Genomic DNA, 60,948 nt, shown 5'->3' on the forward strand with positions numbered 1-60,948 from the left:
CATCTTCATGTAGTATAATGTGTAAGCTATTTATTTATGTATGCATTTTTCCACCTAAGTGCTCTCTTGAATCAAACATTTGACTGTGATTGTCTGCTGATGCCTTCTGCACATATAATATTAATTCTTCTACAACAAAGAGGATAATTTGCCCCACATGAACAGAACATGTAAAATTACTACCTTACATGAATCTTTATGTGGGATTAACACATTAAAAAGCTAAATAACAAACAATATAAAAACAAGCAAAGATGGTTTCTATCATATTTTCAAGAACAAACAAAAAGCTTTGAAGCTTCATGCCATGTCCCCCTCCTAACACATCACTATTGGATTCTTCTATTTCCTGTTTCTTGTACGTTGACCTACTTGGCCCTAAGGGGAAACACAAAAAGGTGAGTTACATTAGCCAAACAAATAAACTGTTTTGGCAAATATGATACCCAAATAAAAAATCTAAAATATGAAAAATTATTCCTAGTATCTACATACACATCAGTGCTTGTGAAGTTATCAGCTAACCCTCCTACTGGCTAACAATTGGTTGTTTTGCTCAGGGCAGTTGTAAATTCCTGTATTGCTCTTTTCTGTCTGCTTAACATTTACTAATTTAGAAAATGCAAGACTGGGACCTGCAGTAACAACATTATAAAACAACTTTCAAAGTACCTTACGTTCTGAAATGTTGCACATGATAGCTATCAGCGATCATGCTCCTGTATCTTTAACACTAATACAGAAGAATAATACCACACCAAGTAAAAACTGGAGATTTAATACATCACTGCTCAAAGATGAAGAGTTTATCAAATACTTTAAAAAAGAATGGACTCTATATTTAGGCTTTAATGACATTCCTGGAACATCAGCATCTGTCCTCTGGGAAGCAGGGAAAGCCGTGATGAGAGGTAAAATAATCTCTTTCTCATCACATAAGAAGAAAGAAGAAAACAAAAATATTCAGGAACTAGACAAAAAATCATCAAATCCTTAGAAAAAGCCTACGTATCCCACCAAGATCAAGAAATATTAAACAAAATACCCCAAAAAAAACTAGAATTAAATGAAATTATTAATAAAAAGACTAAATTCTTAGTACAAAGACTTCGCCTGCAAAATTATGAACACGGTAACAAATCATTAGCAATTTCTTGCTAACCAGTTAAAAATCAATAAAGAAAAAACAACCATATGTGCTGTTAAAGATTTATCTGGGAATACAATATATGATCTTTAAAAAATAAACAAAATTTTTAGGGATTTCTATGAAACTTTATATGCACTACAAATAACCCATCTAAAAACGAAATTGATCAATTTCTCGACAACATAACTCTTCCAAAATTATTAGACACCCAAGCAATGGCACTGGATTCGCCACTGACGCCAGGTGAACTCCAGGAAGCCCTGATAAGTATGCCCAATAATAAGGCTCCAGGTCTAGACGGCTTTCCTGCAGAATTCTACAAAGAATTCTGGACGATTCTAGCACCAGTTTTTCACAGAATGTTGCAGGAAATCAAAGAAAATGGTAGACTACCACCAAATATGAACTCTGCAAATATCAGTCTCTTACTAAAACCAGGCAAAGACCCTGTATTTGCCTCAAGCTATCGTCCAATATCCCTTATTAATGTAGACCTTAAAATAATCTGCAAAGCTCTCTCAAAGAGATTAGAGAAAACAACCCCCCTTTTAATTGATCCTGACCAAACTGGTTTCATAAAAGGTAGGCACTCATCAACAAATACATGTAGATTACTTAATTTAACAGACTACTCATGCAGTAAAAACATTGAAACCATAATATTGTCTCTTGATGCAGAAAAGGCATTTGACAGAGTTAACTGGAAATTTCTATTTGCAACTTTACACAAATTTGGTTTTGGAACCTCTTTCATAAACTAGTTAAAAATATTATTTCCCAACAGCTTGTGTCAAAACAAATGACCAAACATCCTCCAGCTTCTCTCTCCTGAGGGGCACCAGGCAGGGATGCCCACTCTCCCCTTCACTGTTTGCAATTTTTATTGAGCCACTAGCAGCAGCAATTAGACAGGCTACAACAATTAAGGGCATAAAATGTAAGAATGTAGAACATAAAATCAGCCTTTATGCGGATGATGTGTTACTTTTTCTCCAAAACTCACAAACCAATATCTCTGGGGTGATTGCATTGATAAATTCTTTCTCAAGAGTCTCAGATTATTCAATTAACTGGTCAAAATCTACAGTTCTTCCGATTAATTGCTCCTTCCATAATTCTTCTCCTACCCCACTGCAATCTGGAAATATAAAATATTTAGGTATTAATGTCTCTCCTAAGCTTTCAGAATTAACTAAATTAAACCACATCCCACTTTTAAAGACAGTAGAAGGCGATCTGGCTAGATGGAAATCTTTACCCATATCACTCCTGGGAAGGGTCGCCGCTATTAAAATGATGGTCTTGCCAAAAATAAACTATTTGTTTTCAGTGATCCCAAATAAGCCATCACAAGATTGGTTCAGATCTCTAGACTCATATATTTCTAAATTCCTTTGGAAAGATAAACCCCCATGTATCAGCTTAAAAACATTACAAAGGACCAAGGATAAAGGAGGACTAGATCTGCCTAACTTTAATCACTATTTTTTAGCCAACAGGCTTCAGTTCATCTCTAGATGGTTTAAACACAGCTTCTTAGATGAACCTTGGATAGATGTAGAACAGGCACTATGTAATAATCTAGAGATTTCAGATCTACCATTTATCAGTTCAAACATCAAACGACATGAGTGCTTTAAAAGCATCAACATCAGCTCTTCTCTGACAGCATGGTGGGAGTTTCTAAAAATGACAGAGTCCTCATTAATCCCATGCAAACGTACACCTATCTGGAACAATCCGGACATATTACAAAACAATAATATGATAAACTTTCCAGATTGGAGTTGCAAAGGAATTAAATACTTGGAACATATATTGGAAGGAACAGACTTTATTTCGTTTGACAGACTAGTTACACAAAATGGGATCAACAAGAAACGATTTTTGGAATATCAACAAATTAGATCCATAGTAAAAAAGAAATTTTATCCCAGTGAAGCTGAATTACAAACACCACCAAGTGTGGTACATTTTTTTAATCTAAAAACCCCCAAATTATTGTCTAAAATATACAGAACACTTTCTAAAATAGATGAATCAATATCCCTTCCTATTGCAAAATGGGAAGCAGATTTATCAATCAGCTTAGACCAAAACCTTTGGTCTCAGATATGCTTGAAACCTTTCAATGGATCAGAAATCCCAGTTTGCAATTAATACAATACAAAATATTACATAGAGTGCACTATACTGGTCATAGGATGTTCAAGATGGGCTATACGTCTTCCAACAACTGCTCACACTGTCTAGCAAATACACCGGACAATTACATCCACGCTCTTTGGTTCTGTCCACCAGTGCAGAAGTTTTGGCGTGAGATATGTGAAGACTTATCAAAGTGTCTGAAATGTAACATTCCAGCCTCCCCTTTAGTGTGCTTGCTGAGCAACTTGGATGAGGTCACTGCAGAAATAAACACAGCCCACATTGTTTTTACGGCCCTATGCATTGCCAAGAAAACGATCCTCCTTAACTGGAAAAAAAAAAATAATCTTAATTCTAATCAATATAAAAACCATCTAATAGATCACATTAGTCTTGATACAGCCTCTGCCATCACATTTGATCAATCCCTTTGGGCTCCTTTGATCGGCTTCATCACCTAGTGGGGGTTGGGGGTCATGGTTTGGTCCTGCCTTCGCTATTGTGGTTGATATGGGGGTAGGGACGGCCTTAGGATGTCTGGGGAGTCCCTAGGGACGTTTCCCTGGAGGGCCTAACCCGGGGGATGTGGCCATGACCTGGTTAGGGGCCCTGGTGGCTCCTAGATGGTGTTTTCCTTGTGGCTGCGTACAGCGGAGATGGGGGAGGGTCTGCACTGGCGGACGTTGGTTACTGGCCTGGTGGCCTGGCTGCCCCCGGGTGGGTCCGGGACGGGCGTGGAGGCTTGGGGGTCTGGGGGTGCTCCGCCCCTGGTCTGGGGTGCTGGCTGGGCCTTGGGGGCTTGGGTCCTGGCTGTTGTGTCGCCGGGGCTGTGGGCGGGTGGGTGCAGGGGGCTCAGCCCCAGTGCAGGGACCTCTGGTGCATCGGCCCAACTAGGGGGCTCTCTAACTGGTGGGGAGGCTGTTATATCTTTGCAGGTGGTCTCCTTTCTACAGGAGCTCACTTTGCAGGTGGGGGAGAGATATAGGAGAGGTAGAGAATGAACTCAACCTGGGTGTCTATTGTCTTGTGTAGTTTGGGAGATGATTGGATGATGGGGTGGGTGCAGTTTTCTCTGCGGTGGAGTCAGGTGGGCTGCCCCGGACTCTGTAGGGCTGGGCGGTGCTGCTGCTGTGGGCCCTGGTCCGGATGGGCCTGCAACCTAGACATCCACATTACTCACACTCTCACATAATACATACATATAGGGCCTTGGGGATGGGCACGTTTTACAGCATCCAGAGGATGGTCGGTGTATTCCAACCCACCTCTGGCTCTGGTGCCCTACCCTCAATTTTAATGCATATAGACATTGAGGGTTTTCGGAGGAGCCGTGCTGCTCTCTGGCAGGAAGCACCATGCCCTCCTGTGTTTTAAATGCACTTTAGAACAGCACACAGCAACACTACATATGAGCGGGCGGAGGGAGGTTTGGGGTCTTCACTCACCCCGGTTCTGTTAGCCGTCAGGGCTGGGGGGCTGGGAGGAGGTGCTGGCCGTCAGATTGGGGTCTGGGATGCGGGGCCTCCCTGCTACTGCAGATAAGGAGGCGGTCCGCTTGCCTCCACCCCAGAGAGAAGGGTTACATCTCCTGGGTCTAGGTGCGGCTTGCCCCTCTGGGGGCGGGGGTACCTGGACCTGGGATATAGAGTATGTTTGGGGAGTGTGATTGTCTGTGCAGTGTCTATTTGTGTCTGTCTACACGTTGGGTAAGTGCCGAGTATTTGGTTGTGTATATGGGGGTGGGAATGCACGTTTGAGTCTGCATGTGCCTGTTCGTCTGTGTCTATATGTCAGGTCTTAGACTCGACCTCTCTGGGAACATCTCAGGCCCTCCAAAGTACAGAGGCCTATCTCCCCTCACCACACTCCCTGCCGGTGGCTGATGCCCTCAGACGTTGGTGTGCTGGTGGTTCTTGTCGACTGGGGCTGGGCGCTCATGTATGTACCGGCTCACTCCTGGTGGCCGATTGGCGGGGTCTGGCGCCTGAAGCTCGGTCCTCTCTGGTGCATTTGGCTGCCGGCAGAGCCCGCGGGCACGCCACTGCAACCCCCTCTGGCCTCTGCTCCGTGGCTGCTGGGTGACCTCTCGTTTGGGGCTCTACTCAGCTCTTCCCAGGAGGGTGGCACAGTTGCCCCCCTTTGGTGGTCCTCCTTGGGTCCTCGTACTCTGGGGCCTCTGGATGTCTGGGGCCTGGATCTCCTCCATACCTGCTTCATGCCCTGGGGGACGGGGCTATGGCTCCCCTCACTCCCTAGCAGATCGTTACATGGAGAAACCTTTGGAATACAAGCATGCTTATCCACACAGGTGTACACACGGGTGTTCACAGACACAAACTACACCTTTCTTGGCTGCTACCTCAAAGCACATTGTGCGCTGTCTATCTTGTGTGCTGCACAATAACATTTAATATTTAGTATCTACTGTTATCTACTGCTAGCTAGTTTATTGTGATGGTGTTGTATTTATTATGTTGCTCTTTTTTTTTGTTGTTTTCTCTTCTGTTTTTTTTTTCTCCATACAGGTGATCCAGGTGTTTTGTTTGTTTTTCTTTCTTTCTTCTCCTCTTTCTCACCATCTCTTCTCCCCTCTATTTTTCTTTCTCTCCCCCTCTTTCTTTTATTCTTTCTCCCTGTCCTATCCCCCAGTCATGTCTGTCCTGTCTGTAACAACCGAAAATAAAATAAATACATAATTATAATAAAGGTCAATCAAATGGACCAATATGGCAAGGCCATCATGATCCACTTGGTAAAGTAAATCCGCTTGGCATCCTCTTGGCCTTAAGACAACAATTCTGATGGCTAAAGATCCAAACGGGACAGAAAAAAAAAAAAGAAAAAGAAATGTTGCACTGATAATGATAATCTTTATACTTATTTGATGACCATATAAAGAAATGGTGTTACAGTGAAACTAGTTGGTAATGTTCCAATGCAATGCAAATGTAAAGAGAAGCAGTTGCTCTGCTATTTAGCCAAGAGTGTGTCCTTAATGAGTGACAAGTGTAGAGCAACCCACACTCAGTTTTTTTTAATCTCTATATCAGATATATGTAATATAATAAATGTTGTTTTAATTGGCAGCATGAAGTCGTTAATGTCCTCAAAATAGCAAGTGCAATTGTGTAAGTAGGAAGTTTGAGAAACAGCATTTCTCTGTGTCAGCACTAAGGAAATAACCATCCTGTCTGAAAAAAAAACCCCTTTTAACTGGACAAACGTGACTGGGCACGGATATTTGTGCTCAGTGGGATTCACATGGTAGATAAATTGTAGATACAGGTTGCACGGGACTCATACTCAGCATCATTTGAATTAACACATGTAGGCTATCCAGTTAGCAAAACTGGCACAGTGTCTGCTCAGGTAAATCCTGTTAGCATGCTATGACAACAGCTATTCCATAGTTGTTATAAGTGAAGCTTCCTTTCTAGAATTTTTCATTATGGGAATGAACTCTGTGGACATTTTTGACACTAATTGCATGGTTCTCATGAGCTACTGAAGTAAGGAAATTTAATATTGAACTAAATATTGTATATCGTACAGTCTGAGATGGATGAATCTAGCTTTACACTACTGTTTGGGTTTAGGAAACCAGAAAAAGCAGCACATCAATTACAGTTGTGTGTAAGAGCATGCATTTTCTCCTTCTACACATATTTGCAATGCATCAATTTTGAAAGAAAGACAAAAGAAAGAAAAAACTATTTGGAATCGGTGAAGTAATAAACTAATAAGGTGAGAGTTCAGTTGTCTGTGTGCGTGCATGTGTACATTTGTGGGACAGGTGAGATAGACTTGTGTCTTGATGATGAAAGGTCAGCTAAGGGTCACGGTGGTTCAGTTACACTCACCTCTCCTCTCTATTGATCCATCTGATTCCTCTGATACATTGCTTTTACTATATTGACATCTAAACATACAGACAAATGCTGGAAGGCATACTGTCTTCCAGTGTCTGAGCATTTTATTGAGCCATTCGAGAGATACTAATGACCATGATAGCTTCCAGCAAGCCTTGCGTGCCGTTCTCGTCCACCTGCTTTGACCTCTTTTTTCATCTCAGTGGCGTTAGTCTGTCTTTCAGCCTTTTTATCAATACTCAACACTGTTTGTACTTTTCTCCTCTTCTCTGTTCCTGCTTGACTTTCCATTTCCCTTGCTTGTCTTTCTGCTTTCCCCCCACCACCCCCCCTCCTGTGTTTCCCCACCCCGCACACCTGCTTAGGGACCCAGCCCTGTGCCTCCCAGCCGAGGCAGGCTAAAAGAACAGACAGCCCCTGTGTTTTTCTGATAGTCATCACATAGCTTGCATGCCTGCTCCTCTTCCGTCTCTCGCTGTTCTTTCTCTTCTATTCTGCCAGCTTACCTCAACAATCCCATAACTACCCCCACCCTCTGCCCTCCCTCCAGCTCCCCCTCACTACATCTGCCCTGCCATACATCAGTAGCCTGACAGGCTCACTCAACACCCACAATGCTTTGGTTTCATTCTTTTCACCTTTCGTCACCAGTTTCATCAATTGCAGCTGTCAATTGCAAAACAGACATGTAGGATAATCTCTGTTTCTAGGAAGTGGAAACAAACAAATGATAAGAATTTAAACAAATAGTTCAACATCTTGAATTACACTTGTTTTTTGTGTGCAAATAGTTAGATAAAAGGCTATTGCAACTATTTTTTTATACATCTAACTGTTCAGTAGCTGTCAGCTGAGCTTCACCGAACAAAGGAGGAAGTATGGGGGAGCTGCTTTCCCTGCAAGAAACATTATTAGCACCTGCAGGTTGCTGTTTCCACCTAGGTTGCTATATGTTGTTTATTGAAACCGTTTGAAGACCTTACATGTTAGACTAGTTATTGCTGCCAGGCAACCAGTATCAGGCCAGCAATCCCCTGTTTACATTTTCTATGCTAAGGTAAGCTAACCAGCTGCCTTGGCCTTATATTTAAAGGGCAAACATAAGAGTGATATTGATCTTCCCATCTCCCTCTTGGCAAGAATGTCTTTCTTTCTTTTCTTTGCCTCATCCTGTTATCCATTTCCACCTCTTAACCCTGGCACTCTTTACCCCCTGTCCCTGTGCTCCTCCTACTATGCCTGTCTCTGGTGCAGGTGTTCCTATTGCTGGGGTTGAAAAGCAAAGAAGTAAGAGGAGGCTGTACTGGTTTCATTCAGCTATTGAGCTAATGGTTCCTCATTCACCACCCACACTGCTTATTAGGCCCGCTCTAAATAACCAAAAAAGAAACAGAGAAGCAGCAGCTATTCACAGACTCCACACTATGTATAACTCTGATGGCTGCATGAGCGGCAATATCAACTCTTCGTGTCATTATGCGATCAAGTGGTTCTCAGTCATCCAGTGGCCTGTGTAGTTAGTACTTGAGGGAATGAACACCCCTTTGGGCCCCTCTAAAGTGTCTATTGTCTCTGTGTAAAGAAAACCCAGATGGAGCAGGGGGCCCTGTTGTAAGAGAAATTGTTCATTTATTAATTCATGCTATCAGGTTGCTGGGTTTCATGTTTTACAAAATGCGCCAGGATTGGGCAGATTGGCTATCAACACCAGCTGTCCAGACTAGACTGACTACACTCCGTCCCCTCCTACAGTTCCTGATGTACCAACCTATCTGCACTGATATCTGTTTATCTCTGCTTTGCTATGCTTTTCCACCCTCCCCATCTCTTCCTCTTGTGTGCTCTATGGCATTAAGGTCTGGATCAGGCAGATGGACTGAGCCGTAGATCAATCCAAGAGATCAATTCCTCCCAGACTGACTGAGAAGATCTGTGCAGACTGACAGACATCTGACAGGTCTGATCCGGTCCAGTCTGTGCTAGTTTTCTCTTGTTGTGTATCGACTTTGTTTATCTTGGTTTGGTTTAAGTCCTGCCTGGTCTCGTTCACGTCTGACACATTGTTGTTGCTGAACAAGTGCCAAGTCATTAATCAATATTTCAGAAAGAGCTGCCTAGTTGAAAGAAGGTATTCCAATTTACATACACCTTTGATGTGCTTTTCTTCCTTTTTTCAAATTCATGTCTTGTTTTTGGGCAAACCATTTTAATTGGTTCTACAGGTTGTTATAAACATAGAAATCAACTACAAAATGACAGATAGCTGCACGAATTGAATGAATGCAACAATAATCACACAACACTACCTTGTCTCTCTCTTCATTCACAAGTCATTAAGTCAAAAGACAGCTCTGCTAAATGTCAAAAAGCTGCAGGGGGGAACCGCAGACAGAACCTGGTTTCATTGTTATGCTCTTTGATTATACACAGGTCAAGTGGAAAGTCTATCTTCATCCTCTGAAAATAACCTTTTCCTTCAGAAAATTGGCATGTACTGCAGTTTGCGATTGCTTTGTACAAAGAGAAAAGACTGCAGATAAATGAGGATACTTTTGCCACTTATCATGAACTCTGATATTCTCATTTTCTCTCCATTTTCATCTCTCCTCAGACAATGCTCAACAAAAGAAAATGCTGACAAAAAAACAGCCTGTATGTTGGATTACATTCTTTCCCACCTGCCGGACACCCCCATTTCTGCAGCACTGCTTGTTCTAGGTCAGTTTTTTGATGATAGACAGTGACAGAGTTGAGTAGAGCTTCACGGTTCCTGCCTGTCTTCCGGCTGCAGTGTCTGGTGCACGTTTGATGTAGTCCAGGCTCACAGCCGGCCTCGTCTCTGACTGTTGGCCTACGACACCAAACTCAGACAGAGTTGAAATCTGGAGGGGAGGAAGGAAGGAAGCACACTTCCAAGACAGTCAACACAGTTAGAAAAACAACAGCCAGTCATCACTCAGTCAGTGCTTATACATTGTGGCATAGTCCAAGGTTTTTGCTGTTTTGTTTTCAATGGATTCCAAAAAAAGAAAAGAAGAATTAACATGATAAATCTTCCTTTTTAGCCACACTAGCAGTAGGGATGACATCAATGTCAGTCTAACTGTTTGTTCAAGTGTGGAGCTTACTGATGGATTACCATTTAATTTGGTAAACCCATGTGCTGCAGATGAATATTCTTATTGACTTACAGTACAGGTCAAAAGTCTTCAGCCACCCCTATTTTCTTTATGTTTTGCTACCAAGAAGACAGACTTTCTAAAAGCAGTTTAGAGCAATAGTTCTCCAAGCTTTCTGGAGGTCTCTCATGGTTCTTCTTTGGACATGCTGCTTTTTCACTCATTTTCCATTCATTCTTTCTACCTGATGATTTTCAGAGGAACATTTTTGTTTTAATAAGCAACTCAACATTGACCTATGAATCACTGAAGCATAAAAAGACATCTAATTTGTATCTGCACACTACAGGCAACTTAGCAGTGAATTTCTTTTTTTTTTTCAATCTTTGTTACTTGCAGCCTGTTGCACGAACAGACAATTTGTTTGATTTTATTTCATTATTTAAATTTACTGAGTGAATAATTTATTTAGTTTCCAGAAATCCCAAAGATAACATAGTTTGAGAGACATAAAGTTGTATTTTTGTACCAACAAGGCGATTCCCAAAGACCCATTCTCCAAAAACCTTTCATCTTTCTGCATGGTGTGCAGTGTGTCCTTAGAATTTGAGAATTTTAAGGACATGTTTCTCTTGAAAGCAGACATGTGAAGGACAAAAGAAGTGAAAGGCCTAAAAAAAATCTACTATAAAAAAAAAACAGTAACTGAGAAGAACAGAAAAAGCTCCAGCAAAGAGTTGACACAAGATCTGAGATGAATGTGGTCCATCCTCAATTGATCCATGCATAGTTTGCTGAAGTGTCCTCAAAAATGGTATCAGTGGAATGATGACCATTATTAAGGAAGGGGAACAGGGAGAAAAGGTTGAGGTATGCACAAGTAGACACTAGACTGAAGTGGTTCTTGCACGTTGTTGGCAAATACATCTTTTTGCTTACACCATTTGCAGGTTTCAGCTTTCTCTGGCTGGGGCAGCACGGTGGCACGGTGGTTAGCACTGTTGCCGCACAGCAAGAAGGTCCTGAGTTCAATTCCAACATCAGGCCGGGATCTTTCTGTGTGGAGTTTGCATGTTCTCCCCGTGTTTGCGTGGGTTCCCTCCGGGTTCTCCGGCTTCCTCCCACCGTCCAAAGACATGCAGCTTGTGGGGATAGGTTAATTGGATAATCCAAATTGCCACTAGGTGTAGATGTGAGTGTGAATGGTTGTCTGTCCCTGTGTGTTGGCCCTGCGACAGACTGGCGACCTGTCCAGGGTGTACCCCGCCTCTCGCCCTATGATAGCTGGGATAGGCTCCAGCGCCCCCCGCGACCCTGAAAAGGATAAGCGGAAGTGAATGGATGGATGGATGGATAGCTTTCTCTGGCTGCTCACATGTACCACCCAAATACCACGATTACTGCTGACTGAGCTCTACTCGGGTTGGCTCTTCCAGTCTAATTGCTGTTGACACATGGGAGTGTGTCAAAAAGAGGGGGTATTCCATGTTACTGCTAATACATGGAGCCACAAATTCAGCAACTAAGTTTACTAGAGACTTTATTTATTTCAACAGAATGACCACCATAATCCTAAAAACCCTAGAAACTTCCTCTGCACCCCACCTACTTAATAATAACCAAAATGCAAATACAAACAAAATACAATTAAAATGTTTTAATTATAAAAAAAGGAGGGCAAATATAACTGCACCAAAGAGCAAAACATTTAAATGTGGACTGTTAAGCATTAGATTGCTCTCATCTGATTCCTTGCTAGTATAACATTTAATAATTGAGCTAAATATTTTTTATAATGCCTTAGAGAAACCTGGTTTCCAAAGAATATATATACTGAAGGACAGTCCGAGGAGGAGGAATGGATGCAATCTTTCACTCTGACTAATCAATCAAACAAAGGCCAAGACATAGTTTTAATTCATATGAAAGCTTAACTCTTAGCATTGCACACCCCAATTAGAAAACACAAAAAACAGGTTTACTTGTTGTTAAGTACAAGTAAAAGTAGGCCAGCCCTTACTAAAAGTTTCTATCTGATTTCTTAGACCTGTAATGTGATTTAGTGGTCAGTTTAGATTATATAATTACAGTGCGTGATTTTTAACATTCGTCTTCAGTGCCCAAAGACTATCTTGTTAATAGTATGACATTCTCACTCTGTACGACCGTGGATACTTTGGCACCTCTGTAAAAGAAATCAAATCACACTGTTTTGACTCCCTGATCTAACTCACAAATATGCACTTTAAAGCAGATGATTATGAAGAGAAAATGACATTGCACTCATTTAAAAGATCTTTGTTTGGCCTGGAAAAATAGTTTATAAAAAAGCCCTCCATAAAATTGGTCACTGATAGAGGAAAACAGGAACAAGTCCAGGTTTCACTGACTTATTCACAAATAAAATTTTAACCTTTAGGGAAAAATATTCAGTCATCCCACAGACATTAAGTACAATTTTAATAACTGCTGATATTTATTAAGACTCCTAAATAAATATCAGTTTTTCTAATTTCAAACTTGAATAATTTCTTCCTCTAAATTATCACTGTGTCTATTAGACCCCATTCCCACAAGACTGTTCAAAAAATGTTACCATTAATAAATACGACAATTTTAAATACTAGTAATTCGTCTCTATTAAATTGATACATACCACAGGCCTTTAAGGTGGCAGAAATTAAACAATTATACTTTAAATGCCATCACTTAACCCAGATGTCTAAGCTGAGTATAGCCCATTTTTCAGCCTTCCTCTTATATAAAAGAAAACCTTGAAAGAGCAGTTGTAAAACAGCTAACTGATCATCTGTATAGAAATAGCTTATTTGATGAGCTTCAATCAGGTTTCAGAATTCATATTACAAAAACAGGACTTGTGAAAATTACAAGTGATCTTATGGCCCCTGAAAGTGGGGTCATCTCTGTGCTTGAATTGCACAGCAATTAAAATAAAATTTTTAAAATAAATTTTTCTAAAAGTAGAATAGCAGGTAGAGACTTCAGCTTCTAGGTCACTCTGTCTGGAACCAGCTTCCAGTTTGGATTTGGAGGACAGACACAGACGCACTCTTTTAAGATTAGACTCAAAGCTTTCCTTTTACTATAAAGCTTATAGTTAGGGATGGATTAAGTGACCCTACCAATGCTTGCTCGTGGTGGGTTGTTTGATTGTTAGGGTTATCTCCTTAATACTGTAAGGTTTTTATCTTACAGTATTAAGCACCTTGACATGAGTGTTATATTTCATAAATTTACCTGAATTTAATTTCTTTTTCAAAAGATGGGTAAATCAGCTTTAAATTTGCACAATTTGGACTAAATTTAAAGAAAAGCATCATTACAGGAAGCATAAGAAATTGCTCCTCCCTAGGACTAATAATGTAGTTTTTAAGCAAATAAGAAATTAGTAAGAAATTATGTTTTAATGTTTGCCAGCGGCTTGAGAATCTACATATGCTGTTATTGGACGGAGACCAAGTTTTTCATTAGGTCCTTAATGAGCCGCATACGTCTGAGTTGCCTGTAGCACTAACCTTTAGAAGTAAGTAACTGCTCTTGCTCTGTGTATTTTATTCATTGTGGCTCCAGTGAACTTTCTTCACAATTTTCTGAAATTTAGTGTTTGTGGAAATGTTTTACTTGCTAAAAGAAGATTAATGTCAGGTTTCCAGGTTTACTGATATTTAAAAAAAAAAAAAAAAAAAAAATTTCCAGTTGTATCCAAATGTTAGAGCCATGACAGCTCATTCCTCACACAATGTCTCTTGTGTTTGTTTTTTTGTTTGTTTACTAAAAAAAATAATAAAACTGGGCACATAAAAGGACTTTAGCTGAAGCAGTAATGAGAACACATATTACTTGTAATTTCAGAAAATTAGCTAGCTTAGTGAAAAGATGGAGACCAGATGGATTCTTTGGTAAATAGTCTTCACTGAGACTAGAAATAGAAGAACCAGATAACACATCTCCATAAGTACATAGAAAGCAATATTAAGATGCATTATGAATCCTAAAATCTTTGTGTGTAATAAACAGTTAACATCTACAGCATTACTTGGTGAGCTTTAGAGATGCTGATAGGCGTATGGCCTTGTTTGTTTGTCCTTTGGGTAGGCCTCATGATCAAGTTCCTTCTGTTTTCAGTCTTTATGCAACGCTAACCTAACCAGCTGCTGGCTGTAGCTCGATATTTAACCTACAGCTGTGACAGTGATTTAAAAAAAATCTAAGAAAAAGTATTTTACTAAAAATGGTTTAAAAAAGGCACATGTACTTGGAGAAAAACATAAAATAAGAGAAGGATTGCTTGTTCCTTGAACACCAGTGGAAATAAATAATGGTAAAATAAACAAACTGAAAAGATTATTGCTAAAATAAGGCACAAGAAGTCCATGTCCAGGCACTCAAGATAGGTTTAACATATAATAAAATATGTTTATTTTAGTGTGCTAGAGACATTTACGATACACAGGTTCTAGCTATATTTTCCCTGTTGGATATGGATAGAACCAGGATATGTCCTTCAATGTTCATATTAAACAAATATGTAGAACTGCTTTCTTGCATTTGCGCAACATCCCTAAAATTAGAAACATCCTGTCTCAGAGTGATGCCAGAAAACTAGTTCATGAGTTTTAATTGTAAAGTTGTAATTTGTCAATATCCTTATGGCTGGAACAAAATATTTCTCCATGCTAATAAGCTCAGAAGAGAGGGGGGAGCAAACTTTTGAATGATCTCTGTAGAACAGAGGGCACAAAACTAATGAAAAGAAATAATAAAAGAAAAGTTGCAGCTGCATGGTGTCATCGAGGTTAACAACACATATTGTACTGAGCAAAAGCTTTACAAAAGTGTCACAAACTCAGTTTTTTAATTTTTATTTTTAATTAAATGCTGGCAAAGTTAAAGTAGATGTATGAAGAAATCCGGTTGTCTGTTTTTGCAGTAGCTACGGTACTGTGCAAAAGCCTTGATCTCCAACACCACCACCATGACAGAGCCTCTGCTGTGTGTTACTCCTTTCCTGACTACCTCCATACACATTGGAAAACATTTTGAACCAAAAACGTTGAATTTGGATTCATCATTATGTAAGTGACTCCATAGTGTACTGTGTCAGGTTTTTGCTGCGATTTTTTTCCCTGTTTTTTAAGGACATGTCTTTCAGATACTGTTCATGTGCTGTAGATTTATTTTTACATCTGCCACTTCTTCTTTTTTTGTCCGCCACTTGTCCAGTTTCCTCAGTTTTTTAAGGACTTGTATTCAATGTACGAAATAACAATGCACCTTTATGGAAATCACTTTTTTGGTGCAAAAATATAATTTTATGCTTGTCAAACTGTTATTGTTGGTGTTTTTCATAGACTTGTGTTTTGTGGCAGGCTCCAAGTAACAAAGACACCATTTAAAATTGGTTCTTTGCTAAGTTGTCTGTTATTGTAGTCACAATAATAATTCATTTCTCAAATTAGATACCTTTTTTATGCTTGATTGATTGGTTGATTTATAGGTCAGTGTTAACTGGCTTAACAAACAAAAAATCCTCTGAAAAGTTTGAAAAGCCAGAAAAAATTTTGCTCAGGGCCATTTTTTCAAAAACAAAAATGTAAAAACTCCTTCAAAGCAAAATATGTAGAAATAAGGGGTGGCTCAAGACTTTTGCACAGTATTGTACATTTACTCTTTTAGGTGTTAATGTTGTTAAAGGCCTTGGCAAAAATATATGTTGCACACAGTAAGAGAGATATAAGTATACTGTCAACATGAACATTTGTATTCTCGGCTCATTTAAATTTTCCCCGCAGTACAGCTAAAACTGTCATGTGATGAAGGTTTGGCTGGAGGTCAGGGTGAGTCACAAAGCAGAGCAGGCTCATGTTTCCTGCCAGGGGAGTCAGAGAGTGTTTCATGCTTCCTTACTGGGACAGGAAGTTGAGGGGTAAACAGAGGGAATCCCAAACACTGACGAGGAAACTCCACAGTGCCGTCCTTTACTCACCCCACAGGGACTCTTGCGTCTACCTCCTGTTTTTCTTTTTTTTCTCAGTTTCTCCCCTAAACACACACACACACATTCACACACTTGCACATGGATGCATCACTAACATCTTAAGTACACATGTGCATGCACCGTCCCTCATACCCTCAGTTTGAGATGAAGGATTGTTGTACACCGTCAGGCTGAGATAAGAATTTAAATCTCATTTGTTGTTTAAAGATTTTTTGCTTTGTTCCACTATGTTACTTCAGTGCATTTGCTTGAGATTTATTTTGAAATGCACACCATAAAGCGTGGTAATTTGAATAAGAGTTTGTTGTGACCATTAGTGGGCACAAGAAAAAAAGGAGAGCTACAGCGATATGCTTTGAACATGATCACCTCATGATGCAATTATACGCAACGTGCCCTTTCTAAATTTTCCGGGGAATTAGCCAGGTTTCTGAAATGTCATAGCCATTGTCCACCTTCGTGGAGAGCTTTCTCTCCCCTGTTAGCATGTGACCTTATTTCTCTTATCTGTCGCAGCCATGCAAGCCCTCTGCTCATCTGTTTATGTGTCAGTTGCTCATGGTGCACCATAATGTGTTAGGTAGAGTCTGGGGCTAAGGTTTTTTTTCTGGGTTGAATACATAATTGCTTTTTTATTTTAACAACATTGTAATACTGCAATTTGCAGGAAGGTGATACAGAGCCTCCCTCATATTTGATAATGATGTAAGAGGTTAGTTCTAAATGTTTTATATATCTCAATGTATCCAGTCAAAATAGTCATTGATTTAACCTGAAAATTTGTAGATGGGCCTGTGATAGTGAATATACATACCCGTAAATCACACATCGAAATTAAAGTATTTTTTCCCGTAGAATTTATATTGTAAAGGATTTCACAATCTCATCTGAATTATTTACCTGTGGGTTTTATAGAGAAACAGGGGAGCAATTATTGATCTCAAAGATTTAAAGCCTCTTGGCTAAGCTAAATGGAAGCACAAGATGGTTAGTAGAAGGAGGTCTGTTATCCATTCTCAATAAAGAATGTCCTGAATAAATCTGCAGGATAGAGGAAAACACATGTGTTTTTCCATTTAAGCCGTTTCTCAAAATGTACTGTTACCAAAGGCCAAACACTCTGGACTAATTTACCAAAGAAATAAGATCACTTAAGCACTGACAAACCTGTCACAAAAGATTTTTAGGGAATATGTCTTTCATGTCAAGCTTCTTACACTCTTCTGTGTTATCAAGTACATCTTGGGCAGCAGATGTTAAAAAAATAATCACCCTTATTAATCGCCTCCAAACATATAGTAGTAATGGTTCAGACTGCCGTGCTTACATGATGATGATCTAAGGAATCATGCATGTGGGTCAATGAGCGCCTGCCAGGGATTCACAGAGGGTTGGAAGGGGGACAGGACAGAGCACAGGGATCAATACATAATATCTTACAAATTGAATTCGACCGAGATCGACCCAGAGGGCGTGTGTGACCGGCTGAGAACTGTGGACGAGTGCACAGTAAATCCTACTGATCAGTGCAGAGAGGTGAAGAGGAGGGGGTGGAATAAGGGTGGGGCAGCAGCTCACAGGGGTGTCTGCTCAAGGGAAGGAGGCATGAAGAGTTGGGTTTAGAGGGGTGATGGAGAGCAGTGAATATGGGGCATGAAGGGTGATGTAGTGAGGGGCAGAGACAGAGGTAGTATCGGTTTATCACCTCCAGTCATGGGGGTCACTCACTTCTCCCTGTCATTATCTCCAAGAGGCTCCAACCTCAATCTGTCTCTATAATGGTGGGCTTGTTTGGAGTTTTATAGTCTCATCCGGCTATTCAAACGTCTGTTTGTGTCTCTGTGTTGCATTGAGTCTTTTCATGTGTGCTTAGTTAGAAATAGGCATTAATCTTGTATTTCAAATAGTCAGTCAGGGTTTGGGTAAAAGTGTTAGATAAATACCCTGATACCGCACTTATGTCTGTCCATTAAATAGAAGGCTACAGTCAGCTGCTATCTAGTTTAACTTAAGCTAAACAGCCTATTCAGAAACATATACTTTATTATGTTGTGAAAAAAAATGCTAAATGCTAAAAAATAGTGTTTTTAGTATATTGATAAGTGGTTGCTAGGTATGCATAATTTTACTTTTGTGGGTACAAATGAGATGTCAAAAAATAGGATGCTTTCATAAGGTGTTGCTTATGCTTTCAAAGGCTAAAAATAATAAATTTTATTCAATTGCTAGATAGTTACCTGGCAACGTAATGGTGATGTGCCAGGCAACATAATGGCATCATGATATATCATGGCTAATTCAACCATAATTCAAATTTTGGGTGCGTAAATTAGATGTTGTTGTTGAAAAATTTAAAATAAAATGGCTTTTTGAGGTGTTATAGCTCAATTTGAGCAAAAATGCTCATTTTAGGTGGTTGCTGGGCAACATTATGATGTGATAAGAGTCATCAGCCTTCAACCAAAGTTTGGTTGCATCATGGTAAGTTGATGGTGATGTGAAAATTATTTGAATCAGTCTGAACTGTCTCTATATGTTTAGTCAACATGTGCCAAGTACGACATCCCACAATGAAGTATGAAAAACTGTTATAATAACAGGCTTTTCTCAATTTCAATATTTGGAATTTTAATGGTTAAATTTACCTCAAAGAATTTTCAGTAAAAACAACTTTTTCTGAAACAAAAGTTATTCTCACTGGAGCAAACAACTTCAGTTTCACTGTGTTATTCTACATATTACCTTTTTTTAAATTCTAAAAACAAAAACAACCTAGCCTGCTTTCAGTTTTGTAAATGTCACTTGTTTTTCACAGAAACCAAAGGGGAAGCGAGAACCATAAAAGGTAATTTACCTGCACAGCATCAAACACTGTCTGACTGCTCATGAGCAAAGGCTGGGGTCAAAGTGAAAAACAATCTGTGCAGCGGAAAAGCTTGAGTTCAGTTTTAACCCAGAGAGCCTATTTGGTATTGCCCCGGCTCCGGTGACACGAGGGTTGATGTGTGAGTGTCGTTTACATGGGAGGCTCTGCATACAGCGGGCTTGCTAAGGTTGAGGGCACATTTATTTGAGTCTGTCTAATTGACATGTTGGGATCGATGGGGGAACAGAAAGCCTCTCTACAGAGTCTGCCAATACAGAGCCGGTCCCCTGGGCCTCCACATGCTGGGGCCCGCCACCCTATCAGTCACAACCACAGCACTGAACTAAAAGACACCGCTCACCCTCCAACCACTCACCCCCTCCCTGCATCACTTAACACACAGATGGAAACAGGTACACACATACTGGGAAACAGAAACCGAACCAGACACACATACGCACACAGACAATCAAACACACAAAATCCCTATTGATCATGGCCCCCCTGTTGTACCCGAGGCCCCACGCTGTTCTGGAGGCGGGGGAGGGCGGGCAGCATAGCAGGAGGGTCCCGGATGATCCACTGATCCCACCATGGACAATTGGATCACACTCAGTGGTATCTACTGGAAGGCTGCTGATGTGTCACTCATAGAGAAATAAGAATGTCTCTATTTTACACGAATGTATAAATCTGACAGTCAAAAACATAAAATCAAAATAAAGCATAGGATCTGTTTAGTGGTAAGTATAAATAATATTAAAAAGCAAACCAAAGAGAGAATCTGTGAAAGGTTCACACAAGAAATACAAAATTTCATCACATTTAATGTTCATACCTTTCTAAATCCATAAACCAGCTGGGTTTAATCTGCAAGAACAATCAAATAAAGAAAAAAGTCGTGCATTTCTATTTGCAATATTTGCATTTATGATATCAAAAGATTAAAAATTGCCCATCCATGACAATCTCCTTTTTATCAATCTTCTTATCAGGCCTATGCACTGCTAAACATCAAACCTTTTGGACAGGAGAAAAAACATAATCTGTGCAGTAATATATATTGGCAAAGGACATGTACATAATCATGATCGGCTGACACACTGATTCAGATGTCTTTGAATTGGTTTTTCAGCTGGCTTTCACACTTTTAATGCTTGCCTACACAGAAATGTAAATCTGCACATTTCATATCTTCTGGTTTTAATCTACGTCACTGTTCAGTTTATGATCTCCAGCATGACATTTCTAAGATGTACGCAGAAACTGAGGAAAATAAAATTCATTTTAATTTTTCTTTCATTTAATATTTTCTGTCAAGAAACTGCTTGACCGAAAATATGTGCGTATATGTCCTTAGTATTCACTATAAATTTGACTTTCCTTTTTTTTTAATGACCCTAAGATTTGAAAATAGGTTTCAACCAAAAGTATCTTTTGACTACTGCTGACCTGACAGATTGTGTAAAGCCAGTCAAACAAAACCACAATTTGGCAGCTCAAGTGCTGAACCTCCTGGATCCTATGCACACTGCCACCGAGACAGATGCTTCAACGTATGGCTCTTTTCAGAGATTTACCATCATAAATCATAACCTTTGACAAACATGGAATAATAATACTGCATATCCAAGGCTGCAACACCTGTCTGTCACCTTTTGGAGAATTATAGGAAGGAGGGTGAAGGGTTTGGATGATTATAGGTCCGAGAAAGGCAGATGTTTGTCAGGAGGAGTAAATGCGTGTGTAACCGGAGCTCAGCCTCCCATTATACAAGCCACCCGTATTTGCACTCACATATATCTTCTCTCAAGCCTCTTTATTTTCTATAAACACACCCACCGACACACACTTATGTCCCCTCCCCTTTTCCTTCTTAAAAGTCATCTGTGGATTTAGCATTGAGGGACAAGTGAAATCAGACCCCCACCTTCTCTTTAAACCTCCAGCCTAATAAACGCCAGCAGCATTAAAAAGCAACAGCTAATTACAAAGGATAAGGTCACAGCTCAGTTGTACAGACGAATGGAGCTCTGGAAATCTGTATGGATGCAGAGTCTTTAATTAGGTGGCGAGGGGGACAAAGAGAGGAAGATGAACGAGGCCATGAGGGCTCGGGATTCTTTGATTGGCAACAAATCACCTGCTTTGACAGTGGGTGGCCTTTGTTGTTGCCTTGAAGTTTTAGTTTTATAGTGTTTTTATTTCTGAGATTCATTTTAGGAACAATAATGACTGTTGAAGCCAAATGGGTCAGCAGAGTGAGTAACAAGATAGTTACTGCTATAAATAATTTAAAAATGGCTCACCAGCAGAGATGGTTGAAAAAATAGGATAAATGTTTAAGCCTGGAGGGCATTGAGGACTATGACATACTGCATTTGTGTCCTGACCTGAAAACTGACAGCATGTGTGCTTCTGACATTTTTTTTTAACTTTGTCCATAAAGTGTACATGCACACCCACAATTTCCTAGTTTGCATCATGTTTAAAATGCTTTTTTCCTTGTTAGTTTTTATTCTCTTTATTTTTATATTTATTCGACTGTTTTCACAGTCTCTCCTATCATTGTGATAAAGACATGCTGGCATCATCAGCATGAACTGAGAAGCAAATGCTTACTGAGCTACTACTTTTGTAAACAATAAGAAAAAAGAACCAGTTTGCTTCACACACCACTAATCTGTAAAAGTGAGAGATGCTGGAGTTTACAAAGGAGTTGTAACTATAAATTTGCCACTTGCACGTGAACCATATGGTCGCACTTTTGATAATGTGCCATTGTTACAGCCAGTGATGTCAGTGCTGCTTTATAATCATTGTCCTTGATAGTGGTGAACATATGGGGATTTTCCAGTACAATAACTTTCTTAAAAGGGCTAGGCCAAATGGGGTTTTTTAACTTTTTTTTTTTTTTTTTTTTGTGCCTTTTTGAGGGTGCTGGGGGTGGGGGGTGCTTGTGTTCTTTTTTTTTTCTGTGAGCATTCGAAAGTTCTCTGTATTTTTCTTTTGCACTGTGTCTGCTTTGCAGCTGCAGCGTTATAGTCGTAGTGTACTAGAAATGACGTCAAAACAGTGAAAGAGGCGAATCTCCCTCTCTGATTCGGGTTTCAGTTTGTTACCATGGCAGCAGCTGCCACTTCCTGCCAGAGTGAGTCTTCCTGTGTTCATTCATTTTTGTGTGTATGCTCCAGAGGCGTTACGAAGCACAGTGTTTACATTACCATATATGGGGTTTTATGAACAATGGGCACAGGGCTTCCCCCAAAGCTAAATAAACACCATTAACTGCATCCACACAAATACACAGTCAGAACACATATGCATGCTTAACGGTGTGCACACACATACACACACCAATAGCCTTTTGCATGCTCCTTATCAGGCATTCAAAACTGCACCCATTTGTGCACAATTATCTCCACTTAGAGCTAAATGGAATGTAAATGTGTATCCTACTTGACATGGTATTTCAAGGGACTGTGGAACTAAAACTAAAGCATAAAGCAGTTTAGGTTGGGTTAGAGTCTGTTATTTGATCTTAATGTTAATTATCCAGACGTTTTTGTAACCGCATCAGGGCAATCTGTTTTTCTGCCACTAGCACCCAATAAACAACCATAATGTCAGCTTTTCTCCTCCACTTATTCATTGTCGCTCCTGCAGTTGAGTTTGTTGCTCTTTGGGGGAGGTTTGCAGTTCACCTTTTCTCAGTGGAAACTGTCTTGAACCCACGCATACAACCGGTGTTTCCTCACTACATGCTCTGCAAGGTATCAAAACACGACTGGGGTTAGAGAGATGGCTGTCAAAAAGTATTTGGGTTTAAGAAGAAGCTTGAATCCCTCGGAAGAGTCCTTTTCTACATGTTAACTACTGTCCCATATACTTTAGAGTGATTAGCAGGATCCCTGCCTTGGCTGTTGTCTCAAAGGAAAGGGTAGACAAGATCTGCTTAGCTTCTGGCTGGAGAAAGGCCAACTCATTTACATTCAACGCACGAGGCTGCACGCACTCTGGCAGTATCCATGACCTCAGCTGTTTCAGCGCACTGTAAAGCCATCCCATAACTCATAGGGCCACATTCACTAATGGGGGCCAAGGGTGGATGGATGGGATGGTGGTTCAATAAATGGGGCAAGAGGAATCGAGGGTGCATTGCAAAGAGGAAAATGCAAAAATGCCCTGCCTGCTCTGGCTGCAGTGAATACCTGTTGGAGGGCATCCAAACCACCGGCCTGCCCTTTTTCACTGAGTGCTTAGCATGAGAAATCACTTTGTTTGTACAGGAAGCATGGCCACAGAGCAACAACAGTATACCTTTTACAATTAACTCAGACACAGGTCTAATTAGGCAGCTAGCCCGGGCATCTACAACATGCGAGGGTCTGGAGAAGCATGCTGAGCCACAGAGGAGACATAGTTTGTACATATTAATGCTGAACTGTGCATGCCAATTACACAGTCACTGTCATACCTGTTAGGATTCTTTAGGATACTGTGCAATGCTTTTTTACCATCACATGAACAGACTTGCTAAGTGCATGACTTGTGGTGCATAGGTTGTATTTTACTTTATAGGCTACAGTCATTTGCAATGCAGACAGAAATGAGAACTAGAAGCAGAACTAGAAAAAACTAGAAGTTGAGCCAATTTCACCCCCACAGCTGCTAAAGGTCACTAGAGCAACTGCTGAAATGTATGTGATCTTCCTCTTAGAAGAAAAGGAGGTGGAGGACACCAACAAAAAGGAGCATTTGACATATGACACCTGCCAGAAACCCCCCCAAGTGCTAAATCTGTGAGTAATAGCAATGTCCAAGGTGAAGAGAGCTTCTGTGGGATTGCCCAGCTGAACTCTGGGAAAGAAAAGAAAATGTGCTTGATTTAAATAATTACAGACCAATGCAGATGTCTCCTGCTTGGTCTTGAGCTTTGATTTAAATATATTTAGTGCTTGATTTGAGTTTTCCCTTGGCAGAGAAACAATTTAACAGGATTGAGAATGAAAACACAGCAAAAAAAAAAAAAAAAAATGCAAGGCATATCATTGACAAGTGATCAACAGATCTATTTCTTCCATCTCATTATCGGTAAATCTTAGCTGTCTGTCGCTGGTGACAGGAACTCCACTCTGCATTTAATACCTAATTCACTCATTTACACTGTCCTCTCATAGTCTTTGAATAAATTGCAGAGAAATTTGATAAGAGAGTGTCCTCTCTGAGCTAAGGGAGCTGGTTTTGTAGTTAAGCAGCTTGATCCATGATAGATCAACAATTTCCAGTAGTTTATTTTATTTTCTATTGAAGTTACTGGTAAATCTGTTGTTTGCATATTTTCGATAAATTTTTAAAATTATGCATTATTATGAAAAAGGTTTGTTTTTATTAATAATTTCACATTTATGAGTAAGTTTTACTGCAATGTGTCTAGTGGCTAATGTTATGTATAGCTTTTGAAAACAGTTTTGGGAAACTGGAAATTTTTGGAGAAGAAGACTTGTGCACAAAAAATAAACAAAATGACATTTTCTCAAGACATATTTTGATGGCGACAAAGGTCCCAGTTCCAATCAAACAAGTGCCAGTCCCGTGCTGGGGGGTCTTAGACTGTTCCCGTAGGATTGAGCACAAGTTGTACCATATGCCTGGCTGGGTGTACACATCCTGTTTACACAGTTTCCAGGGTTTGTTTCAACCATGACCTCTGTGCCAGGAGTCCCCCGGGGTCACGAGGTCTAACTCTTAGGTTGACTCCGCAGCGATGAGGAAAAACAGCTGAATGCTTTTTAGTGTAAAGTCTGCATGTGCAAGGCAGTTACGGCTTCTTCAGAGTTTCACAGAGTAATCATTGTGCATGTATGTGTGTGTGTGTGTGGGTGGATATTACTCATATTGTGGGGACCTAAATTTGTTTACACAGTAGCACTGTGGGATGTAACTTACGAGAAATAGCACAAGTCTCCATGTAAATTTTGAAGTTGTCCTGACATTAAAATGTACATATGTCAGTATGGTTTGCTATGCAGATGAATCCATTGTGTGTGTGTGTGTGTGTGTGTGTGTGTGTGTGTGTGTGCACGCGCAAATCCTGAACAAGATATCAAAGGTCCTCTTCACAGCCTCACAGCTGCATAAATATCCATCAGGTAATGTTCCAAACAGAAAGCCATTCTTCTCTTCAACTGCGCAGGGAACAAACAAAAATAGACAAAAGACAACAAGGTCCCTGCTGACCATGTCAATAGCGCTGGGTCTTACTGCGGAGGAGACATAGTGACGAGCTCTGATGTTTGTGCCCTGACCTGACGAAAAATGCATCTTCAGTGTGTTTGCTCCATTACTCTCGTGTGCAGATGGTGCTTTCAGCAGAGCAAAGAGGTTGTTTGTTTTCCTTATGTAGAAATGATAAAAGCATGCACTTAAACGAGACAGCAAAATGCATGAAAACTAAACAGAGAGAGTAGAAAGAGAAGATTGGAGGAAATATTAGCTTTGAAATTTATTCCAGTTCAGCTTTCATCCTGTTGTTTTGTCCAGGCAAAGTATGATTTACACTAATTGCACTGAGAAAAAAAAAGAAAACTGAGTTTTTACATTTCACTTTCTTGGATAACACAAACTGGATGTGGCATGTATGTGACATAGGTTAGGTTTAGGGCTGGAGTCAATGTCAGAACAGGCTAGCTATTTACACCCGTTTCCAATTCACAATCTCTTTATCAAGCTCCAAGCACGAAATTCAAAATGTCTACAAGATCTTAAAGTCGTACACAAATTGGCACATACTAAAGCCACATGAACAGTATGTGAAAAGTAGTCATTAAGTACTTTCTGAGCTTATGGAAGTGTATGCATGCAACACTTGCGGAGATAAGAACACATATATAGTATGAACTTTCATTATGACTGCAGGCTATATGATACTTGCCTTCTTACAGCATGACATCCTGGAATATTTTCCGTTATGCTTATGTGTGTGTGTGTGTGTGAGTGTGTGTGTTTGCGTGTGTGTGTACGTTTCTTTTTATGTCCATATGTGTGAGTGTGTATGTCTTTTTTAAGTGATGGGAGGATACAGCTGAGCATGTCTTATCTTAGATCACAGAAAAACGTGTGAAACCCCAACTCTGCGGAACTCCTCTCAATCCCAGAGCCACAAGGTTTCAGTTTGCGGTGGCAGCTGAGGCCCTGTCTCTCCTCTTTCTGTCTGCCTCTGCCTCTCTCTCTCTCTCTGTTCTTTTCTATCTCGAAAAAGAGTGACATCCACAGACAGCAAACTTGCACATAGCAGCAGAAAGGTGTGGAGGCTGAGACTGACAGTCAGATGCAGTCAGAAATAGGCAGTGACTTCTCAGAAGAGGCTCTTGATAGTTGCAGTATGACTGGAAGCCATGAGAATTTATCAGCGCGCTGCCACACTTCTTGCTCATGTTATATCCAGTAAGATGTAAATCAGTAAACAGTCAGAAAGAGCAGAATCAGTATGAAGAGTCTGTTAGCTACACCTGCAATATTCTCTGTAAATTTGTGTCAACATTCTCACTTGCGGTTTGTTTTGTTTGTCTCACCTAACTGACAGATGGCGGGATAACCTTCGCGTCAAAGTTGCACTCGGCAATTATAAAGTTTGGTTCTTTGTATTTTGCTTTATTTTTAGCAGCTATGAGGAAATAACACATCGACCCTTTTATGCAAAGCTCAAACCCAATTCCAGAACCCAATAAAAGCATCAAAATCTGAGATAAGCCACACTGACTGTTGTACTGTTGTTCCTTACTTTTACCATGAATATGAAAACTGTTGCTGTCTTTAAGAAAACCCCAAAAGCTTTATTTTTGCTTATTGTAACACATGGGCTAAGAAGCTCATAGAACTTTTTAAATGCTATTTTTGTATACTTTTGTTACACAAATAGCCATGACTCATAGATTATTTGTCAATCATTAAACTAAAACTTGAAACTAACACCTTTATCGAAAGCATCTGGTTATATTGTCGTCATAAATGAGTCAAAGCCACATATAGTGTACCACCCCGCTGTCTCTCTGCGTCTAATCCAGGCAGGGCAGAAAATATATTAACACAGTGCTGGAGATGGTATCCAGTGAATGCGTCGCTTACTCATTTGTGAAGTAACACTTACATAAAGCTGCCCTTTTTTTTTGATAAAAAATGACTGACCCCTGAATATTTGTGAACCTACCCACACCTCAGCATGCAGTAACAATGGTTAGGGCCTCCCTTTGGTCCCAAACAGCTTCATTTCTTGGATGCCTTTGTTTTGTGGATTCCACACAGTGAAACAGTCCTTGACATTCAGCTCCATGGCAACATGACTGCATCAGTAATTTCTTCAAGTTTTCAGCCACAAATTGCTCATCCCAAAGTTGGAACCCCTGATGTCAAGTGGGAGGAGCTACTGCTAAAAAGTCACAGATTTACAAATGGGATCTACATATTCTGTCCACATTTCCTTCTGGTGGAAATTACCCCTATAAAACGTTAAGTAACATTTGGGTTTTAAACCTCTAGGAAGGGGAGCTGGTTGTTTTGTGATGAAACTTGCAGTTTGGGAATCTGTGAGATCTGTGCTTTCAGCAGAAACAACGTTTTGCCAATTGCACGCCATTAAGTGAACGGGGGAATCTGTACTTTGTGTTCACAACTTTTCGCTTAATCTGTTTACCTGCTCTTTAATTGTTTGTTGTTTTAGCTGTGTTTGGTGGTCATGGAAAATGTCTTGTGGGCTTTTGGCTAAGATTCTGATGTTTCTGTGGATACCATGGATGTCTATTTTCAAATAGCAGACCCGGGGGCATAGCCTGTGAAAGCAGATGTTTCCCCTGTGAACCCCAATACTGGGAGAATTGGGGTTCTCAGGTTAAGAAGTATTCATGCTTCTGAAAATGCTCTCCATAGTTTAGGAAAGGGAGCTTCCTCGTTAGAATATGCAGGAAGCAAAACGTGGCATGCATTTACTTGTGAAAAGTGTACCAGACTATTACCTGGTCTGTTCCCACCATGTGACAGCAATCCAGCCTCACATGGACTTTGTACTAGGAAGCTGGCAGGTTTAAGACTGGCTTTTATCTGACCAGGCTGACTCAGATATTTGCATTCTCACATGCAACTCTGTTGGGTGAGTCCTAGAAGAGTTCAGGGTTGCATGTATGAAACCAGCTTATGTACTGCACTGCTGCAGCATGGCTGGCTGATTGCATGGATACACTGTTGTAAAAAGGTTTCTAAAAAAGCTTACAGTGTCTTTGCTGGTTACATATTTCTTAAGAATTGCAGACAGATCCGTGTTAACTGTGTTGACTCAGTGCTGAAAAAGTATTCACTGCTTAAAAATAATTGTGGTTTCTGTTTCCCAAAACAGGTTGAGTGAGAGAGTTTGGGTTTGTCACTTTGAAGTTAAAAAGCTATGTAGACTTCTGTGACGCTCAGAAAATAGTTTGCTTCATAATAGCCTTGTGGGTTCAAGACAATGCTTGGATCACCTTTTAAAAGTCTTATTTTATCAAACTATGCTGTCCCTGCATTCACCCCAAGCCATAGACGGAGGTGTTTGCTTTTACTCGGAAGGACACTAAGTAGGAGGATTTTTTTTTTGTTACGAGAAACATATCTGCAGAAAGAGGAAGGGAGGCAGACAATTAGAAAAGGTCAAGGGACAGATTTTTAGTCCTTATCACTTTTAGAATGAAGGTGTAAACAACACAAAGCATCATCTCTCTGACTGGAAAAAAAAAAATCGCTTTTTAATTGGAATTACTGGTTTTGTGTGTTAGAAATCAGAGATAAACATCAGTCTTTTGCACAAAGATCCCTTTTGCCTCAGCAAGCATAAATGTACAAATATGAGTTACCCCAATTTCATTTCAATCATTTTGACTTATTAAGTTCGTTATAGCATCTGAAAAGAAACAACAGAAGCTGCCACCATGCAACATTTCACAGCAGTATGCTGTGTTATTGGGGCTTTGACTGACAATAGGTTTGTTCTTTCATCTTCCTTTCCTCTTTCAGCTTTTTCTTAATGCTCCAAGTCAAGCTCAGTTCTCAGCCTCACTGTTTACATAAGCAGGAAGCTGCTTCAGAACACCTTTTGTTGTTAGTACATGTGTCAAGAAGAAGGCTTCACACGAGGCAAGTCTCCTTCCCCAGTCTGTCACTGCACTTCCATATTCTGTCTCATCTTGAGCTGGGCGATACTCACAGATGTGGGGAACATTTCTGTAGGCTCCCTTAGTGAACCTCCTCACCACTTCAGCTGCCTTCCAGCCACAAATTCAGACCCTTGGTTCCACTGTCTTCACTGCCTTGAACAGTGAACAGTGAAAAAATTAAGCCAGTGCAAAGCCCAGAAACCTATAGTGTCTCAACTGGCTAATTGAGACTGGCTTCAAAACCAAGTCTCGTGTTAGTTTGCATAGATTTATAGTAGAAATGAACATACCTACACCCTGAAATGTAAAGAAGTTTTGGTCTCTATGGATAAGCATAGCAACTACAGGAGTTCATTTTTTATTTACACATAATTAACACTTAATGTTAGTTGTTTTTAAATACTGTTACAGCTTTGATGGATAGCAAGACAATTGTGTATACCTGCAACTGGTTAGCTCGACTTCATCTTCGCTTATCTGAGTCACTGAACGGGGCCTCTCGAGGTGTTTGTCATGTTGGTTCTGGAGCATATATTTACCTGATAAATAATATGGCTTCCTCTGTGGTTAAACAGCAAGTTTAAAAAGTCGGCGTTCCAATTTCAGCAGCACTTATTTAGGATGTCTGATTCCCCTATAATGTCTATTAATGTAGTTAAACAAGCTTGCTTGATAGCACTAGTTGCACTCCAGTTTGTCATCTACATATGGTCAGCTCTCAGGTCAGTGGGGAGCCCCTGAGCACTGACAAGCTTTATACTACAGCAGTGGCAATGTGCAAAGTTTGTAGTAGTAGGCAGCAATAGAGAGCTGAACTTGCTATGGAAAGTTAACTTGCTTCTGGGAGTTAACAAAGAACTAAGAAACAAGAGAAAGAGGAGGAAAAAGTAAGGTCATGACGATTGAAGCAGGTAATAAAAATGAAATATAAATATCTAAATCTATTCTAGCTGTAAGGGGAAGAGATGCTTGAATAACACAACTTCCACTAGCATCACATGATTTCTTTTGTTTACTTTGATGATAACATTAAGCAGTGCGGCCTAGAACATAGAAGCTAGTTCCAGTATTAGCACTTCATAGCCAGTCAGCTTGGTCTTTGGTATCAAAATGAACACTTTGCCATTTGGAGGGTAACTGTTGTTTTATAGCAGCGTTGTTGTTGCTAGTAGCGTCATACGTTTTATCACACAGTGGTGATGAATCCTGGTTGGTGGGTCTCCTCTTTGAAATTTTGCCCAGGGCCCCAACAAACTCAAGAATCACCAGTGTAACTACTTCTGGCTCTTTAAAATGGGCAACAACATATATGATATATGGGTCTTCGGGTCAACCAGTTACCAAAAATGCTGTTGCTACCTGAACACTGCATGTAGACTTCCCTATTTTTGCACATTATGTATACAATACAATAAATAGAATAGTATTTATATAGGGGGGGTTCTACTTTTACTTACACACTCAAGGTGGTTTAAGACTATAAGGGGAATTCACCCACTAAAAACTCAGATTAACACATAGAAAAGCATTTGGATACACCGGGAGCAATATTTTACCAATGAAATTCCAAGCTTTTCATATTTCGTTCACATCAAAATACCTCATGAAACAGATCTCAGATGAAAATCACTGAGTCATATTGAAGGAGTAAGTAATGAATACTCATGGAGACAATGTGATGTACTCATTTTGTTATTTATTTATTACCTAAAAAAAGGAAATGTTCTATCACAAGTCACACTGAAATGTATTGCTTAAGAAAAAAAAATATATTCATATATTTTTTTCGCTTTTTCCATTTTTTTTCTTTTTCAGAAACACATTCTGTTTCCATTATATTCCACCAAAAAAAAAAAAGTTTCCCTTTCTCGGACATGAACATCAGCTGCTGCCATGTCCCAACAACCTTTTCCACTGATTTTTTTTGTCGTTTTTTTGTTTTTTGTTTTTGTTTTTTTAAAAATGCACAAAGAAATACATAATTCACAGTTACCATTTTGGTTTTATAAATTAATACAGTCACACATGTGCTACACCGGTCTAGAGCTAGAACATTGTAAATTGTATTCTTGAATCCTGTTATTTTCAATAGTTGGCTACAAGAAAGAACAGGCAACTTAAATGACGTGATCAGAATTCCACCAACATACTGTTTTTAATCCTCTCTGTAATGCTTTTGTCATCTTTTTTTGTTTTGTTTCATCTTTTTGAGTTTTACACAGAAGTGAGGCACACACAGAGTATAGTTCATACATATACAAAAAAAACAAAAAAAAACAACCCAAAATGAACATTTGGGAGGGGCGGGGGTTTAATTGTCCTTTAAAAATGATGGATCCAAGGAAACAGGAAGTGCATGTAGTCTTGGGAGTCCTTATAGGACCTTTTATTCTGAATCTGGGCTGTTTCTTGTCATCTACGTTCTGTGGTGTAAACTTCCTCAGATAAAAGTTACACAGATTTATAGCTTTTTGCAGCTTGTTGGCAGCTGGGGACTGGGTTAAGAGGGATGTGTGGTTTGAATAACAGAGACCAACAAGCATGGCAACACAATGAAATGGGACAAAGACCATATCTGAGGAACAAAATCTACTTTTGAAGAGTATTTGATTCACTCAAACAAGCTTTAACCCAAAAATCTACGACTCTCATTGCTGCAAAATACTACAGTCATGTGTATCAACCAACAAAGTGGGGAAAAAAATGAATAACAAGCTCAAATCTGACACTGACACTGCAAGGGCAACATTTTAAGGCACAGAAGCCTTGACATAATAGAGACTCCACCAGCTAAAAGCACTAAACGACAGATGCCCAGTGTCCTCGGTGACAAAAACGGTGTCCAACATCGATATGCACAGAAAGTTTAAAAAACAAACAGGAAACATTCCCACCCCCATGTGTCCCCAAGTGTCTCATTTTTTTAGTGAAAGGTAAGGCCACTTAAAAAAAAGATGAGGTTCACCAAAAAGGTAATCTCTCACTGCAATCTCTGGGAGTGCAATTGTGGTTGGGTGGTCAATCAGACAGACAGATAAGAGACACAGACCAGATGCTTCTCTTGAGTAGGTTTGATAGACAGTACTGTAAATCCTCAGGTCTGTTGTTTCCCTGTGAGAATGCATCCACGCGAGCCTCTGTTGGCATTCAGGCTGGGAGGAGGGGAGGCGGTTTAACAGTTTGCAGGCTGTTTGGGTCCTTGAGAGTCATGGGGGATAAGAACCAGCTTTTAAGGAGTTGAGAGAGAGAGAGTCAGTTGCTCTTTGCTCATCATCACATCATCATCTTCACTGCGCGCAACAGAGTTCAGTGCTGAGCAACAAAGCTTAGCCCACACTTAACTTCATCCGTTTTGGTTTTGCGTCGTAATACTTTAGCAGGACACGGTTGTTCTAACATTGAAAAAAATTAAACGTTACAAAAGAACCTAGCCAACAAAAGCAGCATTGTTTATTTTCTTCACAAATTCATGCATGTTGTTAACCTTCATTTCCACAGCACCAGTTTCGTTTTTTTTCTTCCATCAATAGAAAAAAGATCAGCGTAATTACACACTTCTGCATGCAAAGGAAAGTCACTTTTCCCTCCCGTGTTTTTTTTTTCCCCACATTTTAAGTCCCCATGTGTAGCAGCAAAACTGTGAAAGGCCTAACCTGATATGTCAATGAATGTACTGGTGGAGGCACTAGATAATGATGCTGGATAAAGACCCCATTTCGTCTCCCTCTTGGCCAGTAAAACCAAAAAAAAAAAAAAAAAAAAAAAAAAAGAGGCATCATTATGAGAACTTGTGATAAAAGGGACACATCAATTGGGCATCAAACTGGGAGCCAATTTGCTTTTTCATACAGTCATGTTGCAAAGTAGTGGCCCATGCGCTCACGGCAGCTGAACTTCACAAATTTGAGAACGTTTGAGAGAAGACAACTGGACAAAAACATAGGATATTCTAAAAATCAATTTACAACAAACTTACACACACACGCCCTAACAAGCATTTGCCAATTGTCACATTTATGTACACAAACTCGAAATCCCTCAGTCCCTTCAGGTTTGTAACACATGAGGTTGGCTGCATGAAAAATGATCTTTCTGTAACTTTTGTTGTGGCTAGACAAAAAAAAAAAAAAGTCATGAATGAGCTAATGAATGATTGAATGGATGCACATATTTGTTGGTAGTCAACGATTTGACTAAAGCCACAAAGGGCTGCTGTTTTTTGAAAACAGCAGATAGGAAGAGAAATAAAAATAGATTTTTTTTCATATACATTTTAAAGATTTTAAAATCCTCTAAAGCACTTTCTGTTAATATTCATTTATTTTGTGTATTCATTAATCATTCCTATCAATACCCTATGTCACTGAGGTTGATATCAATACTTCCATATTTATTATTTATTCTATTTCAGGCCCCACCTCCTCCTCCTTGCACATTTTGACCAGCTGTTATAAATCAAGAATATGTGCAAACTACTTTGAACTGGTATATGAAAACCTGAATGCTTTGTGAACAATGCTACATATTTTTTTGTTTATAAAATATAATAATATGCTTAAAAGTGGAAAAAGAAAAGGTTTAACCACCCCGTAACAGGTAAAAACTGGACTCTTGTTGATGAGTTTTGAGATCAATTAGAATGCCCACTGAAATAATCCATAGTCCGGCAGTTCTGCCCTTCTTCTGATTAGGAAACACTGAAGCCTCTGGTGCTCCTGTCCTGTTATGTCCAGTGTGGATCTCTTCATTTCTCCCCAGAGTGCATTTAAAAAGAAAAAAAACAAAAATTCTGAAAATACCACCACCACCACCACCCACTGAATTCTGCTATACTCAAGTACAGGTATGGTCTCTGTAATCATACCCCCCAAAAAAGTCTTGCACACTGTTAAGTCCAGTAGTTGCCAGTCCAAATCCAAGCATCACAAGAAAGTTCTTTTGCTAATGTTGCTGTTTTATTTTTTTTCACAAGGTCACCCACGAAGGGCAGAATGAGATTAGAGTCTGCAGGGAGCCTGTTTTCATGTGACAGATGACTGTTGCAAGGACAACTTTGATTTCCTCTCTGAAGTTACATGTCACCTCCTGCAAATCCGCTCCCTCAAAATTATCTCTAAGGAAATCCCAAGCAATGCTTTGCACATCTTTGAATGCGTATGTGGGAGCAGTTGGTTCAGGCCATGACGAACTCGGACTTCAAGTCAGCCTTTACATCGGGCTTCCACACGGAATCGTCAAAGTCCAGGTCCAGGGAGCCCTCGCTGGACATGCTGCTGTTGCTATTGCTGCGTCCGGCCTTGCGGTTGGGCAGCCACTGATAAGGAGCCCGTTGGTCCCGCCTGGCCTTCCGGCGCAGACGCTTCTGCTGCATCAAGAGCTGCAGACGTTCCACCTTACACCTGGTTGCGCGGTTCTCTGTCTGACGTATACGATCACCTGGACACAGCAGAGAAGAGTAGAAAGACAGTCAGGTATTTTTCTTTACATAGCAAATGTTTTTTTGTTTTTTTTATTGTCTTTTCTCTTAACAGCTCTGGAGGAACGGGGGGTTGGGGGTTAATATGTGTGCCTGTGTAGCTGATGATAATGCTAAAACATGCTAGGCTCTTAACCTTGGCTCACAAATGCACACAAACACACATCCACCATTCACACAATGTAACATTGGAATCTGGTGGTTAACCTCCCCCACAGAGTATAATTAGCCTCCACAGTGCTATTTCATCCCCTTATCAGTGAATGGGGGAGACCTTCTCAAGGCTGAAATACCTACTAGGGTCAAAAAGATGCAAACCCCTGACAGACATGATACTTTCTGATAGCTGCCTATGATATTTACAAACGTAATTACCCATGGCATGCTTCAGTGACTGGATTTGCTCCTAAGTGCATTTCTAGCTGTTGATGTGCCTATAGGAGAGTCTAGTCTCAAGGGAGCGGCCTTGCATTGCACCGTGAATGCTTTCCTACACCGGCCAAGTCGAGCCTAATTCCATTTATACGTATATTCAGGGCCTCAGAAGGAGGGGAAAGCAACCGCAATCTATTAGCTAGCTCCATTAGTATCTGTCTGGGAATTAAATAATTAAATAATGGGCTAGAATGTCAATAAACCGAAGCACAGCGGCCATCCCTGCGCCTGCTGCATGCACCGCAACACACACAAACGTTCACATCCGTATTTGGGTACATCATGTATTCACACAAAAATACATACACAATGTGCACACCCGTGCACTGAACTACACACAGCTGCACACAATCACAGGTGCACAGACAGACACACACACACACCCCAACAGCCGCAGTAGCTTTTAACGTGGATCGATGGCAAATTAAAAAGACCTATTGATTAAACCTTAGCTCTAGTGCAGCCATCCATCTCGGGTCCAGGACAACGCTATTGGCTTTCAATAGAAAATGCAAGCGAATGGAAATTGTAAGCAGGGAGAGAGGGAGAGAGACGAGCGGAAAGCAAAGATTGTTTTTTTTCCCCCTTCCATTTTTTCTTTATTATGGCTTTAGCTTCCTACTCTCCACTCATTGACCTCCCCCCCACTCCATCTATTCTACCCCTTCACCCTTTACACACACACACACACACACACACACACACACACACACACACACACACACACACAGAAAGCCCCTTTTCTACCCCTCCCTCTTCCAGTTCTTGCCCCATATCTCCCTAGAGACAGCTAGGTGGGGCAGTGTGAAAAAGAAAAAGGAGGAGGGGACAGGCAGGGGACTGGCGGTGGAGGTGGGGGTTGGTGGTGTGGGTTAAGGAATTCCTACCCCAGGGGCAAGGGGGATAGAGAAAAGGACAGAGGAAGAGGGTGGAGGGTAAAGGATCAGCCGTAGGTGTCAGTTTTCCAAATCGATTGTGCCCTCCTCTGCTTCCCCCACCCCCCCTCCCCCTCCCCCCACCCCCTTCATCGGAATGAATTCCGGACTCTGTGTGGGCTTAATTTACCTCTTTCCCTCATTTGCTTATCGGGTCGAGCAGCCCAGAGCCTTTTCTCCAGCAATAAATATTCACCACTGTCTACCAGTGCATACTAAAGTAAACTGCCACTAAGCAGCCTCAATGGTGCTTTTTGAAAACAAAGGATGTGAATAGCGGCTCAGAGTTAACAGAAACATGTACGTCTTCACACAGCCACACAGGCAGACTTGGTTTTTCCACTTCCTGTCAATATGTTCTGTCCTGATATAAATGTATGCGTGCATCCAGATGCTCTGTACACTGTGCGTGAGGGCAATGTGTCATCAGCAGAGAACGGGGGGGTACACCACATGGTGGGTGGGGGATATGGGGGGTGGTCTTCTACATTAAAGCCATTGTTCTGCTGCCTCAGCTCCATGTGACATCCATATATTCTGCCACAAGGCTTTGTTCCCTCTCTGGTCCCCCTTCTACACCTTCTTCCCCTGCTCTGACTAGTCAAAAGTGAAACCACCCTTCAGCTTTGTCAAAATATGGCCATAAACAATGAAATGGCAGAAAGCCAACACATGCCCACATAGAAAATCTGTTTGTCTGGAGTGTCTCTGTTTAAATCCTGCCTGTATTTCACTAAGGTAGTCCCTCAGTCATGATTTTGTTTTTTCTAAAAGGGGTAATTTACCAAAACGGCTCAACAATATGAAAGAAAAAAAACATATGCGTGCACACGTACACACACACACACACAGTGTAAAGGGCAGTTTGGTGGTGAGGCAGGAGGTCTTGGCCTTTGGCTTGGCAAGAGCTCTGGGAATGCGCTTGGAGCTACACTAAGTGTGTGTGTGTGTGTGTGTGTGTAGCCATTCATCAGCGTCACTACCGGAGCCCTGGGCGGCTAGGCCGGACACAGCTGGCCACAGGGATCTCCAGACTATGTTTATGACACTAGGGCTATTATTAGGGCTGGCTAAGAAGGACAGACTATACACACACACATACACAAAGGCTGGCCTGGAGCCTCACTGCAAAGACTAGAGCTTGACGTGAGCACAATAACCTTGGAGAACCCAAAGAGGTGACTAAAAGACATAGGGAATGAATTGTAGAGCAAGAGAGAGAATCCACACTCGTACACAACCCACCGTGGCACAGAAAAGACGGATGAGGAAGCAACTACGGATCTTTTCTTAGACACAGTGGAAGATTTCAAACAGAAGATGGGTCAAGGGCACCCAGAGGAAGGAAACACCAGGCTCTTTTTTTTTTCCTCCTCTCTGTTTTTAACCACTCCCCTGCCTGCCTTTCACACTAAAACTCAACCTGAAGCAGCACATTTCTCCCTCCCCAAACTCATCTCCAAAGACTTTGACACAAGCCTTGTAGTAAATAGAGTGGGCACTGCAGAGAAAGGCAGAAAAAAGACAGAGAGATAGAGAAAGAAGGGGTGATCTATGAATAATCGATGCGTCAGTTTTCCTTGCCTTTGAGCCCAGCCCAGCAACACAGCAAGGACTGAGATAGGGAGCAAACAGGAGGGAGGGTGGGAGGAGTAGGTGGGTGGAGGAGGAGAGGCAGAGGATGGAGGAAGAGAAAAAGGGAGGAGGGGCTGCAGTGTGCAGGACGGAGAGGGAGATTAAAGGAGCTTCTCCTTTTATTGATTGTATAAAGATTGGCCTTCATTTGCAGTTGTCTTATTGCTGTTGTTTGTTTGTTTGTCTTGATAAGTCTTGTGATCTTGCAGAGAGAACATTGTGTTTGCTCAGCATCCAGGGAACCAGGGGAGAGAAGGAGGGGTGGACGGACACAGAAAGAAAGAGGAGGGAGACAAAGAGAAAGAAAATCACATTGCAGCAAAATCACTCTTGGTTTCTTTTAGCATCTCTGTGCTTGTTTGAAGCCAGTCTTCATTACAAGTGGGAATAATAGTGGCACATTTAACATGCAAAAATACTGTAACGATCCTGAATCAGAAAGTAAATTTGTTTTTACCCTTTTATTGTGTGGAAATAATAATATGTTAATAAACTGCCACTCTGCCACTACTGAACATCACTAATGTTGCACTTTTGCTTCCTCTTTTACCTGGAGAAGGTATAAATTAGTGCTTCTAACATGTGTATGCAGATGAAATGCTCCGCATCTCCCTGACCTACCAAAGTCAAGCAGTAGCTCAAAGTCTGCAGAGCAAAGTTCAGCCGTAAAACCAACCCATCTGGAAATAAATAACCTGCTTAGGTCTACTTACTAGAAAGCAAAAATTAAACAAATCGGACATATTCTTAAGCAACCAATCAAAGTGGAGCTAATATGAGCACTTTGACAGCTGCTGAAAGGGCACTGACAGCCCTGCAGGGACACAAGCTCTTCAATGACTTTTAGACTTCATTTGCATTCTCTCTCTCTCCCTCTTGCTCTCCTTGTCGACAATGAAAGGGCACCTGATGTGCTTGGCTGGCTTTGCTAGGTATCTCTGTGCTGTGCTGCATCGCTGGGGCATTTGTTGCGTTACTGGTGCACGTGTGTCCCGGCAAATGTCTGTGTGTGACGAGAGGAGTTAAAGCCTGCCAGTGGATAATGCGCCATGCCTCGGCTAAGCAGGTCAGGGTTTAAATACAGGACGCAGTGAGGTTAAGGGCAAAGACTCCTTCTATGCGTCTCCCTCATTCTCTGCCACCCTCCCTCTTCCTTTGGCTTGCGCAGTCCCAGCCTGCACAAAGCTAACATGACCTGACATGTCAAATCGAAAAGGGTTAGGAGGTGGTGAAGGGATGTGGAAGAGACACAAGAGAGGAAGGGGGTTCGGAGAAGCTTCCAGAGCCAACTTTGCCCCCGCTTTGCCCCTCTCTGTGTGCCTGAGCTAAGCCAGCTGCAGTGGGAGTGAGACTAAAAGGCAGCCCTATAATCCCATAGCCCTCCCCTCTTTTGTCCCACAATGGTTCAGGCTGGTGCCCTCTATACTGCCCCTGTCCCTGGCCCCCACACAAAGGGTTAGACTGGGCAGGGGGCTAGTGGGCTGTAGGGGGGATGCTGGGGAGGTCCAGCCTACTCAGCAAAGGAATTTAGCTAACAATCAACCTGTCAGGCCATTCTAAAACCCTCCTGTTCAAATTCAACACAAGTCCTGGTCTAAAAAAAGCCCTAGAACTCAGCAATACTATATAGCAAAACCATGAAACCAAGCTAATCGCCACAGCCTTTAACCAGGAAATTTGTGATGGAGTGTGTGTTTATATTTATGTTCCTCTTCTTCACCAAAAGGTAAAGGCTCTCAGGAGACAGAAAAGCTATGTGACATTTTCAAGAGGTTCTTCAACCCAAGTTTGGTTGCGCACACATATTCAGGCAGCTGGGAAGCGTGGGTTCTTGTCCTGTAGCTGAATGAAGGCAGGTTTCTGTGAAGCAGAGTTAAGCTGCGGTGTTAAGTCCAGTAAGTCTTCCATCAGGTGTCGGCTGATAAGACCGACTGAGACCTCTTAGTCATCGGCATACTTAGAACACCAACTAGAGCAGGATACAAACAGGCACATGGCCCCTGTCCACACAACACACCAGGACATTCACTGTCTCACTGTGCTTAACCAGGCTTAGTTGGACAGGTTACCATTCACGGCTTTCTGGAAGCGCATATTGTGAGCAGGAAGTTGGTTCAGGCCAGTTAAATTGGAAAATGGCAGTAGACAGGCTATTCTTTCACTCTTTGCCTTTGGTTAATGAGTGGACAGTTGGTGGACTGACGGACAGGATATAAACACCCATATGATGAATGAATGAATGGAGGCTTAGTGTTGTGGTTTTAACAACCCCCATCTTCCGCGTTGTCCTCCTCCTCCTCTCTCTGGCCTCGAGTTCACAAAGCAAATTCTTTTCAGAGCTGCATTTTGGAATAAATCTATTTAAAGGCCAAATGAACACAGACAATGTATTGATGCACAACACAGACATGGAAAAAGAAGGGGGTGATTAGGAGGAAGACAGAGAGATGGATTTTACAGACTGTTTTTGGATAGCAAATTGGGTGGGGGCAGTGGCATTGGGCTGTTGAGTGGAGATGATGAGAAATGACAAGACTGGGAGAAGAGGGGAAGGGTGGGGGTGAGTCAATAGGTGGGGGCAGTAAAGGAATGGTCTTTCCTGAGTTAGGAAAATAAGCCTGTGTTATTCCAACTGTTCACTGAACACTTGTAAATGCACTCAGGGTGATGCAGTGAAATACTGGACATTCCCAGCGAGTCAGTGTTTAGAAGCGACAACTGAAATACTTCATTCTGCTCACAACTAAAGGTCAGAAAATGAGAAACAAAGCCAGCCTACAACAATAGGTATGTATGCTCTTGCTTTTTCCAAACAGAAGAAAACATTAAACATTAATTAATAATTTCTACAATCCTCCCCACAAGACAATTCTACTAACGCTGGTAAATTTTGTGCAAATTTAGCAGCTCATTGAAGACTAGCCTGAGATAAGGAGGCAGAGGACAATGATGTTTTCCTCAGTGCACTCACGCCAAGCTTACAATGCTGACTGGATGTTATCAGCGCTGGACATCTGTTTGACACACAACATCCTGTGTCGCTGTAAGGAAAGGAGGTTTTAAAACATCCCAGCCCAGTCCTTAAATGGCATCATCTGAACTCTTGCACCTGCCTCGACCAAAGTCTCATGGGTATGTTGAGGTCTGTACATGCCCAAGCTGCAGCCCGTATTTAGGAGGTAGGCTACATCACCCCAAACCTCTTCTAATATAAACACAGCCCAGCCCAGGCTTGAAGGGGTAAAACCTATCCCCTCAGCTCACAAAGACAAAAGGCAACTCCATTGCCTGACAAGTGAAGCCTGACTGAACAGGTCTGGAGAAGCTAGTATTGCATTACTAAGAAGACCCCCCCTCCCCCTCCGCTCTCTTCCTCTTCTCTCATCTGCTTCAAAACCCCAGAGACACATATGCATGACTGTTTTTGTTCTTTAATCTGACTTTTCTGTTCTCGCTTTGTCAGTATTTTAGAGATGAAAATAAGCACTTGAAAACAATGATGTAAAAGCATCCCAACAGAACTGAGCTAAACATGATGTGATATGAGAACAGAAACGAAGACAAAGATAACAATGAACTCTTCAGTAGGTTGCAAGGCAAATGCAGAACTCACTGACGGGGTCTAAACTGCATGCAATTTTACACACATATGCGCACACACATTCTTCCAAAGCTGTGGCAACTGCAGGAACATCTGCTTCATAAGGGCTTCAAGGGATGCACAATGACTTAATGTGTGAGGGGGTGTTTTTGTTTGTGCTCATGACATGTTTGTATGTGCAGAAGGGGAGTGGAGTGGAGTCACTCACCAGGGGGTTTGCACATGCGAATCTGGCTCTCGCACTGCACAAGTGGATGCAGAGCTGGAGGAGGGCTGCTCGGGCTGCCGGCAGGCACGGAGGTAGCTTTGGCAGAGAGGCCCGTCATACCAGCAACTGGAGGGGAGGGAGGCGGCGAGGGGGATGGGGAAGTGGGCGAACCACACTGGGTCTGGTAGCGGAGCTGGGTGAGGGAGGGGGGCATGCCCTGGTAGTGGCGTGTGGCGCTCAGGAGGTCATTGAGAATTTGCAAGATGGTACCAATATCCCGTCTGGGACGCCCATTGCTGTCCTGGCAGTTTGGGTGCAAAGTGCCTGTGAGAGGAAGCAAAACAGACCAAAATAGTATTATGTTTGTGTGTTATATTTGTTTGTATAATGTTTGTATATCATTTGATTTTTTTTTTAATCAAAACATTTAAAACTGGCAGGCGTACAAGTCTAAAACAAAGGCCCAGCAGAGAAGAAAATGTAAAATTTTTGTGAAGTTCTACTAAGAGGCATTAGCTGGATCTCACTATGTGCAAGGTTTATGCGTAAAGTAGCAATAAGTCATAAGTCAGTAATGGGAGCTCTGTTTTCTCACCTGAAAAAGTCCCTGAGAAGACTCCGGGAGCATGGTTGACAAAGCTTTCAATGATTGCGCCGGGTTTACGGGAGCGTGGTGAGGAACTGGTGCCACTGTTGGAGCTGTTGGTACTGCAGTTAGCCTGAAGGGGGAAAAAAAGAAAAGAAAAGTGTTATTAAAAGAGCATAAAGTGAGACCAAACCCCAAAACATGTTTCAGGATACAAGGGCATATGATCTATTAGAGTAAAAGCTGTGAAAACTCAGAATCACTGTTTCAGGAGCTCCGTCAGTGACCTTTACCCTTTACCTCTGGGTGTAACTACCATTTGCACAGTGTAATTAACCTCTGCAGTTAAGGCTGATGGTTATAAGAAACCCCAGACAACAGGAAATTTGAGCTTGCTGCCATGCCATATATCTTAAGACTTAAGGTATTTGGTTACTTTACTGTGATCAAACTAAAGATGGTCACCTCACAACTTCACTTTGGCTTAACATGGATTGCTCAACTGACATCTGAAAGCGAAACTGAAACCCCAAGAAAGCGCTTTGTGTGCGTATGCATGTGTCTTTTTGTCATGCATGTGAAAGCCTGATGAGGAATAGCCATATCCGTTTTCTCACTACTAAACTGGCCTGTCTCCTTGTTTTTCCTGTAGTGAACCATCTCTCCCACACAGTTCGCTGATATTTGGTTACCATTCACTATTCAAGGAGGTGCAGAAAATATAAACAGCACATTGGGTTGAAGAACAGAAGTAAGTGTGTTTCTGCCTGTGTGTGCAGCTGTTCATGAAGTTATCCTAAGGTAAACAAATGAGCATAACGCTGAAAGATAAATGACAACACCAGAACACTTTTGCTCCTATAATTTTAGCCCACTGCTCTTTACCCTGGGAAGACTGAGGTCATATGAATGCTGTGTTCTCATGGTGTATGCGTGTGCTGGCTTGTTTGCATGCATTTGGGGAGCACAGTGTACTCCAGTGATGAACAAATGTACTGTGGTTTGGACACACGCACACACAAAATCACATGTAACGCTTCTCCAGAGCTGACTAAACCACGGGTTCACCCTTGTGCTACAAGGATGTGCCATTAATCTAATTGATTTAATGGAGAATGATTTAGTTGTGAGGATGGCACTTGGGTCAAATGGTTATAACCCATCCACTCTATCATTCTCATGGCAGCCCAAGTGCCTGTGCCTTTCTTATGTATTGTAAAGATGTACCTACTTTTACCACTGAACCCTTTTATTTGAGAAAATAACATAAGACAACATCTTACCAATCCTTTGCTATGATTGGCTATTATTAAAGAAAACGAAAAAAAAAAAAAAAACACTACTTAGAAAGAATTATAAGAATATTTTCTTGAGGCTTACCTCAGGGCAGAGGACTGGGGCTACAGGGTTGACCTGGCCAATCTCGTGGCTGGGTTGGCCTGAGGAAGGCTGGTGGTAGTGGTGGTGATGGTGGTGGTGGTGGTGATGATGATGAGCGGGCGAGCGGAAAAGACCCCCAGGGACATGGGATGGGCGAGGGGAGTGTGGTGGAGGAGTAGGGGGGCTACAGTGAGCAGAGGAGGGCGACTGGTGGTACATGGGAGGAAGGGACTGGTGGTGTGTGGAGGGCAGGGGAAAAGAAGGGGATCCTGGGGAAGAAGGGGAGGAGGGGATAGGGTGAGGATGGGACAAGTGGGGGCTGGGGTGATTATGTGGATGGTGGGGGTGTTGATGAGAGTGCGGGTGAGTTTGGGGAACCCGGGGCTGTCCCTCCGAATTTCCCCGGGTGATGAGGTGCCTGTGCTGGAGTTGGGGACCACCGGACTGCTGTGCTGCCAGCTGGAGCTGGACAAACATCATGTGATCACCTACACGCAGCGCCAAGGTGAGGGGAGAGCGACCAGACAGGAAGTCACTGACCTATTGATAAAGAAAGGGGAAAAGGGTTAAGTGACTCAATGTCTTTGCTTCTATGCAAGTTATCAACACAGCTTAGCCAGATGACAAAGTCTAACTTAATATATGATGCTCTATATCCAGATTTAACGCCACTCTGGTATTTACAACTGTTCCCTGTAAAAAATTATGGAACTAGAAAGGCTCCCCATGCATACCGACTTCCTTCTTAGTAAATGAACAATCTGGGCCATGGATGCCAGTTACAGTGCACACAACAGCCCTTTGAGCTACCCCTCTCACAGAGACACAGACACACCACATAAGCTCATCGTGCAGTCAAACACTAGTCTGTAATAGTCATCCATTTACTTCTGTTGGCAGGGAATGGATAGGGAGGCCTACTGAAAAACACACATACACACAAATAGAACCCACTATTCCTTGCTTCCCATTGCCACTCAGTCCGTTCTTAGTCAGCAGGGTTATTCAGCTCAAAGACAAAGGCCACCCTTCTGTTTGGCCCATGGCCTGAAAAATCAGTCCCACATTTAGGAAATCCACCCCGCCTGCATCTCAAACACAGAACAGTCAATTGTCTGTGAATCTGCAGCAGATCAGGAAGGGATGCCCATGTTTGGAGCATTGGCAACAGCTAACTGGAGCCAAGTGTGGGGGGCCTTCAGTGACCCACCCAAGGCCTGGATGGACACACACACACACACACACACACACACACACTAACAAGTACAGAGTTGTCACGACTCGGTTGGAATATTCGTGCTAAATAACAAAACCTCTCTTGTCGTCCTCCTGTATGCCTGTGGCTCTCATGCTGTGTATTGTGACTTGCTGCTGAAGTCCAAGCAACGAGAGTCTGACATGTATTTATTTACTTTTTTTCCCCCAAGTGAGTGTGATTCAGGAGTCACAAAGCTTCAGTGGGTCTTGAAGACTCAGCAATAATGACTCAGGTTCTCCCTAAATGGAAACAAGCAGAAATGGCCAGCACTAGCAAATACAAAGTGACGCCCCTGTCCAAAAAGGTTTCAACAATCACTACTGCATGTGTGATTTTAGTCCCCAGAGAGAGAGGGAGGACAGAAAAGCAGAACAGAGCACAGGGATAGATATATATAAATAACAAAGCACAGAAAATAATATATAAAAAGGCAAAAAAAAAAAAAATCTGAGCAAAGGCCTTATATTTGGAGTGTCCTTGTAAGATGCTCGCCTGTAGTTAACCCTCTGAATCACCAGGCTTTGCCCTCCATCACATCTCTCTCTTTTCTTCTGCTTATTTATTTCTCTATCGACCGCTGCCTCTCTGTTGCCAGGGTGACCTTTGGACATTGGTATTGACATGATGTGGAAAAAGAGGATGAAGGGAGAGGAGGGGTAGGTGAAAGGGGTTGGGATGATCTGATGGCTACAGCTCAAATTGGAAATAATCAATTGGTAAGGTAGCAAAAATCAGAATAAAATGCGCTGCTGGATAAAGGGAAACTCAAACTTCTCAGAATGTAAAGTCAGCCACTAATGACTTATTGACAATCCACACTCACCACGATTACCCCATCGTGGTGAGGCTATACGCTCAGCAGGCGCGAGGTGGGGTGTGAAGTGAGGAGGAGAACAGCGCAGGGGGCTACATGTGACATCGCTAGGAAACTCCGTACATAAAAGGTCAGGAGAAGAGGTGTGCATGTGTTTGAGACCTAATGGGGAGGCCTGCTCCAAAAGGTGGGTGGGGGTGAGAGAGAGACAGAGATGAAGAAAAGACCAGAGGAGGGGGAGGAGACAATGACTGTGTCTGTGACTGACAGCTGTCAAGAGTAAGTGTTGACAGTTTGTCAACCCACAACACACAGACCGGCATGCATACAAATCGAAAGCCCCAAGGGAGATTGTCAACCCAATGTTTAGAAGGTGGGGGGGGGACACCCCTGTGGGTATCCGTTATAGACCTCTGATCCTAGATCCAAATATATTCGGGCTGAGTCGACGTCCAGTTCAAACAGGTTACATTTCACTCTTCGCATCAGAATCCCGTTTCCAGAAACCATGCGAGATCAGGTTTTACCTTCCTGCACGGATCTGATTTTATCTTCAGAGAAAATGCAACTGCTGCTAAACGGATACATGTTGCTCAAATTTACGCTGTGACATGGAGGGGGAGGGAATGACCACCATGACTTCTGGGTACCTCCACAGCTGGACAGAGTGAATGTCCTAGGGTCAAAATTTGCATGAAACCAAAGGAGACTGCAAAGCTGTACTTCTATTTCTTTCCAAGAAAGGAACATCCAAGACGCCAAGAGCTAAGTACGAACAGGATCTTCGCTTTATCACTCTGTTTTTCTTTGTATACAAGCACATGCGAGCAAAAGTGAGAGAAAAAGACCAACTGTGATGACAGCAAGACAAACAGAGAGGAGGCTTGATTACCTTTATAATGACTGGGGTGGATTATTCAAAACCACAAGACAGAATTCATGTACTCCTACTGAGTTCCCAACACCACATAGCAGGCTTCAAATTAGCCTGCGAAAGAAGCAAGCTTGCTTCCTCACACTTTTTTTTCCTTCTTTCCCTCTTTCCCGCCTCCAGTTGATTTTTGTCACTCCAGGTCTCAGAGTCTCAGTCGTTGACTCATAAAGTCAATTTAGAAGTTGCTCACACAAACCTTCACATGTATATGAGAGCTAAAAATGTGTGTGACCATGTGACTCATATGGGGTCTCCATACATACACCACCCACCAGAACCTCTTCTTTTAGGCACGAAATTAAAAGGCCACAAACCCACACAAACACAGACATCTCATTTGCAGGGAAAATGACAGGGGACATCTCAACTACTATAATTCCATCGGACACTCTCATATATTTGTGGTTGGCTTTGATTTCCTCCAGAACATTATCAGAAAGACCCAAATTAAACGTTCAGGTGTGGAATTCCACTCGTCCAAACCAAACAGCTACATCACTTTCATCTGACACGCCGTCTCCCTGACAATTCCCGAAAAGGAGGGCGAACAGCTTGTGTAGCTGGGAGCCGGGAGCTGTGGAGTGGAACACCTGAAATAGGGCCCGTTTCCTAAGGGAAGGGAGGAGGCGGAGGATGATACAGTGCGCCCTGCCTGCCAGAGGCTAGATTGGCGAGAGTGATCGTGTAACAACAAGCCTTTTCCAGACGGACAGAGACTATGAGAGAAACAAGGGGAGGGGAGCGCGTTAGAGAGTGCATATATATAAATATATGTGTGTGTGTGATGGGGGGGGGAGAGGAAAAGGGGCACCGTCTTGCTAGAGAGCTGGCTAGCGAATGAATCCCAGAGGTCTCGGGTAGAAGCTCAGCTCCAGTCCAAACATGCCTGTCTGCTCTCAGGAGCACAGTCAAGACAGCCAACGTGGCTGGCTACCATTGACGTCAGGAAAAACACCAGATAGCGCTTTGTGGATCATCACAGGCAAACAAAAAAGCGCTTCATAGCTTGTCTTTAAGTCTGCAACAGACCTCCAATTCTATTTCCACCTTGGTCTTTGCAGGACGCTGTACAAATTCCAGTCCTTTATGAAAGCAACTTATAAAGGAGAGCCATAGGAGAATGAGACCCCGGGTTTTGTCAAGGCAGACAGAAAGAAACCAGCACTCCAGTGTTCTCCTTCTAATGAAGCAGCAGTATGAGGAGTTCATGCCTAACAAATAAGCCGTGCATTTCCTGACCGTAAACATAGTTGATTATACTCCCCAAAAACTGCACGGATAAGCTTATTTAGCAATATACAGGTACTGAAAAATGGCTCTTTCATTTAGTAGCCATCAGACCCACCTCTCTAACAAGTGACCCCAGAAACAGTGCTCTCAGCCATTTTGTTTTAGTTGTTGGGTGTCCAGGAGGTGGGGTTTGTATGATACTTTGGTTGCTATGCAGTAATGGGAGAGAATATGATAAGGGGCAGCTGGGCGAGGAGGGGTGGAGACAAGATGGAGGAGAAGGAGAAGGGGGGGATGGCATGAAAGAAGGAGGGAACAAGGATGGTAAGGGGGGATGGGGATGCTGGCAATGAGGGTAAGGTGTCAGAGTAGTGGTGGTAGTGGTGGGTGATGAAATATTCAGTGAGTGCGCGCCTCTGGCTCCTTCCCTCTTTTTTTTTTCCCTTTCGACATCTCTGGCTGACAGTTTTATTTATTGGGGTCCCTGTGGTTCAAGGAACTCATTTGCAGTCGTTCTTCCTTTGCACACTAAGCGAACTAAGGAAGGGAGATAAGGAGTAAGGGAGGAAGAGAGAGGCTGAGAGTCTAAGGACGGGTGAAGAGGGAGAGGGAGAGGGAGGGAAAGATAGAGCGTGCTGCCAGCACTGAGCTGACATTCATGAACAACTGAGCAGCTTTGTGCTGGGGAAAAGAGGATAGAGGATTGGAAGGCGGGACGGGCGGGGGAGGAGAAGGAGAAGCTGCGAGAGGAGGAAGTCGTCTCCTCCAGCCATATTCTGGTTCCAGTGCAGCTGCTCACCTGCTGGACAGCGAGGTGAAAGGTATGGTTCAAAAACTGCTTATTAACCCGCCAATCGATCTAAATGTTTTGATCGCACCAGGACGCTATTGATAGTCTTTGGGTAGACACGCACCAGCTAAAGATGCAATAAAAGGCTCTCAAAAGAGAGAAGGAGAAAAAAAATTAAAAAAATCAATGACTTGCATCATCCCCAAATCCTAAAGGCAGAGGGGGTTGAATCTTCAAAGGCACCATTAGAAAGATAGGCATCTGTAACAGTACCTGATAAGAAACAGAAGGGGGTGAGTGGAGAAAAAAAAAAGGAACAGCTGGCCATCATAGAATATGATCGGCTCCGTGAAAGGAGAGATCAGAATGGCAAAGTTCAAGACGATCGGGTTCCTGCAAAGGCCACTCCTTACAACTGGCCAGAAAAACTGAGCATATTCACCTCTTAGTCTCCAGCTATCAAGATCCGGTTTAAATCAGGCAAGCAACACCAAAGAAATCTTCACTTACTCGTTTCCCCGCTGTTCACTTTCCTCTCACTCCCTTGAAAGCCATTTACACCAGCTGATTAATACAATTTAATCAGGATCCTGTTCTGGCAGAGAATGACTTCACAGCATTTTCTGTACCCGGTGAGACAAATTTGTGGATACTTGGGAAAAACAACATCATACGAAGCAGCGGCAAATGAAAGAAGAAACAGCATCACATCTTTCTGAGATAAATGAAGTGGGTGTGGGGAAATGGAGAGGTAGGTATAGAAATTCTGTGACAGATGGAGGAATGTTAACAGAAAGACGGTAAGTAATTGCAATGGTGATCGTGCAAAAATGCTGTCTTTTTTTTTTTTTTTTTTTTTTTTTTTTTAGAGGTTTCTCATGTCCTCATTACGTTTTTGTAGGAATGACTGAAATGACCTGGCTCTTTTGAACCCTGCACCTCTGCCAAGAGCACCATATCCCTAGTAGCACTGGCTTCATTAGTCTTGGTAGTGGCTATCGAATGTGATATTCCTGGCCTCCATCCTCCCACACAGTAGCCCCACTAGTCACGATGCCTGCTACTTGAATCACAAAAGCACTGTATCGCCGGGGAATGGAAAACGATGACGGTCACGACTCAAAAATGGAGAAGTAAGTCTCCCCTGGTCGCTCAGTGAGGAAACATACAAAGAGAAACATTAAAAATGGATGTTGGCACATGCGCACACCCACAGAAACACATGCAGCGAGATGAATATACATAATAGGACAATGAAATTCCCTGCAAATCTAGCTCCCTTTTGACTGCCCCACAACATACCTTGATTCCCTCCACCCATCCCAGCACTTCCCCTCCCACTATGCATTTTAAGCATCACAAAGGGGATTACACAGGTGCAAAAATACCGCATGATCAGCCTATTAATGCAATTTTCAAGGCCAGGATTTATACAAGCAGGGACTGAAAAGGCCTTTAGATCAGCATTGTTTTTTTTATTCCATACACGATTTGATTTACACATTCAGCAACAAAATTAATTTCTGTAGCTTTCATTTTAGGTTACAATAAAGGAAATTTCCATTCTAAAGAGCAAAGACTCTGTCTCTTAAGCTGCATGCATATAAAAAGCCTTAATTTCAATAGCAGTGAGAAGGACAGAGGAAGCTGGGGGTTGTAAAAGGGGAGGAAACCCTTCATATTGACCAACAGGCAGACTTGGTCATTCTTCAATTCCTTGCACTCCCAAATCCTCAATACAATTACTCTCCAGTGATTTCCAGTATTATCAATCCTACTGATTAACTGACATCAAGATAAGGTGATGTACAGGGTGCAGGACTGCAAAGAGAAACATATTGACCATTTGCATTGAGCTGTTTTACACAATTGTGTACATAGACACAGACATACACAGGTCCAAAGTTCATTTGTCTTAAAAAAAAAAAAAAAGCACTACTTTTTAAATCCTCTTCTTCCTAGTAGCACCTCTCCACTTATCTCAATTTTTCTTCCTTCATCTTATCTTCCCTGTAATCTCTCATCCATGTGTAGCCTTCCTGCCCACTGTCCCAACCAATAGCACTTAACTACACAAACACAAATACACATTACTGACTGACTTGTGCAAAGCTCTCCCTTTCTTTTCTCCTCCACCTGTCAAGCCCACTGTGGCAACCCCTGAGGGAGGGATAGCAGAGGAAATAAGGAACGGGTGACCCCAAGGTGACTCCCCACAGATTGTTAGAGACTGTTAAGTTTGCGTCTGTCTGCTTGTAGACACAAAGACAAAACCGTGCCGTATCCCGGCCAGAGGAAAAGGAGGAATAAGTGAGGGTAGGGTGGGGTGGGGGGGTGCATGAGGACAGGAGGTGCTTGTCGCTGGGAGCGAGAAAAGTAGAGCAGATATGTAACAGCGTATTCCCCTGGGACACGTGGAATGGCAACACACAGCCTCCTCCTGAAGCAGACTGTGTTAGTGTTCGAGGCAAAATTTGTCAATCTGCAGCCTGCTGAGCCTCGCTCCAGCTGGGTTGCACATCGATTTTGAAACCAGTATGCACCACTGTAGCTGCACTCAACAGGATTTTGGAGTTTGAAGCCCTTCTTTGCCCCCCACCCCCCACCTCAGTACTACCACCAAAGGAACTAGTCATTTTAGGATGTGTCTGTCCCACAGGAACTGCTCCTTTAGAACTTTCAATTTTTGAGAGGGGTTGAAAAGTTGGTGGGCACAGTCCTGAAAATTTTCTGAGCTTGATGCAAACTTGGCTAAATTCAAAAACAAGCCAATTAAAATCTGCTCTCTCAAACATCACGGTCAGCAATCTAAAAATTCACCCTACAGAAAGACAGCAACAACTATCTTGGCTTGCTCCAATGAGGTCACCGTTTTGGTATCACCGATCCATAGTTACATAACTTATATTGTTTTGGAACACTCAGAATTGACATCACCGTCGAAGCTTACACAAAATTATTATGTCACTTCCAAGAGTCCGATGGAGCCCAGACGGCACTGGAAGGACTGATTAGGGAGAAGATTTGAGTAAACGATTGTCCTACCTTGTGCCTACCCTGACTTTTTGAAGTGGAAAGGTGACTAATCATTGTCTTATGTTTGTCAGCTGAGCCGGTGTGGTGTTCATGCTTTAGGATGGGAACAAAGAGGTGGCTGCATAGGGGGGGAAGGGCAATGGGGGTGGGGGTAGGGATGGTAAGGGTGACGTCTGGTTGGCTTTTATTCTACCGTCAATGTGCATCAATGAGAAAATAGTCCCTGTGTGTTAAAGGGCCACATAATCAAATGCCAAAGTAGACGAAGAGCTGATGTTGCTACCTAAATGTGACTAGAAATGGTAAATATTGCTTTCACTACTTGTCATAGAAGTATACATTTATTTTACAACTAGGCTCAGACATTTTCTCATTCTCTCATCATGACCATAAATCCTCTTAAATATATCCTTTCAATTTGCTGTGTGTGTGTGTGCGCGTGTGAGTGTGTGTTCCCATGTATGACTGCAAATATAAGCTGTACACACAGCCGCTATTTAGCAGACACAAGAAAAGAGTAGTGAGTAGTGCAGGCAACTGTATTTTGATGGGCTGTCAGGAGGCAGTGGCTTAAATCAGCTTAGATGTCACGCAAAAAAAAGTCTAGGAGGATGCCAGAGGAGGAATTAAGGCAGCCATGATTGTCCTTGCTAAAGAAGTCAGCCATCACGGTCAAAGTGAGGCAGCTCGCCGGACTTGCAAACCACAGCACATTTAAATTATAGTGCCCTGGGAGAGCTCTTAAGCAGAAACAAGAGAGGGAGGTGAAACGTACGAGAATGAAAAAACAAAACAAAACATTTTAATCATTGCTGGGTAAGAATTTCCATTAAATGCCCCCCACCCCAAATTCATGCCACAAGAGCCTGAAACAGCCCTTGGAAGCTGTCGTGCGCTGCATGATTTGTTGGCTAACAACCTGGTAGCTGAAGACTTCTTCATAATCCCGATAAAGGAGAAGACATACGGTGATCTGCTCAGTGCAGCTCGGAATCCAATCTGGAAATAAGACCTTGCATGACCAAAATATTTGAAGGGGTGATGGCTTATTAGGGGTCCAGGGGTTTACACCCAACTCTTATATGCCTTTTTCTAAGAACTAACCCATACCTCCCTCAGGCTATTTTTGGTTGCATGGGCATATCAGTTATCGTGTCAGACACTTTTAAGGGCTAAGTGCATTGATTGATTTTTGATAGCCCCAGAGTTAGAGAGGAGATAGGAAATGAGGGAAAGCTTTTGTGTTCCTATTTTTCTAATCTTACACAGATCTGTAATCTCTCCGCAATCTATATCATTCCATTTCGTTTCATGAATTATAAAGAAGAATCAATTTCTGTGGATATAAACACACTAAAGCAGCTTTACGCCTTTTTTGTGTTTTACTGTGACATCAATCTCCCGTTGCCCTTTATTCATTCTGTACCCCGGCGATTACCATTTACAGTGAAATAAATATGTATGCAAAAGTGGTGTATGTGGTAACGTGTGGTAAGCATTTCGTGAGAAAAACGCAAGCACCTGACTCATAACGAATCTAAGTATAATAAGGTTACATGGACAGGGAGATACACAGGAAGACAGGCAGAGTGAGAGATCGGTTCCTCTGGGTCGGCGGTTGAATTATCATCTGCCTCTAGTGAAAATGACAGTCACTCTTGGCTACCCAGCAAAGGCGTACCACATGATGGGCAAGGCTTGCTTCCAGCCCACTTACAGTGTGACATACACACACACATCCAGTAACAGACACGCACACATCCACTTACACACACCTACACACATGCAGTCATCTGCTGTCAGTGCTACGAGATGCATGCTGAGTTCTCTCTCACACACACACACACACACACACACACACACCAAGGCTAGGATTTCCACCATAAAATTATCAGCAGGGCAAGAAGCCATACTGAACCACACTCTGCTATCACTGAGCAGCCCACATCATCTGATAATTATTCCACTAAACAGCGTTGGGCAAATTCTTCGGGATGTAACCGCTGTTAAGAGTTCAGGTAACTCCTTACATCAGTGTTTTTGTTTCACCGTCTTGTACCGTTCTGACATCACACGGTAGTACATTGCTGATACACTTACGTACATCTCAGTGTTGCCCAACTGTACAAAAGGAAGTGGATCTGAGTCAGTCAGTCAGCTGCAAAGTGTGTCATACGTCACACTGTTGTCTGCGAGCGTTCAGCCTTATCGCCTCTCTTCTCGCTCGGTTTCTCTCTGTGGCCAGCACGGAGTCTTTTTTTTTTTTAAACTTCACACTCACTATTGATCATTTTGGTGAGTCATGCCGCTCTGACTCAAATACATACTGTACTTAAGCAGGCCTACAGAACTGTTTCACTGCAAGCACAGGGTGTAGGCCTCACTTGGCCTGTGCATGCACACTAGGCTTCCAGGAACCCTGTGCTAATACTGAGTGAGAAGACTGTCATCTGATGATCCAGCACTCTGTTTATGAGTGAGTGAGACTACAATCAGTCTCCATGCAGCCACAGCACACTTCCTGGAAACTCGCCTGTGCGTGTGCGTGCTCGTGTATATGTGCCTGTCAGTCAAGACCGTGAAATACAGAAGGAGTGGAGAGAGATTATAGATAAAGGCGTAAACAGAAAGATGGAAGTAAGTGCTGGCCCTCTCAACAGCACATAAGTCCTTCTTGTGTGGTGTTCGCGCTAGCTTCCTACAGGGCTGTGCATGCATGCACACACACACAGTATCACAGATGTTACTAGGATACAGGAGGGTGTTGTTGCTTATTATGTTCTAACAGCTCACACTGGTTGTCTAGCTTGGTTTGGCTTGTTTAAGAGGCTGAGATTAGACAAGCAAAGAGGCTTGCGCAGCCGGCTCATCCCATGTCCCTCTCTGCCATATCTGGGTGTTGCTCTGTGCTTAACTGAAGCTTGCACCTTCTTTAGCCATAATGCAAATATGCACACAAAAAATTTGAGTTCAGTTTAAGTTGCAGGATACCAACTTTTGCTTTATCAGCCTTAATTTAGGCTCAACAGACACACACACGCACACATATTAATCCTTACCTGAGTTTCTGTTAGGCTCTCCAAAGCTTGCATTACTGACTGTTCTGGTCTTGATGCTTGAGACTGCATGACAGAAATAAAATACAAAGTGAAATATGGCTAATGTTTCAAGTTCATTCTTTAGATTTGGACTCCAAACTAAAATAAATTCACAGCAAGCTGAATCCATACCATTAATCCTGCTTCAACTGTTGGCACAAGTGTTAACTTGCTCCCATCCGAGATGCCTAGATCCTGGAGTTTGCCTGAACTTAGTCGCCTGCAGGGGTTAGAGAGAACAAGATAATTAGACTGTGCTGAGAATATATTCTCTCTTCAGACATACAAACACCCTTCAGCCAGGGGGTGCAGACCGACTTCAAAACTATTTTGGAAAAGAGCTGTGGGTGTAAAGCTCCACGAAAGAGAAGTATTGATTGCGCTGTCATATTTCAATTTCGAGTATAGTAGAGCTTGACAAGTGCTCGCAGTGGATATTTGGCACCACTGCCACTTGCCTAAGTGGAGGTAAGAATTTTTGTTTTTTTCTTGGCAATATCAGTTGCACAAATGAGGAAGAAAAACTTCATGCTGAAACCAAAACCACAACATATTAGTTGTATAAATGAAAAGAATGGCAAGTACTAGAATTGCATGGGAACCGTTCTTAGCCAAACTGCTACGGCTCTGTCAGCGATTATGAAAGTTAAATCATGTGATACAGAACACATCACATTTCCAGGGCTTTACTGCTTGATGTCTGGTACGGAACAGGAATGCTTGCATCTCAGAGCCAAATGATGCACAATGAAACATTCACACTCGTGCCTGGCCGTTTGCCTGCTTTATGTTAGTGAAGCATGTTTAGGGCAGTCTGGTCTATAGGCATGACCCAAATCTTATGCCACGCCGCTGAACAAAGGCCGTCAGCCCCGACTTGCTGTAGGTCTACAGTTTAAGGCGCAGGAGGGGATTAAAAAGGGGGTTTTCAGGTTTTAAAGGATGATGTGATTTATTGGGTGATTACAATGGGTGGGAGGGGATGGGGGCTGAAAACAATGCTGACTGTTTGCATGTACTAAAGCCCCCCCTTTCTTTTTTGCATAGCACCACCTGCACTATTGTGAGCTCATTTAACCTGTGCCTGATTCATTTCATAGCTTCATAATGCTTCGGGTTCTGGTTCGCTTTGAATAATAAAGAGTTTATCTATTCTCTTGCCCATGCAGCTCTGCTTAAACAGCAGCATTTTTCCAAGCCCTCGTGAAACTGGCCGTTTGATACCTCACACAAACACAAACTGCTGTTATTCTCCTGAATCTGCTGCCTATTGTCATGCAACTGCACACTCACATTCACATCCAACCACAAGACATATCCACCTTCGGTGCAGTACCAAGTCACGCATGAACAATGTATACCTGTGCAGTAGCAGTATAAATACAGTCAAGCTTAGCACTTCTGTGTGACTTTATTCATTAATGTGTAACATGTTTGATTCACGCAGCATTAGCAACTCAGTCATGCTTCAGTTTTTATAAGAAGGGGGGACGAATCAATGCAAGTCTGCAGATTGCCTCGTCAATACTGTTCCAGTGACCGGTGAGTCCCAGCGCATAATTCCAATATTGTGCACCCTCACGGTCAATAGTTTCCTTGAACGTATTGATCACCAAAGCGGGCATATCTTTGCCTCTGAGGCTCCCGAGAGCTTAACCAGTTAAAGTGTAGTTTGGAAAATATTACCTCAACCCCGGAGGGTGGGCGCACCTAAAGTAGGTTTGTGCACATTTTGAACTGCGGACTATCCTAGACATTACGGCGTATGATGTCAGCGTATAGTACAGAGAGTCTCAAGTACCGGTTGGCTCTTTAAGAAATAAGTATGCGTAATTATTTTCTCTATCCGAAAACACCACGTTTACTAAACACGTTCAACTGCAATACATTTCTTTCGTGTTTACTCACGTTTCTTTGTGTAGCAGAGCGAGTCTCTCTTTTGGGACTTTGAGTCTTTGCGACAGTCTCCTCTTCAGTCCCTCCACGGTCTCCTCCAGTGGCAAGGAGAGCTCGAAGCGTGTGCCGGTGGTGGAGTGGATGTACAGATTCATGGAGGGTTCAGTCGGGACGGCCTCGCAGGACGAAGCCCCGCGACTGGTGCAGCTTCGGGCGCTGGGATGCTGGTCCATCCGATAACCTGTGCTCAGAGAAGGGGGGAGACAAGACGAGCAAAGCCGGGGAGTGAAAAGGGTGAGAAGGATAGTGAAGCAGATCCGTCGCTTCCACTACAGTCCCTTGATCTCCTTGCAAATCAAAGGCAGCATTCAGAGCTCTCTCTCTCTCTTTCTTCCTCTTGCTGCCTCCTTTTTTTCTCTCGCTCTCCGAGAGTCAGAATAAAACCCAGTCCGTCGTCTCTCCGGTCAATATCATGAGAATATCCCCCGAGGAAATTTAACTACACAAGCGTCGCGTTTCCCTTTGTGTGATCTTTGTCTTTGTTGCGTTTTCCAGCGTGCAAGCAAGTCTTTCGAAATGCTACATAGACGGGCAAATAACACACAAACGCAAGTATGTTGTCAGCAAAAAAATGGCACGGACGCTCATTTACGCAGGCAGTTACCTTTAAAAAAAACCAAACAAACAAAAAAAAGCTCTGAGAAAGAAAAAAAAATGTATAACAACAAATTCCTCTCGGATGTTTTATGCGCTTTTTCGGGCTTTGGATAATGGGACACGCGATCCGGAGCTGCAAAGCCTCGTGCGGCTGTAGTAAAAGGCTCTCCGCTGCGCACTCATACCCACGGCAGCCCCACTGAAATATCGACAATGAACATTGTCACAAAGTATCCCACTTCCACCATCGATAAAGTACGCCCACAGCCCCCGAGGCCGTCCGACCAATCATAGGAGAGCTCCTTCAGGACGCCGATGACCTCAGCCAATAGGAAGATGAGCTCGACACCCACGTGGAGGCCGAGCGAGTTTAGGCCATTCATAATAAATTACAGCACAGTGCAAAATATGCACCAGTACCACAGTATACTCAAATAAAGGGCTACACCGAGGGCCGTGTGCCTTTACAGCTTAATGGAAGCTTTAAAGACAATCCCCGTAAAAATGACGATTTTTTTTTAAGTTAATCACGGCTGAATCATTCCTGAATTCTCGTTTCACGAGATACCCCAATTATAGATAATCTTTAGAGACAAATATGATGAGTGCCAGGTCACATCTCTAGAAGTAGCGCCTGTTTAAAGGGTCTCCTTGTGTGGGAACCGTGCAACAGGCTGAAAATAGCGATCATCATTAATCCCCAAAACGCCTATTTTGAAGAGATGTTTGACAGCAGCACATAGTGTGAATATACAACTGATTGCTTAATTTAAGCATACTCACCATCAACTTTCGACACCGTTAGAGTAGATTTTTGATCAGGACTCGCTTTATTTCCCTTATAACAGCGGGCTACTTAACCAACAACACCAGCGTGGACGTGGCTATTTTAAAACCCTTGGAATAAAGACCAGATCCCTCTACTCCAAGTTATCAGATGTACTGTAACGACATTAATAGTGCTGACGCCACCCTCTTCCCCCCTTGACCTCAGAAGCAGGCAGAAACCTTTCGAGTGATCGCGAATCCTACGCAAATCCACGCTGGACAAGAGTAGGTTATTCTCGTCAGGTAAGCTGCAGTATATGCATGTAACACAGACTTCGGACTGCTGCTGCACGAGTTCTCAAGTCTGAGGTGACCAATAAGCTACGCGTGCAATATCCCTGAGAGAAGTAACCAGAGCAACTCACAAAGACAGACTGACTAAGAATATTTAAATTACCATACAGCCCAGAGACACCTAAAGCACACAGCGAGCTTACCTCTGCAGTTTCCTCAAACCTAAGAAGACACTTTACCATAAAAAAAACATTAAAAATACTCGGTCGCCACCCAGTGGCAACGGAATCAGTTTTCACAATGAAACCATGCAAGCGATTCATAGTTTACCCCTGCCATATATATAAATATATGTATAAATAGGTTAACTTTGGAACATGCAGTTTTTAAAACCTTGTGCATTAAAGTATGGCAGCTTTTACTCGTATTGAGCACGACAGTCACCATACAGCACCGTTTGATAAGATTTTTCATTCTCCTTCTAATCTGAGATAATTACCAACGACTTGCTGTCTTCTACTAATTATAATTTACAGGAACAATGACATTCTGCTGTCGTCAATAAACACGACATTAGGCTGTCCCTCAGAATTTACGCCCAATTGTCTCATACAAGCAGCTGACACGCTTCTATCGATCCGCAATTGACTCGTCTCTAATCAATTTCTCGCCAACACATAAAGCACATGTCAAACTTTACTAACACATCACCCGTAACATAACATACAGCTCAGCCGTGATAAAAAAAATACAAAATAAAAATAAAGTGAACTCACCAATTACTGTGGCGAAAACTGTAAAGCTTCGCGGAAAAGTCGGCTGTTTTCCCGTCTCTTGCCCCAGCTTTGGCATGTAAAGTAAACCCACGCAGCGACAAAACTCTGAGATAAATCCAAACACTTGAATATCCACAATAACGTCTCAGTAAATTCTCTGGTGGCCCCGTGCGTGTCGTTACGCTGCAGACCCGGGCTCGGGGCGTCAGTCCTGGCCAGTAATGGGAACACTCAGGTCCCGAGATGCTTTCGTGTAGTCAGGTCACCGGTGTCTTACTTGGTGATAAGAGCGTAGTCGGAAAGGTGAGACTCCTCTTAACTGACGCTTCTCGGATATGGGTGGAGAGTAATGTTCTTCTTATGTCAGCATGTCATTTAAGGTGGCCTCGTTTCCCTGCTGCCACCAAGTCCAACTTGCTGTCGTCTGTGGGAAAGAATGCGCCTATAACGCAATCCTTAACCGATAAAGCTATCCAACTGTGTCAAGCACAGCGGCTCCCAGCAGCAGGAGCGACTTTTAAAGGTAGCATACACCCACAGAGACATGAAACCCGGACAGCCACTGACCTACCACCTTAAAAAAAGAGTCAATGAAATTAAATCTTTGGCGATATTGGAGGTGTTGCCAACCTTTGACGACATAGAGAAAAATGTCACCGGGCAACAGGTAAACACGCTCCCTGGATACGGCACACGTACGCCGATAAACAAACACCACTGGTCCTGTTTGAGGAATTAATGCCCTGCTGATAACCTAATGCGGATTCTTGAAGCGCACAATGTACAAAATGACTGTTTTAAACAAGAATGTAAGCAGTTTATTCTACGGGCTGCTGCTCTTTGGAGCAGAGATACCAAGACGTAAAATCGGCTAAAGTGTAATAATAAACTAAGTGTATTCAAATCGGTAACTATCTATTAGTTGCTTTTTAACAACTAATAGAACTCATTATTCATAATTGCCTTTTCTTTCATAATGATACTTTATTAGATTGTATAGGCTATTGTTGCTTTGTAATTATTGGATTAACTCTAAATCTATCAATATAATTTTACATAGTTAACTTAAAAAAACATATTTAAAGTCTAGGTTGGCTATGGCTTTTAAGATAAAGGAATTGAAGTCTCTTTGAAGTGAAAAAGAAGGAAGTAGACAAATTTGTTTTTAAGTACGTGTGTAAATTTACTTTTCACTAGTGGATGTTGATATTGGTAGATTAGGACAGTCTGCTTTAATATGTCTGCGCAGTGATTACGTCTCTATGGTCAGAACTGTGATAATGATCACAATGTGGTCCACCTCAAGGACGAGCCATGTTTTGCAATGTTTCACTGACACACAAAAAAGAAAAGAAACGAAAAGAAAAAGCCTGACTTTGCCATCAGAAAATACTTAAATGCACCAATCTAGAACTGTCCTTCTTTTGTGCTTCAGGACCAGCACAGATTGTCTGTCTGATTACAGAGACACACTCCCACTGTGCAGGGGAGGCTGTGCCCCACCAGCATATTATCACACCGTCTGAGACCTGAATCATCATCATGTGTGTGTGTGTGTGTGTGTGTGTGATAGAGATAGAAAAGGCAGTTGTGTTCAAAAGAAACACTGGCATTATCTCCGAGAGGCTACATGAGCAGACAAAGGGGCCTGTCTTTGCTTGGCCCCAACAGCTCCCTCTTCTTCCTTATCTGTCTCCATCTTGTTCTTTCTCTTTGGGAGATGCTGACTCAGTGGAGCAAAGTGAAAGGAGTTGGTTAAACTCCCTCACTAACTTGAAACACAACCCTTTGT

At 42.2% G+C, this 60,948-nt stretch overlaps 1 protein-coding gene across 1 annotated transcript; it reads right to left on the minus strand.

Moving 5' to 3' along the window:
* Positions 1 to 31,025: 31,025 nt before the first annotated feature.
* midn (midnolin) lies at positions 31,026 to 59,666 on the minus strand. The gene is made up of 8 exons (XM_003439674.5): positions 59,157 to 59,666; positions 56,674 to 56,902; positions 54,898 to 54,985; positions 54,727 to 54,789; positions 43,606 to 44,145; positions 42,235 to 42,358; positions 41,640 to 41,963; positions 31,026 to 34,785 (listed from the first exon to the last, which is right to left on the minus strand). The coding sequence occupies exons 1-8, from the start codon at positions 59,230 to 59,232 to the stop codon at positions 34,523 to 34,525; spliced, it is 1,707 nt and encodes a 568-aa protein (XP_003439722.2). The 5' UTR covers positions 59,233 to 59,666; the 3' UTR covers positions 31,026 to 34,522.
* Between the last annotated feature and the right edge of the window lie 1,282 nt (positions 59,667 to 60,948).

Source organism: Oreochromis niloticus, linkage group LG23 (genome assembly GCF_001858045.2).
Source record: "Oreochromis niloticus isolate F11D_XX linkage group LG23, O_niloticus_UMD_NMBU, whole genome shotgun sequence".
Lineage (NCBI taxonomy): Eukaryota > Metazoa > Chordata > Actinopteri > Cichliformes > Cichlidae > Oreochromis > Oreochromis niloticus.

Excerpts from the sequence above, each read along its gene's own strand:
- midn (XM_003439674.5), bottom strand. The coding sequence starts at position 59,232 with ATGCCAAAGCTGGGGCAAGAGACGGGAAAACAGCCGACTTTTCCGCGA. Across the intron at positions 44,146-54,726 it reads AGAGCCTAACAGAAACTCAG|GTCAGTGACTTCCTGTCTGG; the intron begins GTAAGGATTAAT and ends CTTTATCAATAG. Across the intron at positions 42,359-43,605 it reads CCCCAGTCCTCTGCCCTGAG|GCTAACTGCAGTACCAACAG; the intron begins GTAAGCCTCAAG and ends TTCCCCCTTCAG.